The sequence below is a fragment of the Ylistrum balloti genome, unplaced genomic scaffold (assembly GCF_031769215.1).
Source record: "Ylistrum balloti isolate Yb309-2 unplaced genomic scaffold, AGI_CSIRO_Ybal_v1 Utg370130, whole genome shotgun sequence".
NCBI lineage: Eukaryota > Metazoa > Mollusca > Bivalvia > Pectinida > Pectinidae > Ylistrum > Ylistrum balloti.
This window is the reverse complement of record NW_026782142.1, coordinates 390,131-462,219: the sequence shown is the minus strand read 5'-3', so window position 1 is coordinate 462,219 and position 72,089 is coordinate 390,131. Positions and strand designations below refer to the sequence as shown.

Here is a 72,089-nt window from a genome sequence, read left to right as displayed (position 1 = left end):
GTACGGGAGGGAACTTCCCTAGCGTTTTTGCCTCTACGAGGGCTCCTCGGGGGAGGGTTTATTTGTGGCATGGTGGTGGCACGAAGGGTCAACGGCGGGTATCATGAAGACGTCACGAGAGGTGCGTTGTTGCGCAGGGGCACATGCGCTCACTGAAATTTCAGTGTATTTGTGTGTGTGTGTGTGTGTGTGTGTGTGTGGGTGGGTGGGTGTGTTAGTGTGTGTGTGCTTTTAGTCGGCGCTGCAGTGGCTACTTGTCCGGAGACTGTGACGTCGGTGGTGCGTTGTTGCTTGTGGCGTCATCGGTTCTTGTTGATTTTTGTGTTGTTACCATGCTGCAGATGGGCTTTCCCCTGGGTGGACCTTCGGGGAGGCGGGGGCGCTGGTCTCTTCTTGAATTTTTGTTTTTTTTCCCTATTTATTTATATACATGGACATATATTCTGTTGTAGTTAGTGTTGGTTGTTTTACTGAGATATAATTGCCATCTTTCCAATCCAAATTTGTTTTGAAAACCTGGAACCCTGTCATTATGTTTATGTTCCTTACAGCTCATGTAAATATGTTCATTCATTGTTTGCTTATTTTTGTTGCCTTTTGTCAAGCTCTGTCCTCTGGTTGCTCTCCCCAGTATAACCCTTGTCGGATTGTACATTTCTGTTTTGAACCGTATTGCCTGAAAAGCATTTGTAAGAGATACATATTTGATAACGGGTAATGATATTATGTGTTACAGGATGGCAATAGGTATTTTTCACAATAAGGTCTACGGGAGGTGTTTTATCAGTTATAATAAAGTTATTTTTAGTATTAGATCATTGTTTACCCATATGTCACTGTTAGGGAACCTTGTACTTAAGCACATGTATTCATTACTTGTCTTCATATACTCTAGTTTTACCAACATCAATTTTTCAGTCGTACTTCTTTTATTATTACTCATGCACATGGATGTCGAGTCTTATCCGGGACCAAATGATTTATCAATATTTCATCTGAACATAAGAAGTATTAGGAATAAGTTAGATTTTCTAGAAGATATAGCAGGAGAGTACGATGTTCTTTGTTTTACCGAGACACACTCAGAGGAAAACATCTCAGACGAATGTTTAGTTTTAGAAGGTTTTCACGATCCATTTCGTTTAGACAGAAATTTTGCTGGTGGCGAGGTCCTAGTTTATATAAATGATCGATTAAAAAATTCACGTTTGTTTGATTTAGAAATTCCAGGTATTGAAGCTATTTGGTCGATGATAGATCTACCAAATTACAAAATAATTATAGGAACACTGTATAGACCAGAAAATTCTATTAATCTGGTTTTTTTTTTTTTTGTTTTTTTTGTTTTTTGTTTTTTTATAATTCTTTTTTTTATTTTTCATTCATTTTTGCCAATTAAAACAATAACAGATAAATGACAAGTCATACATGTAACATCATACAGACACACTTACTCTGACACTTGCACACCGTACTCATTATCCTGTTATAGGCCTCATCATCATCATCATCATCATCATCATCACCATCCTCACAATCAGGCAGGCCTCAATCATCACCCTGTAGACATCACCATCGTCATGCATAATACAAAAATTCACTGTACACTGAAAACTTACTGGAAACCTTCACAAAAACCATACCTGTAAATATTCTCACATGAAGGTATGCATATGCCAACATACAAACACATGCACATACACCCTCAGATGCAGATACACATGTATGCACACACACACACACACACACACACACACACACACACACAGAGAGAGAGAGAGAGAGAGAGAGAGAGAGGGGGGGGGGGGGGGGGGGGAGGGGGACAGAAATTACATAATATTAACAAAGAGAAAGAGGGAGGGTGGGCTTGGAGGTTGGGGAAAGAGGATGTAGTGGGGTGATAGGGGGTTTGAGATGGATGGGAGGATTATAATAAACAATACAATAGAGCCAAAAGAATTCTCATGATAAATTTTAGTTACAATGTGGTGATGTCAAGGTCATTGGGACAAGGCTTGAATTAACTAATATATTATAATTCCAAAAGAGGTAACCATTTTTTCCAATTTTTCTGAAAATTTACTTTAAAAGTATCTATTTTACTATAAGAGATATGTTGTTGTATATGAAAATGTTCCTTGATATTATTTAGGAGAGCATTTAAACTAAGAGATTTGTACAGACATCTGGACTTATAGACATAATGTTTAATAAGAATTAGAATTTCATTATCTACCGGATTAGTATTAGGATTGGTAATTCCAAATAAGTATGTTTCTTTATTTACCCCAAAAGGAATCAGTAGAATATCTAGCAATGCCTCAAATCTTTCTAACAGATTCTGTACTTCTATGCACTCCCATAAACAATGAACTATTGTCTCCCTTTCCATATTACATTGATTACATAATGGACTAGGAAATAAATTTATTTTGAAAAGAAAAGCATTTGTTACCAAGATATGATGTATAATTCTTAGCTGGAACCACTGTAATTTTGCACTCTTTGTAATATCAAAAGGAATTCGGAGTAAGTATTTACATTTCTGGTCATCAAAGTCAAATTCTTCCCCCCATTTTTTAATACCAGTAGATGTTGTCGCTGGTTTAATAATGGTGTTGTAAAAATCTTTAGATCCTTTTTTACTTTTGAAGAAAATTTCAAGCAGAAGAGGTATGAAAGGCTGAGAGAATCCCTGTGGTTGAAAATCATGTTTCCTCAAAAACTGTTTAATAGCAGTGGTCAAGCCATGATACTCTAAATAGTTAGTTTTAATTGGGAACTTTTGACAAAACTCATTGAAGGAGAAGAAAGACAAATCTTCTGAATTTTTAACAAGGTCATTAATAGTATAAATACCAGAATTAAACCATAGTGGATAAAAAATGTAATTATTTCCAACTTTTATATCATTATTATACCATAAAGGTGTTTTCAAAATTGACTCAAGAGTATAGTACTTCATGGACAAACAATTATTCATTTTAACCCAACATTTAAACACATCTTTCCAAAATTTATTGCCACAATTTATATTGCATAAATGAACATATTCTCTTCCACAGCTAAACAATTTCTTTATATTAATTATAGAATTCAGCAGAACTTTTCATTTTCCTGAGGATTGAGTGATTCTCCTAATCCATCCTAGTTTAAGGGAGTCTATAAAACTGCTATGATAATGATAAAACATCTATCATTTTTAGCCCCCCATCTATGTAGTTTTGAATTAAAACATCTTTTTTTATTCTATGTGATTTTCCATTCCAAAGAAATTCAAAAATGGCTGAGTTTAGTTTGGCAAGAAACTTATCTGTAGGATTAGGCAGAGTAATGAATAAAAAATTGAATTGGGAAATTAAGAGCGATTTTATAATATTAATTTTACCAATTGGAGTAAGATTCCGTTTTTGCCACATATTAATAAGTGATTTCAGTTTAAGTAATTTTTGTCATAGTTCATCCTAGTAATTTCAGTTAAGACAACCGAGAAATCAATGCCTAAAAAAGTGAATTTGGTATTACCCCAAAGCAGATTCAATTCAGGAAGGAAGGATTCATCACTATACTTTTTGCTTTATTAGTGTTTATATTTAGCCCAGAAATTTTTGCAAAAGTATTTAATTCAGCAATTGATTCCTCGAGTGATTTTTCTGAGCCGTCAAGTATAAGACCGGTATCATCTGCATATTGTGCGTTTAGAATAGGTACATTTTCAATTTCTATACCTTTTATGCTTTCATTTGCCCTTATTTTTGCTGCTAACACTTCGACACATAAAATAAAAATATATGGGGCGACCCGCGCTGAATCTCGACAGTGCCAGATAGATTGCCCCCTTGGTTGATGGAAGAGAAAACATTAGTGTGCATGATTTGTACCCACTTTCTAATGTCCCACCCGAAATTGAAGTACCCCAAAACTTTATCAATAAAATCCCATGATATCGAGTCAAAAGCTTTTTCAAAGTCCACCATCAGTAGCATTCCTGGAATATCTAATTCTTCAACATAAACCATAACATCATAAATAGTCCTAATATTTTCACCAATATACCTCCCAGACAAAAAACCTGTCTGTTCTTCATTTATGAGCTTACTCAACACTGATTTCATCCTACATGCAATTACTCCTGAAGCTATTTTGTAAGAAATATTTAATAAGGAAATTGGTCTCCAATTTTTTCAGAAAATGACGAGGCTTATCTCTCTTTGGAATACATGTTATTATACCATGTCTCTGAGTAATAGAAAGTTGACCAATTGAAAAACTAAAATTAATTGAACGAACAACAAAATCACCAATATATTTCCAGAAAAACTTGAAAAATTCTGATGTAAAACCATCTGATCCCGGACTCTTATTATTTTTCATATTTTTAAAAATTTTACCAGCTTCTTCAACTGTAATCAAGCCTTCTAACTTCCTGGATTCTGTGTTGCTTAATTTTGGTATCCCACAACCCCGGAGGTGATAATCTAGATCAACATCATCAACTTCCCGAAATTTATACAGATTTTCATAGTAAAGTTGAACTTCATTTAAAATATCCCCCTCTTTTGTAACAATAGTCCCATTATTTTTTTGAATTTTCGGAATAATCTTAGAAGTGAAGTTTCGATTTTCCAAGTTAAAGAAATATGCAGTTGGTTTTTCCCCCTCCTCAATCCATTTAGCTCGTGACCTAATCAGGCTACCCTGTATCTTTCTTAAACGTAAAGCCTCTAATTCTTGTTTTTTACTATCTAACTCCTTTTGATCTGGATTGGAGCTAGCTTCTATAGTTTCTATAATTTTCATTAAATTATTCTCTTGGTACTTCTGTTGTTTTTTCCTAAAAGATGCAAAAGCTATCGATTTACCTCTTATTTCCATAAGCAAAGTCTCTAAGAATAGTTGGTCATTGATTAAAAACTGAATCTCACTATTAGGAATAAGTTCACTAGAATTTATATTATAAACTGGCAAACAATATTGTAACTTCACATCATCTATACATTTTTTTACCATATCAACATACTCAGGTATATACAACAAAGAGTTATTAAACTTCCAAAGACCCCTCCCCCTTTTAAATTCATTTAACTGTAATGCTATAACTGTTGGTGAATGGTCTGATCTATAACTAGGTTCAATGGTTGCTTTTCTAACATAAGATAACAGAGAATCAGTAATAAGAAAGAAATCTAATCTGGCCTGTTTTAAGGGGTTTTTCCTTCGCCAAGTATATCTCTTTGTATCTGAATGAAGTTCTCTGTAAATATCAATGAGATTATAAGTGTCGTTAATTTCCAAAACCCTTTCCCTAGCAGCAGCATTATTAACATTTCTATATGTGTTATCATAATCCATATCGGGATTTAATACTAGGTTGAAATCACCACAAACTACTACATTATTGTTTCCAAAACTATCTATAGTATTAGAGACTTGACTATAAAAATCTGGATTATCATTATTTGGTCCATAAAGATTGATCAGTGTTATTCTAGTACCCTCAATATCAATATCAATACCCAGAAAATTACCATTCAGATCCCGCTTTTCTTTATAGACTTTACTTTCAAAATTATTGTTCAATAAAATTGAGACTCCACGCGAGTTTGATGAAAAAGAACTAAAATAACTCTTAAAACCCCATTCACTTCGAATAAAAATTTCCTGTTCTGAAGTAAAGTGTGTGTCTTGTAAACAATAGATATGGTAATTTTTGTCCCTCATATAAGAAAAAACATCCTTTCTTTTAACTTTGTCGCCAAGGCCCTGACAATTCACCGACAGTATACACATATTATCCATTAGAAGAATTAGAGGATGGTAAGTGTGCGAAACAACCTTCCAAGAGAAGACAGAAAGAGGAAGCGAGGAAAAAAGAAAAGAGAAATTGAAATAAAAACATCTTACAGGTCAATATAAATCTGACCAATTACACAGCACTAACTCAGCTCACTAAATAACTAAATTTTAACATTAATTTGGGCAACCATACAGTGATGTCAAATCTTTTTCAATATAAACAGCAGCCCATACTTAGCACTCAGGATTATCGATCAACAACCGGAAGTAGCTACCGGACGCTAAGTCTGATATCTAAATTGCGAGTGAAAAGCGTCAAGGTGAATCCGGAAAGAGGTGACCGCTATTATAGACCGGAACTAAACCTTATGCTTGCACTACGATAGTGTGACATTGCTAATATCTAAAACATGAAACAGGTTCAGATAATAGAAATTTTCCTTACCTTGATTTAAGAAAGCCTGGTTAATATAATCCACAAGAATTTGGAATATATAAAAATTACTTTATACCACGGAAAGAAATCACAGACATACACACACAAAATAGCCCTATATACACCACACAAATATGGAAATCTAACACACTGTCAAGAAATTGCTGATCGGTGCCAGCTAATTCTGGCGTAGTGTCCAACCAGAGACGTATAAGTTATCCCTTAAGACTTCGTCATAAAGTTGGCGTCGTTCAACAAAAATTTTTTTTCAATGGGCATATTTTAAGTCAGTCTGCGTTTTCTGCCGTCATTGAGGACCGCAAAGATTTTACCGTCCACACTGTACGAACTTTTCACACAGTCCAACTTGTAGGCTTCCTGGAGTCGTTTCTGATTATAACGTGTAAGGTCTTCGAATATCACATATCCAGTGTTCTTTGAATTCCGTCGGGCACGAATAATTTCCTGTTTCTTACGTCGATGAGTAAATTTCACAATAGTGTTTCTGGGTTTGGTTTCATTCACTCTTCCAAGTCTATGTGCAATATCTATATCAGACTCACTTATGTTCACCTTCAAAGAATCGGACACGAACTGTACCACTGCCTGTACACATTCCTCAGTCGTTTCTTTCTCACCGGGGTCATCAGGTCCAACAATCCTGATCGAGTTTTTGCGGCCCTGTTGCTCAAGATCGTTATACTGTCCTAAGATCTCGGAATGTCTGTCCTTGGTACCTAATAATCCGTTTTGGAATCATTTATATTCTTCTATAGAAAAAACTCTGGATATTTCATCGAACTTGGTAATAAATGGTGATTTAAATGTAGATATGTTAATTATACCATTGAGACATCCTCTTTTTGACTTAATAACAACTTTTAATCTAAATAATGTTATCCGTTCTCCTACTAGAATTGGCCCTACTAGAGCTAGTCTACTAGACCCTATTTTCCTCTCTGAATCAGTTAAATACCTGTTTTACGTATCGATACACTAATTAGTGACCATGATGGTAGTCTCGTTTTTGTCGAAATCTCATTTGATATAAAACCTATATATAAACATAAAGTTTGGATATATAAACATGCAGATTTCGACAGATTCAATCACCTTATTGCTAACTACGATTGGGAAAATACATTGGGTAGAATGAATTCAGCTGATAGTGCTTGCGAGGTTTTTTTTCAAATAAATATATAGACTTTGCTCAGCAATGTATACCCCTTAAAGAAGTGGTAATTAGACCACATGATAAACCTAGGGTGTCATCTGAGTTAAGGAAAAATATACGGATTCGTGATAGGTTACATAAAAAAGCTCGACTTTCGAAACTTCATGTAGATATCAATAAATTTAAAGCCTAGCGTAATAAAGTCAATAATATGAAAAAAATATGCACGTGTAAAGTTTTTTGAAAATGTTAACGGTATTATTGACCACTATTCCAGTTCAGACCCAAAAGCTTATTGGAGATTGATCAAAAGACAAATGAAGGCATCCGGTACTTCGCAATCAATTCCTACTCTTGTTCGTCCTAATTCGGATAATGTTGAACTAGTTACTGACGAAGTTGATAAGCCAACATTCTAAATAATTACTTTTGCTTTATTACTAATGTAGATGATACAAACATTGAAACACCAGTTATTGAAAATAAAACAGACAAAGTATTGAATTCTATCAGGGTAAAATCTGAGGAGATTACAGATATCTTACAAATTTTGAAATTAGGCAAGGCCTCTGGACATGACGGAATTAGTCACCAAATGCTAAAGTTTACATCTCGAACGGTTTCCAAACCCCTTGAAATACTTTTTAACCTTTCTCTATAGTCCGGTGTTTATCCATCTATTTGGAAACTTGCTACGGTAATGACACTGTTCAAAAAAGGTGATAAGCACTCTCCTTGTAATTATAGACCAATATCTCTATTATCTACTGTTGGAAAACTTTTTGAAAAGGTCATATATAAACATATTCACAATTACTTTATTGAAAATGATCTGTTTTACAAGTTTCAGGCGGGTTTTATGCCAAAACATTCTACTGTTTATCAGTTAATTGAGATTTATCATAGTATTTGTTTGGCACTTGAAGAAAAAAAAGCATTGTTGTTTAGTATTTTGTGATATTTCTAAGGCTTTTGATCGCGTTTGGCACCAGTTATTAATAATTAAACTAAAACCATATGGTATATCCGGCGAATTGTTAGGTTGGCTAAAAAATTACCTAACTAATAGACAACAACAAGTAATTATTTTTAATTCATTTTCCGATATTGGCATAATTAAAGCTGGCGTTCAAGGGTCTATTCTTGGGCCTCTTTTTTTTCTAGTTTTTATACTGGTAATATATATAAGTCAGTTATGAAAAAAGTTGATGTCTTACGTAAACTGAAATATACGCTTAAGCGTTACACACTATTTAAGATTTATAAGTGCTTTTTATTACCTATTTTTGAGTACGCTTGCTAAGTATGGGATGGCTGTACTGTATATGAATCCTATTTATTAGAGAAAGGTCAACGTGAGGCTATGCATATTATTACCGGATTACCATCCTTTGCAAACACTGACTCTTTATATGCTGAATCTGGTTAGAACCACTTTCTGAAAGAAGGCAACGACGAAGACTCTATCTTTTATATAAGATGAAAAATAATTTAACTCCGGAATTTCTAAATTCCATCCTGCCACATACTGTTGGTCAAGACATCCGGTATCCATTATGAAATCGGTCCGACTTTTCAATTCCCAACAATAGACTTTCTAGTACAAATTCCTCCTTCCTTCCCTCAGCTCTTCGTGCTTGGAACGAACTGGACATATCAGTCAGATCATCCCCTACTTTAAGAAGCTTTAAACATTCGTTCAAGTCAAACCAATACCAGGCCCCCGTATATTATAATTTTGGAGACAGGTAACTAAATATAGTTCACACTAAATTGAGGCATAAATGTAATTCATTGTACCATGATTTCTTTCGTGCTCATCTCACAGAAAGCACAAAGTGTGGTTGTGGTCATCCATGTGAGAATGCTTATCACTTCTTTTTTAGCTGTGTAAATTATAATAATCAGCGGCGAATTCTATTTCAAAGCTTAAACACACTGGATACAAACATCGATTTTAATCTAAATATCCTCCTTTGTGGAGATCAACCCTTACCCGTTGACTTTAATGTAGAAATATTTAGAAATGTAAACATCTTCATCAAAACCAGCAATAGATTTTAATTTAAGTGAATAATTTAATGTTCATTTTAAATGAACGAGGAGAGCGACCTTAGGTCAGGACTTGAAATATGTATGTTTTGTGTCTTCTTATTTGCGTTAATTTTTTACTTATCATAATGTGTGGAAAGGGCTTAAATAATGTTGTAATAACCCGATCCGTTTGCTTCTTTGTTGGCAATAAAATATGTTTAAACTTTAAAGGTTCAGGGTAGATGGTAAGTGATAACGAACTTACTACGAATGATTTCGGGAGGTGTCATGCGATTAAGAATTTCAAAATGGAGTTTTGTGGATAAAGTCATGATCTTTAGAAAATCTTATATTTTTCTTGTGTGATATACAAAAAGTTTACACTTTTGTTTATCTAGTTGTTCAGTGAACAGTATAATTTTACGGCAACTACCCTGGTTCCCTCATTGGGGGCATGACACTTATAAGATGTGATATTAAAAAATTCCTTTCGAGTTTGAGTGATTATTTTCCTACGACATAGAATAAGAAACGGAATAGCGCTGGCGAACTTTCTTTACAGTCGATCCATCAATTAACACCAAGTTAACAAATCTCAAATTCTCGTTATAAACGTGTCGTTATGCCTGAAATATGTTCTCTGACTTCCATAACTCTGTGATTCATCAGTCATCTTACAATCGATATTTACCATTAATATCTTATATTTGTTATTTTATTTCCCCTTCTATTGCTGTTTGTCAAACAAGTATTAAGAGAAATTGCATTTTTAGACTATATGCTACTTTTGTCGAGATTTCAATGGTGTGATATCGAACTAATTGCCTCAACAGCATGGCTGTTTCGCTAGTTTGCACAGTATCAGGAACACGGAGGAGTACACAGAACATAAAGGAACACGCCCACCAGCCGTCTGTTGAAGACTTTTTCCAACAAATTGGTGGTAATTTTAACAAGTTTAAAAAGGACTTGAGCCCCACTCCAAACAGGTGTTATATGGTTTTTGCCATTTCTAGTATTTAATTCCAATTTCAAAAAACTTTTCCATAATTTAGTCCCATTCTTTAAAAGAGCGACCTCTGAATTTGTTACTTGCATGCTAGGTTTTAATAAATCTGAACAATGCCACGTCTCAGTATATATAAATGTAATAAACATTGAATGATATAATCTGATAAATGAAACTTACAAAATCTAAATCATTGGAATCGTGGGGTTAGTGCATCTCCTCATCCAGATTTTGCCATTTCTTTTGTTTGCTTTGGGTTTTCTTTTGTCGCCTATTGGCTTCTTGGCTAGAAAGGCGAAAAACCTGTTTGATGCCGTTTAATTTACTATTTGGCTCTGCTGTATCTAACTCTAAATTTGTATTATAAGGAGCTATTCAATTGTGTGTCTTTTGTATAATATTCGAAGCCACAATGTCTTTATATCAAAAATATATCTTAATACACTTGGTGATGATCTGTACGGAGCCCATTTGAGGCCACAGTTGGGTGTTCTTATGTCATGCGTACGAGTGATCATCTAGGGAACACGAGTTATTAAATTGTAGGCACCACTTAAAAATATTCATGAGTGTCCTAAAATGGGATCCGTAGTTGTGATAGGTAACACTTGGACATTGCGTACAGAGACAGTCGGTCTAAAGTATGAAAAACTTCGCTTGTGGATTTTTTTTTTCTTTGTGGCAGAACTCTTCCATGACTTGAAGCTGTGCTTGTATTTATATTATTCATATAATTACCTATGTAAATAGCGTCCTCTTTAGCGTCCATGCAGACGGCTATTTCTTATGGAAAAAAACTTTCGACGTCCTCTCCGTATCTTTCTCTGATAAAGCAAATATTTGTTTGTAAATTGTCACTCATGGTTTGGACGAAATTGTGCTAGTACTTCTCCAAGTCCATATTTTATATTTCGCGATATTTTTTGTTATTATTATTTTGCTCAGTCGCCTTCTAGGATCAAATTTGAACCCCCTAGCTTCATGGACGAGTCATAGAAGGATGAAACAGATGTAAGATATAGTTTAATTCATTGTTTGGTTTACTGCATCAAATTTAACGTATCGCAATTGATTAGATATTCCAAAGCCTGCTCCCATTTTCATGCTTTTCGTGCAAGGAGTCGTCAACAGATGGACATGATCGTAGCATTGGTATTTTCTTGTTGTTTTTGTGTTGAAATGTGGAATTGACAATCTTCGATGTCATCCATCATGTCTCCTGTATATTTGCAAGTTGCATATGGCCACATTAATCACCTCTTGACCAATCATGTCTGGTGTAATACCAGCACACCCCCTATCATGTATAGTAATGATAGTCCAAAAACAATGGTGCTCTTTGGCATATGCAATTATAGTACAGCACGCGATGATTTCCAGAACTTAATTAACCAATTGCTGACTTCGTTCATGTCAAGTACAATTACATCTTTTTACTTCAAACTGACACATTTTCATCTCCATAACACATGTAAATATGGACAATATCTTCGTGAGTTGTCACTGGTTATCATGGGTAATCTAACGGGTTTTTGTAAACACTGATAGGTCTATGCTTGCTAATATACCTGGCGAAGCACTTTTCAGACCATGTTTGCCCTTAGTAGACATGTTTTCAAACTGATCGATGTTGTTTGTTGCTATATTTTTAAATTTTAGGACGGTTATATATGATTCCAAGTAATTTGTTCATTTTCAGCTACTTCAACGTGGAAATGATGTTTCTTTTTCTCCTCTTAAATCTACATACTCCGTATTACTAACACAGACATCTCCAAAACCCCCAGAAAGATCATACATTAGTTAAACTATTGTCGTATGCCTGAACCGATTCGCCATTGTGTCACACTCACGTGGTTTATGTCATATGTAAATCTGCTATCTTAATCCCAATCACATGTTTGTGATACACTCGTACTTTTTTGGTGAACATCCCATAATGCATCAGTTAAAGAAAAATGATAAGAAAAATGATACAAACTTAACAGAGCTTGGGTCAGATATTTACTTCTATCTTGATTTAAGTGAAAGTTACGATCTTTATTGAAATTAAATTAATTATATGACTGAGCGACTCTACGATATAATCGTTATTTGACTATGTTGAATATTCGTTGTTTGAATGTATTGTATATTAGTTATTTGACTATGTTGGATATCCGTTAATTGACTCTGATGTATATTCATTATTTGAATCTGCTGTGTATTCGTTATTTGACTGTGTTGTAAATTCGTTTTTTGACTCTGCTGTATATTCATTATATCTACTGTATTTTTTATTAAATGGTACTACTTTCCGGTGTCTTTTGTACAATGCTCTTGCACTGTGATAATATCTATTTGAAATGAAACCAGGAAATAAACAATTTTATTAGCCTTCATGCCCAAAACATTGCGAAGTCAAAGTAGTGATCTTCAGAATATCATGCCTTTTTTCTCAGTTTCTGTCGTTGAAATAACGACAGCGAGAATCAACATGCACTAAAAGGAATTGAGAGATAGAAATTGATAAACAGTATCACCATCCCATTATTTTTAGTTGTCTTTTCATTGTTACAGAAAGGATGTTGGTGATTAGATCTGATGTTTAAGATAAAAAAAGAAATACAACAAATTAAGATTCACTTATTAACAAAATTTGTCGTGTCAAGGATGCATCGTCCTGTATTGATGTCTAAATTGATGAGGTGATTATGTAGTGCTGTGGATACAGATTTGATATCCTGCGTCGTTGACACGTCATATTTTCATAGTTCCTTTGGATTCAATTCAATACCTAAAGTTTTACAAGGACGATTGTCAGAAATGATTGTATAATGAGAATGAATGTTTTGTTGTATGGGACTGTATTCCTTAACTAGAAATGTTTATCTAAATATAGGGCGTTAATCGACGACAAAGTTTTATGTCTCATTAATAACCATACAAAGCATGAATTCACGAAGGCAACTAACTGCAAACCGAAGATGACAAACGTCTTCTGTCATTTTGAAGTATTCATTTCCCCGTTGTTGCTTCATACTTTCCTGAGGTATAAATACTGTTGTTTATATGAAACACTTATGTTTAATCATCATAGGAACATCTATGCTGAGTTGCTTTTGGGTAATTGGATAGTAAAACCTTCCCCTTCTTCAGAATCCAAAGCTTTGATTTATTCCATCCTTTTTAGTAAAATATTTAAAAAATCAAGAGCCCAGAAATTAAGCGACTTTAGAATATACATAAGCAGTTGTGATCCAATCAGGATCTATGAAATACAGTAGGTGTGATAACATGGGTTTATAAAAGGCCTTGAAGCTAATGTAGACTAATTTTCTAATTATCTACTTGTCTTTTGTATAATGCTTTGGAACTGAATTACTTTTTTTAAGAAAATTGCTGACGCATTTATTAGACTGTCAAATCATCACCCATCGCACCTTATTCATAGTGTTTTTATAACGGTTAGATTATCCTTGCGAGGCAGAACACAGATGCTAGCAAATCTTCATGATCATCAAAGTCATCTTACGTCTCGCTTAAATGACACTTTTTTAAGGTATGTAGATGTGTTGGGGTTTAGAAACTTGAAAAATAAAATCATAGTCAGGATATAAATGTCACAGGTGTATATCAGTCTTTGTAACTTGTAAATATGTGACTTCCCTGCTTAGATCCCACTAGAGAATGAAACTAATTAATCGTTGCATGTGGCGTGAGTATTGTACGGAAACAGCGAAAAAAAATATTTCACTGATGAAGGAGATAAAGATCTATCGATCAAACGATAAATCATGCAAATTTGTTTCTAAATAGTACCGAATGTTGTGTTGATTTATTACATATATATATACTGATATCAACACGTATAACCAACGAATATGATAAAAACACGCGTTTAATACCATACTTACGATCAGAACATATGCGTTCTATGGAATAAAATTTCTTATAACACAACCAGCAGAAGATTGTGACGTTTCTATAATGTCGCGGTCACATTCATCATACACTGACCAGTGATAAGTATATAGCATTGACGTACGTACAATACCAGATGTAAGAATTTTTTCAGAGAAGTAGACTGTTTTTGTAACACTGTTCTAGGAAAACGACGCACATAGACTATACCTCAACTTTCGATCTTGTCACCCCTTACACCAGAAGTTGGGCACTACGAACTTGACAGATATGAAACTATTGTCACAGAAGAATGATACAAGAAGCAAGAACAGAATTACATCCGTAGCGCCATGAAAACATATGTGATAACGAATCTTATGACAACAAATAGACTAAGCGACGAAACTGGAAAAGAACAAAATAAAAGGACAGATAGTCATTCTCCTGTCACAATCCATTCAGAGAATTCACCTTGGTCATGGCATTGCAACAACTATGAAACCTCACAAGACACCCCGAAATAGCCTATTCCACCCTAGGGATAAAACAGCTAAAGAAAATGTCACAGACTCAATATAAATATCTATGCAAGAACATCCTACATCGGCGAAACAAACAGGAGAATCTGGATCCAATTTAATGACCATCAGAAAGAAGAGCAGTCCTAAGAAGACACAAATTCGCCAGATCAGAGCAAAACCTTTGTCAGACTCATATAAATAAATCAACACTTTATCATTCCAAACAGCAGAAATCATATCTTTGACTGGAAAAATTCCAAAAACAGGGTTCACTGTGAACCCCCTCCCCCACCCCCGACGTCCTGATCACGAAAATAAATGTTAACGTAAGTTGGGACAAACTTCTGGTTATGATGTCAAGATGGCCGACAATGTGAAAAAAAAAAATAAAATCGTTATTTGTCGATCAAAATTAACAAATGAGGTATCAAAATGACCACAAACATATCTATCAACAAAACAAACTACTGAAAAGATTTTTTTTTTAGATAATGAATTTAAATCGATTTTGAGGTCAAAATTTAACATTTTCACAATTTTTTTTTTTTTTTTTTTTTGGTCAAATTCCTTGCATGCCTATTTTTCAAACCCCATTCAATCAACATAAAACACAGATTTATGACAATTTCCAGGAGCAGTCAATCACAACTTCATGAAGACGGACGCCATCATATAACCTAAGGGAAGTACAGTCTCAGCTTTCTTGTTTCATTTGGGTAGGATGTAATATAAGATACCCAAATTTTGGTGCACCGTATGTGACACATTTTGAAAAATAATTTCTGATCAGCGATGCTCAAAACCGAAAAGTTTGTAAAGCCAAATACTATGTAAATAAGACATATTTTTCCTGATATCTCACATACTTCTCCATCTTCCTGGCTAACATTTAGGTATCTCCTCCTGGAGCAACTGATTTGATCAAGAGGGGATTCATAAGTGTGGCTCGTTCTCCATAACCGGAAACCGATGTGCCGTCGCCAAAACTATGAAGGAAACCTTTATGAGACATGCCAAATATCATGATGGCGCTGGTGGGGGTGGTTTTGGTGTTTCAGGGGTTCTCAGCAACGCGAGATCCCACTATGTCAACACGACACTGAACATGGCTGACATGTTGACAGCTAACAGCCAAAGTGGAACATTGCATCGCGATGTACGACCCGCAGAGATCCTGAAAAGTGATAAATCCGTTCGAAAGGCAAAGGAGGCAGTTGAAAGCTTCATCAATTCATTCATAGTTGACGAACAAGACAAACTTAGTCTTTCATCTGGAGCTGCAGTCACTGCGATTATAGTAACTGATGTTCTGGGCGCAGAAAAGTCAGGAAAAGATGCACAGAAAACTTTCATAAAAGACTGGCTGGAGAAGAATGAAAACTTCTTTGAACCAGTAAAGCGAATGAATCTGAGAACGCTTAGTGACATGAACAAGAACATGAAAGTAACAACGACAAACAACAAAGTGGTCCAGTATAAGCAACATGGCAATATTGCCTTCCAACTATTTGTGAAATCCCAAAGCCAGGGCTTGCAGTTGGACATGAAGGAGCTGATGACATATCCGATTACCCAAGTCCCATACAGCATTGGAACAGCAGATGGATTTCTGGCAAAGACAGACAGATCTAAATCTTTCCAGTATTTGACCAAAGAGTGTGAAGATGCACCGGTTACATCGGCTAAGTCAACACTTGTGGTCTATGATGGTAATGCCTACTTCTACTACCTCAAGGAGATACCTGCCAATTTCAGCTTTATCTGCAACAAGATTTTTTGCATGATGTTCATGGTGTTCAGCTCAGATATGAATACTCCCAATTCTGTCAAATCCATGGAACGTGAGAGGAGGGGCTGTAGTGAGAAACTCATAGTAAAGGGGGCATGCACAAAAAAACCTCCTGATTGGAAGCAGTTACTGACAAATGATGATAAGACACAATTATTCATATGCCAGTAAGGTCCATGGAAGAAAAGTCATCATCATATGTGAAGGAGCTACATACCAGCTGACGTCTGAAGATTCGCAAAGCACAGGGAAGATGGAGATCGAAACTCTACGTTCATCCCAAGAGGAAACTGATTCCAGATTAGTTCTGTACTGCATGTATGGAAAGAACATGGGATACATCCGAATCAAAAGTCCAGACAGTGATGTTTTCTTCATTCTGCTGCACTACGCCCTCACATTGCCAAATGTAGTGATTCTATTTGACACTGGCACTGGAAATAAGCCGCGACTGATTAACCTCACCGAACTGGCAGAGGGCTATACACAGAACCACTGCACAGCACTCATGCATACCCCAAATGTGACACTACCAGCGCATTCAAAGGAATAGGAAAGATCAAGCCACTGCAAAGTTTCCAGAAAATCCAAAGTTTGCTGCTGTACTCTGCAGGTTGGGAGAAACTTGGGACATAACCGAAGACCTCGTTGATGAACTGGAGGTATTCGCGTGTGCCATATATGGTCGTGCTAGAGTGCACAAGGTTAATGAGCTGCAATACATCCGCACACAGGAGCTGTGTGCCAGGAAACACCAACCCAACCCTAGGAATGTGGACCTAATATCACTTCCACCAAACAGAAGAAGTTTGGAGCAGCACGTAAGACGTGTCAACTATCAGGTTGGAATCTGGAAGAGGGCCGACATTGCGGAACCAGATATTCCAGATGTGAAGGTTGACCATGGATGGAAGATCAAGGATGGAAAGCTGAGGTCACTGTGGTACAAAGGAGATGTTCTGCCCCAGGAGCTCATCAACATCACTGGTAAACCACTAGAGTCTGACGACGTTGTGGATTCAGATGACTCGGAAACTGTATACCAGCTGACAGATGTGTTAGATCAGTTTAGCGTACAAAACGACAGTGAAAGCACAGGCAGTTATCTGGATTGACAATATGTACCCTAGAATGACATGATATTGTTAGATATATGTTAGATATTTAGACACACAGAAATGGGATATGGACAAAATAACGTGTGGTCTTCCAGGTCAATAGTGTGAATAAAAACATTTCTGAATCATGACTAAGGTTGTTTGTTTTCTGGAAAAAATTTGACCAAAAATCATTACAATTTTTTTGTGAAAAAATTGAAATTTTGACCTCAAAATCGACATAAATTCATTTTTGTTTAAATGAATCTATTCATGGTAGTTTGTTTTGTTAACAGATAAATTTGTTATTCTATTGTAGTCATTTTGATACCTCATTTGTTAAAATGGGTAAAAAAAAGATTTTTGTGTGAATTTCATTATGTCCCAACTTACGCAATGTTAACATTCATTTTCGTGATCAATGCGTCATCGGGCTTCAGAAAAAAAATATTGCTTCGATAGTTTGAGTGTGTGTGGGGGGGTGGGGGGGGGGGAGAGTTTCACGGTGGACCCTTCTAGCTCCCGGCCTATTAAGGATGCCATCTTGATACGCCTCAGCGGCCCAGTACTAAACAAGGACGAAGGGGAGGGGGATATAGAATTCTTATACATCTTTGACCAAACCGTAGTTGTATCGACTGCAGTGCATTATTACTATCTTATGTATTTCTTCTGTTAAACATGTCGTCACAATATCTTCGACCTTTGTGTACATAGATTATAGCACAACCGAAAAAGCTTGTTGGTTCCTTACCATCTCATACACTACATACGTCAGTACTAATACTCTCCATACTGGTCATTTGTCTGATGAAGGTGACCGTGTAGTCGTCGAAACGTTACAATTTAATCTCTAATCTTCTACTGGTGTTGTTATAAGAACTTTTATTCATTGACATTACCAATCTGAAGAAAATGTTCCAAAATAGACGTTCCGTGTTATATTTGGACGTTTTATCTTCTCGTGATGCATCAGTGTATTCAAACATTAAAGGAAAGAAACAGACTCTCCTAACTCCTTTGTTTTCCCCGATCAGTAAACTTGTTAAAGCAAATATATATTTTACGAAATTCGAGTAAGTAACAGTAGGCCCAAAGTGTATCACGTGCCGCGTGCTTCGGGTAATATGGTTATATTACTTGGCAACGCGAGCCCTGAACTAGTGGGTGAATGTGATTAGTGATTTAGAAGACAAATGAATTTGACTGATTTGTAATCACGAGGAAAGGCGTTAACTTACAGTGTGAAATAATTTAATGAAAGACTGCAAATAGCTTTCGCCATTGGCGACCCAGTCATCAGTGTACGCAAATGCAAGCTTGGTGTGAACAAGATACGACGATTGAAGACCGGTTTGAATTGGATTTTGTTTTATAATTTAGTTATTTAGCACTACTTCTATTAATCTTTTGTACAATAAAACCAATAAATTTATTTTAGAAACCTGATACTGTCGCTTTAAAGGGTTATATATAATGTATCCATGAAGATCATTGTTCTGCCGTATGTTCACTAATTTGTTCCCTGAACATGTTTTTCTTTAATTCAGATATAATTCAATTCATTGGTTCTATTGTATCATATTCTAATTTTGAAGTAAAATGAGCTATTCACTTGTATGTTTTTTTTTTTTTTTTTGTTTGTTTTTCGCAATCTTGACACTTGATCCTTGTGAAGTGAAAAAAAGTATTTCCGGTCTTGTCTTTCAGACAGGATACGCGTACGTCATGAAAAGACGACATATTGTTTGCCGGAAGTTGGTCATTTGGTGACAAATATTTTGACGTTTATACAAAAAAGATGTTTCTCATTCGTTTTGGGGACAGACCTTCCGTTGAGCAATGTGTATTATAACGTTACGCGGAAACATGATAGTCAGCTCATCTTATTGTGATAGTTTAATCTTATGTATATCTACTCAATGTCTGTATCTAGAGCATAAATAAAACAACAAATGTAGAATATAGCTTAGTTCAAGGGAAACTTAGTGGACACGATAATTATAGTTAAGACGAGTAGGAAATATGTTAGGAAAGTATTTGAATACTGATTGAAAATAACATTTTTTGTTGTTGCTATGCATCACAATTGACTGTAAGACAGTTTTAAAAAGTTTTAAAAAAAGCAAAACCTAAAAACTGAATAAAAAAGAAAGAAAAGCAAACAATCTTGACACTTTCCAATTTTACTGATTAATTAGAAATAATGTGTAACGGCTACTCAGTGGAACATTCTCAATACAAGTCTTCCTCAGTGCGTCAAGTGCGTTAAAACACTTCATACACAGTAATTATCAAATATCAAATCTCTTACTTTTGAATTTCTAGTAGTATGATGTATTGCCAATCACCATGACTACAGCAGAATACCAATATCACAATTAAGATATATGGCAGATTAATAGCTATATATCACAACGTGCCGGTATAAGGTACACACTTAGAACAAAAATTTTAAAAAACTGACACGTTAAAAGCAGAAACAGAGCAAAAAAGCATACCATTATCCCTGATCCTCTAATTTCCCTAAAAGACAAAAGACAAAAGCCAGTTGTTATGTGAATAACAAAGCGAGTTCCACCCATTGATCCCCTAGTATATCTAGACACACTCACTTGAAGAGAACACTACATTATATCGTTACTCTCTGTGTCTAATTCTGTGATGCAGTTGATAATTACGTCTGACACTAGCTTTGCTGGAAATGTGTGAATATCTTATGTACAACTGAATGAAAATCTACAAATCTGTAAATATCTTAACTTTTAGAAATTCATCATTCCGTCCTTAACGACATTTGATAAAAACAGACTTTGTTGCACACTGAAGGATGTACTTTTATCGTGATTCATACCATGTTTTGATATTATATCTCGCAGATGTTTACTCAATGTATCTTTTTGTATGGTATTTGTTTCCTGTCTTCCCTGACAAGCGGAATTCCACTGGTTATCCAGCACCATTTCAATTCTTAGAATCGTTGATGTCCAGTTGTGCAATCATTCATCAATTTCACTCCACAATCTATGATAATGATGTCTATTTCAAAATGTTTGTTTGTTTGGATATTCAGAAAACATCAATTGATAGTGTTTATTATTATCATAATTTAAATATTTATTTGCTAAGTAGAGCATAGGTCAAACATTAAAAAAGGGTTAAAATAAATACCTATCAATATAAAAAAAAAATCCGTAATTTAGAGTAGAGTACTAGTATACAAGAACGTTTTGGTGTCCCCACGGACAGTGGTAGATCACCCCACTGATCTCCACAAAGGTTGTCATACACTTCTATGTTTGTCGATCAGTGATGAAACACATAAACAAGCAGAATTTGAGTGGTTCAGAATTCGATTCCCGAGTCGGACGTGAAAAGGTAGGGGACAGGGGTCCACTATTAGATCACGTGGGCTTTCCCTGGGTATTCCAGTTTCCTTAAGCAGTAAGAGCCCTCGCGCGCTTACATTCAGGACAGTAAGAGTGCTTAGTATGAGATGTAATAATTTCGCAGTTATTATAAAATAGTTGATATCTGTATAGCGGGATGCATATGGATCGCTCACAACTGATCACGATAACTGATAGCATGAATGATGCTAGATTTTGTACTGAATACAGCTACAAAAACAGACTACAAATTATCAATAGTACCCAACCTAACTTGGACCTGGTTCTTTACTTTGATTTTTATTCTTTTTTATGTCAGGAAAATAGTAATATCTCCTTATCGGATGGAAACACTTTGATACATTTATATATAATAAAATGCATTTATATATAATAAGATGTATTTTAGTCCGTCAGTCGAATGTTTAACTATTTTGAACTGACGAATGAGAACCTTCATCATTTGTTATATTCGTCCTTCTTCGAAAATAAAATACCTTGTATATGAGAAGCATATGCGTTCATCCAGCCAGTTTTAATACAAATTCATGACAAATACTTTGAAGTCTCACCCATTCATATTTGTTTTTACTTTTCCCTGACTATTTATGAATCTAGAAACGAAAAAAAGAAGAGAACAATTTGAATCTTAAGAAAAGTAGGAAAACTATCTTCTACTGGTTTGGCGTCTCTCATGAATTCAAACTAACTTAGGTCTTTCTTTTCCTGAAGTGTAACACTGTTATCGATACATCTATCGTGTGTTACTCTAGAATGTACAAGGCCCCCATATCTATTTACGTTCAATTTAACATTTCAACATGTGCGAAATATCTCGTATGTTTGTATGTTTGTATGACCAAGGTCACAAATTGAACGATTTGAGTACTCGACATTGCATGTATATTGAACATAATCGATATTATTTCTATAACATTAAAGAAATTTTTATATCACAAAGGATTTTTCCCGTTTGTAACTCGCAGGAATATATCAAGTTAAACTATAAACAGGCAACTCTGATGAATTTGATTTGAAATGTCGATTTTGCTTCAAGGAAACCTGTATGTGTTAAATTTTCTTGATCTTAATCAGTAGCTAGATATGGTATTATTAACCTATAGGTATGATGGTTCTTCCAAGATACTAGATCGATGAACAAAATAAGGGAAGTCCGACTATTGCCATCTAGTCCTGTTAGAGTAAAGTATTTTGCTAAAGTACACATCCTAAGCAGCACAGAACGGTTGGTTCGTTTGTCAGCTGTCTGAAAACCACGTTTTCACAGACAGAGAGCGTTGGACGCACACCACGGGTCTTCATCTGAGGTCATCTTTGTGAGCGTTCTATATATTAAGTACAATATGCTTGCCGATATTCCACCCTGACAGATGCTTTCTCATATAATGGGAAATAGGTGTCTTCCTTATTTTCCCCATTTAAGCATTTATGTATATATAGCTTTAGTAATGCTGCCGGTTACGTTATATGTGGTCTACTTCTGGTTATCACAATTAAATGGATCTGATAGTATAGCGACATGAATTTTACTATCACTACATTTAAAATATCTGTCTAAAATTTGTCAAGAGCCCTGTGCTTCAAACCCGCGAAAGACTACTGCTTAAGTAAAACAGCAAAATCCAGTTAAAAATCTATTTCTTTTTTGGGGGGTCTTGACAGAGGAGAGATCGGGTAACTCGGATAGACTACCAAGATTCTGGGATTGTGACTTACGTACTATTTCGCTTCCAAATTGAAGAGTTTGTTGTTCACATCGGCAGTCGATATGTTATGTAACAAACAACCTTAAAGGTTTGAGAATTGGTGAAATTTGATATATTTAACAGGAATCTTGTAGCCGTTTTACATACCATACACTATCAAGATCTTGCTGAAACAAAACAATACAGTATAACAGTGTAAGGTGGCATACCCCCTTAACTCTGGACCGGCTACTATTTCAGATAAAATCCGCAGTCTAACATGCTGTATACAATAAGATACGTTCAATGTAAAGGTACCATACGTTCGTAACGAAAAACCATACTGCAGTAAGATGCTTGCAATGTAGCATGCAGTCTTTGCTGATAGATTCCGCTTTCGTCTACACTAAACACCATCAATGGCCATAGTTCAGATGGTTTGAACATTCGTTGACTTATTTCCAATGCATTGCTGCATGTAGTCTCCAGGGAGGGATTTGAACTTTACGAAATATAAATCATTTATTTAAGCTAAGCCTTTTAAAGTGTACATGTACACACAGAAGTGGAGATAGATTTGTTTCCTGCAGCACACGTAACAACACTTGATGACACGAAGCGGCAAACTATCACTTCTGGAATAACATTTCCAAGCATCAAAATGATTTAAATCAGTAGCCATTGAATACCACGTGTTTTATTGTCATATCACTGTAGTTTTAATCACAGAGTTTAGAATTTATATATAGATATATTCATTTCATTTTCTCTAGCTATTTTATTGATGTTGTTAAACAGGATATACTGCACCAGTTGGCATATCTTCTGGCTGTTTTGTACCCTTTTAGAACATTTTCTAATGACTTTTTAACCTATTGGCAGCAACAAAGTATCTTTTCTAAGGTGAGGTTAGGGAGGGGAAATAGGTGGAAATATCCCATGCCAATATAAAATTAGACTGTCTAAATGTAGCCCGCTGCAGAATCCGGAATCCATTTCCTGACTAGATCGTAGTTAATTTCTTAGGTTAATTTATTTCAGAATACGTACAAATATTTCAAACAATATTTGAAATCCCAGCAAGTATTTAATATATTTTATTGACTTTGAAGATCATTGATCTATTTATAAAACATGGATAAAGTTTTAACAAAGAATTAATAATTACATTTCGAGATAAAAATTATAGCTTTAGAATTTTGGTGTCACAACCCTTTAGAACAAACGTTAGGCTTATGGTCTCTTCAAAACCCCATTGGCATTTAGGAATACATCCCCGAACGCCTAACAATAACAGAAAACTTATTCATGTATGTTATGAAAATATTAAAGGTCATTCACGGCACATTTTTGTTGTAAAACAAACCATCTAAATTTCGTCCCCATACTGACTTACAATGAAGTACACGACAACTTGGCAACATTTGGAAACTGCAGTCTTGCCTGATGGAGTCATCTGATGCAATGTGTTGTGTGCAATTACGAAAGGTTCTTGCTCAGGAATTGATATTTCATCAAAGAAGACCTATGTTTACTGTTTGAAATGTTATTTCACTCAAAATTGACCTTTCGAATAAAGATAATGTCTATCCGTTTTTGACGGCTACTCTGTATATCATATCTTTCTTTGTTAATGAATCACTGTGATGTCAGTGGGTTAACGTCAACCATAACAGACAATTACAGGAATGTTTAATGATAAAACTGGTTAACATCGGGAATGCGTGTCTAAAGTTAAGAGTAGTTAACATCGCGTAGACGTGTTTAAAGATAAAACTGTTTAAAATCGGGAAGGCGTGTCTAAAATCAAGAGTAGTTAACATCGCGTAGACGTGTTTAAAGATAAAACTGTTTAAAATCGGGAAGGCGTGTCTAAAATCAAGAGTAGTTAACATCGCGTAGGCGTGTTAAAAAATAAAACTGGTTAACATCGGGAAGGCGTGTCTAAAATCAAGAGTAGTTAACATCGCGTAGGCGTGTTTAAAATAAAACTGGTTAACATCGGGAAGGCGTGTCTAAAGTTGAGAGTAGTTAACATCGCGTAGGCGTGTTTAAAAATAAAACTGGTTAACATCGTGTCTACTTGTAAGAGATGATGTAAACATCAGATGGGTGTGTCTACTTGTAAGAGATGTAAACATCAGATGGGTGCGTCTACTTGTAAGAGATGTAAATATCAGATGGGCATGTCTACTTATAAGAGTCGCTGGTATCATTTAGGCTTGTCTATTTGTGAGAGAGGTGAGCTTCGGGTAGACTGTCTCCTAGTAAGAATGGTAAAATTTGTGTTGGTGTGTCTACTTGAAGCAGTGTGCACGTTTCTACTTGAAAGAATGGTAAAAGCCAGCGAGATTAGTTGATACCGATGAGACGTGTCTACTTGAACGAAGAGTAAGTAAATGGAAAAGACTTGTCGACATGAAAAAATAATGGCCGACATGGAATAGTTGTGTCTGATTTTGATAGCTTGTGGTATGTCATATTGCGTTCAAACTGATGACTGCCTCAGAACGATGGTTTCGGATATCATAGTAGTTTTCCTGATAGACTGTCATACACATTTTTCGTAGTCGTCAACTTTACATTGCTGAGTAAGAGACCGATTTTTGCTCTAAGTCGTTGCGTGACAGTGGTCGTGAAAGGAAATCTAGTAAATGGTCGCAGTCATCAAGCATCAAAGCGAGAGTGATTACAGGGCCAGTATCTCAATTTTTAGATTGGCGACAGTAGGATTGTATATATATATATAGGCGACTGATATGCTTCTAATAACGGATACCTTCATTATAGCACTCAATTTTCCTTAATCATCAATATCCAACATGTCACGACACATTACCATTCAAACTCATTGAAAATAGTTTCATATCAAGTTATTCGTTTTCATTTACTTGAGAAGAACGGATGTTTGTTCGTTTCAAGCCAAAACGTCGTTCTTTTATTTATTTTTTTATGAAAAACTACAGTACTTCTTCCGCATTAGCGGACAAAATTGCCCAATCATCTGTATTGGGAAACCTTTATCAAATCATCTTCATATCTGTGAAGATTTTGATCTCAAAATATATTCATTTGTCTTGTTGTTCATATAACAAAAATATCCTAAATATTGCCTTGATCGTTGTGTCAAATTGTTGCGGTTTCACCAACGTTTAAAGCAAATTATGGTGTAATTTTTCAGTTTATGATTTTCTCCTGAAATTTCGTTCTCAAGATATCTGTTTTCCAAGATTGAATTCCTTCATGGGAAATATCAAATTAAAGAACTTATTTAAAAAAAAAAGAATCAGCCTTTGAAGTATGGTTATCGACAAAACCCTGCTCTGTCGGTATTTAGAATATCGACTATTTTGAAAAGGAAGGGGAAAAGCATTATTGAAACAGAATTGATTTTTTTTGTTAATGATCGAAATGGACCATAAGGAAATCCTGTAAATATTATGTCAAGCAAATATCATGTCGGCCATATTGAATTAGAATCGACTGTACAATTTCTTTGTCAGGACTATGATATAATTGATAATATTTAGCAGGTTTGTTTAATATCATTGAATTTAGATAAAAACTACGGCATTATATTGGAATTAAATATCTGATTAGTGATCGTAAAAGACGGTTGTTTTCGTTAGATAACATATGCTTAGCGGTTTAACCTGAAAGGGATCAATGATGCGGATCTGCAGATTCTTCTGAAGTCACAATTCAAATAGAGATGCCTCGTGAATAATCAAGGGTCTGTAACCGAACAGAAATTCTACAAAAAGTTGCATGATGTGTAGATTGATAACGAGTTAAGAAAAACACCTTCATCTTGTTGTTATTTTAAAGTCAAAATGACTTTGGTCGTCAATCTACTCACATTATAAAAAACACTGATGTATTACGAAATTATGCTGAGAATATAGAACCCACTCAAGGCGAATAGCAATGTTAATCAAAAGTAAAAAATGTATTAAAATATCTACCGGTTACTATGATGATATATGTCTCCCCATTGTTGACATTTTCTGCGTTTAAAATACACATAATCTGATAATAACGTAGTGCAGTATATTTTTCTATCTGAACAACGGAGTATGTCTCTCAGACACATTTCTCCAAATGTCACCAAAAAGACGTTGTGGACTTTAATGAGTCTGATGTCGTGTTATAGGTTGTAGAGAAAGAGCAGATGACCATTCTTAAAATCAGTAGACATATTTTATCTTCCTATCGCCTCCGTAAACAGCGACTTACTTTTGACCATAGAATTGAGCGTTCCTCCTTTGATAAAGACTGTGTCGGTTCATGGATATTGATATTTCAGTTGTTCAATAACTAGCATATAGTATGGTTGTATCATCGTATACCTCCCTCATTAAAACTAGTATTTGATACGGCTTGTATTGACGCCAGCACTATAAAAGTGTTTAAGCACACAAAACGGGTCTTTTCTGATCTATGTCAATGTGAAATGAAACAGGAGCGGCGCCATGATAGAGTGTTAGCAACATGACATATCCGTTAATGACACTGTTGAAATGTCTGCATTAAGATAAGAACCGTCTTTAAAAGAACGCGGACATGACGGTGGGACATTATTCAATGTAACTTAATCGACTACTAGTAATCAACAAACATCGACTTAATAGTTTCTTAACATTTTTTTATAAACTAGAATATCCTAAATTGCAATAAATTGTAATGGTTCAGTTAAATTGGATAGTTTAAAATTTAGACAAAAATGACAGCGTTGTCAACATCGTCGACCAAAAGTCGGTAGTAGCTCTGTTCGATTATGCGAGGCACCATTCTGAGAAGTACAGATTGTCAGCACTTCTCAAAACTGTCAAATATTAAAGTTACATACTAAGAAATATAAACCTCTGATTGTGAAAATTCCTAGGGAAAGTAGGTAATTTATCATCGGTTGACCACACTAACGATATGTATTGTACAGTTATTTAAGTGGAGACTGAAGCTTATAGGTGAATGAATATATCCACGACCTACCAAAAAGCGTTGATTTTGGACATTGACATTGATTTATGAAGGCTTAAAGTAAGGAAATAATGTATAATAATATTTTTGATTTTGCTGTTTGAGGATTGATGTACTTTGGTTTTAATCATTCATCTATATATCGATGCTATGCTAGTTTATTACACAATCGGCTTTCAAAACTTCAAAGTGCAGACTACCTTCTCGTATAATTTTAATTCGACTATACCCTTTTGTTAATTAACAAGTGCTATTTTCGGGATGTAATAAGTACATATTGATCGTATTTTTAAATTTCAGTTTTGTCTGAGACACGTCTATGTGCCCAGTGTAGGTCCGACCACCAAACCGAATGTGCCACCAAACCACCTATACCGGAGCCTTGTCCAGAGGGCGCTACATTCTGCTCAATTATCAGAGAAAAAAGTATGAACGGTGCGTATGGTTCCGTCTCTATGTAAAAATTAAACTCTGTCTGTAATATCAATAAATCGAAATATTATTATTTCTCTTTTTTGGTGTACATTGTGTACATAAAACATCCAAAGTCAATTCCGTTCTGTAAACTACTTAAATTTTTCATTTAATTATACTGCACATGCCCTATTCTGAATACAGAATCAAACTTATCCTGAATCGCAAATTTGCATTGCAATGATTACATGAACGCTATAGAGCAAGGGGGGAGGGGGGGGGGGGGTGGTATTCGATTACAATGATAAAATGGTTTGAGTTATGATGTGTTGAAGTCGTATTTTTTTAAACTTCGACATACTGTGGGCGCCCTTGCTTAACTTTCGTTTTCCTCTATGATTGGAAAAGTCCAACATTGATTAAATAGTACATCTTAACATCATGTTTTAGTGTTATTTCATTAATTTTTATTCGTCCTTGCAATTTGTTTTGGTCGTTAAATCAATATGATATTGCATCATGCAAACAAAATCAGTCTGTTTAGTTAAATCGATTTCAATTTCATGGAATTTCTTTTTCAGGTGACTTGATAACATTCCACCGTGGATGTACTACAGTAATGACACAGGAATGTGTTGTAAGACCTGTCACAAACATCACCGCATGCTATTCAACGTGTGACACCGATGGTTGTAACCATAGCAACTCTATCAGCGTAACGTCCGTCACAATCGTCATGCTCTCGACTTTGTTGCGCATTTTCATTGGACATTGCTAGTACGGTAATGCGATGCTTAATTAAACAAAATCTCAACAAATAAAGCGGCAGGTAAAAACTGACATTTTTTGTGTCACACTATCATTGATACATTTGAACACTTTTTTGTCATATCACACATTCCAATGTCTTCCAAACAGATAACCTGATGGATTGAAGACTTTTGTGATTTACCACTTTAACTTACGAACAATGTGACGTGTTCTGCTCCAGAGACAACGTCTGCTATTTTCCTGCAATTCCTCAGTTGCGTTCCGGACAAACTGAATTGAGTATTTATAATTAAGGCTATCTAGTTTGTAAGTTTGTATACGTCAATTAACCTTTATGACGTTATGTCCTGCAAAAATAAATAACTGAATTATTTGTCTGTCACAGGGATATGTAAATATATATTGTTCGGAGATATTTTGTTCATAATACAGAAGCACATACATCATAAAACCATTCCAAATTGCAATACGGGCACTATTGTGAAGTCGCATGACATCATGTATTGAAAAGCGACGCGTGCATTACTCATTTCTACGTGTATCACAGATGTTCGCCTATTTTAACATATTTTTGTTAGATATTGGATGAAATATTAATTTTACACCGGACTGAACAGATCGATTTTCGAGTATATAGTGGCATCGATATTACGATATTCTTTAAAGAATTTATTCCTGGTTTGCCTGATTTACAAGGGAGATACAAGTATACTAATATTACATACGGTTACATATATTAGTGATGACGACAGGAAACCGTTGGTCTATATCCCCATGTTTTGAGGACAAGAAAAACATATCTGTGCTGCCACGCAAATCACATGTTTTACTGGCGATCTCATGAAGTTTGGTTACCTTCCAGACTTACTACGTATCGTATAGTGCTGAAAATAAACTGACATTAACATCAAAGAAAAATTTGGATTGTTAACATGCGGAAATACAGTATAAAATGCCTGTATCACTATCTTAACTATGAAGTCAGAATATGACATATCTCTAAATGGTTACGATATAAACACTATCATTAACAATATTGCTAGGTTTCTGATATTTCGCGAATACTTTATTTAAATAATTTCCTCTCTTCAGACATATTTACATGTTTTGACGAACGGTGATCTAGAAATGACTTTAAATCACTAAGTGATAGGCTGTTAGACATATTGAGAACCGAGTAAGCATGTAGCCATCAACAGTTATTTTCGTACTAATGATCACGAGGGACTCTCCTTGCGTATAAACACGAATATAAATCCCACTCGAAATATAAATGATTTACAGTACACAAACAATGTTTAATTCAATGTCATATATGTCGAGCACTCAGTAGGAAAGCCTTAACAATTTCATCAATCGCATATGCTACTGAAACATATCAAAATTCCATTGATGCGTTTAGTGGAAAAGATTTGGAAATTTGTTTCGTGTTTTGGACAAAATATCATTATAATCCATCTATCATATGGTAGCATATTTCAATTAGAAAATAAAATGTAAAAAAAAAGACTTCACTGGTATCCAATGATTATTTTAATGATTATTAGATAAATTGTCAAGAGGTCGATGACAATCGAACGATTTCACGTTTAAGGTAGTAGATCTAGGTGGTCTAATCCACCTAAATGGCTTAATACATAATATTTAGTGGGACAATATGGCCACTGCATTGTCACTGGACTGAGGTGGTCAAAACTTTATGCTTACTTAGTACTATTTACTCTATGTACAATTGAATATAATACTATTTATTGATGTGTTGTTTTATTGTAACAGATAGATGACATTTATCATTATGTGTATGACGTAAGTGTGTATTGTTATCTGCATGAATGTGCGAGATTGTCAATCACTTTGCCATGTTATAAAAAAAGTATTGTAACATAATCTTCAGACCGCATCACAACACTCTTCAAATTTAGTAGGAAAATAAATCTACCTTATAAGTAGTACTGTAAAACCATTAATTTTCGTGGGGCGCAATGTTGGAGGGTTTTCAAAACATTTCATGGACATAATGTCATGGATAGCGCAATATATTTATCTATACTTAAACAAAAATAATTCCCCTCGAAAATGTATGGTTTTAGGAAACCTTCTTTATATCTTTAATAGTATGTACCTTTTTGGGAAATTGAAGTATGTCAAGATATAACAATTTCAATGACTATTAGACGAGTACTAATCTGATGACGAAGCTGATTAGCAATCATCCATGATATTTTAACAGTATGCACAGATTACACTATAGACTTTCTAAATCAACACCGGATTTCTAGGGTAACCCGCTTGATGGCTTATAGGTTAACTGCCTGATGCCTTTGTAAATTTCATTTATAAGGAATATATGAAATTTAATGCGAAATGAAAAGCGATTTCGCTGGAGTTCGCATCAATTATATTTTATTCATCTCTGCTTGTCTTTCTAGGACATTCTATAAGGATGCCATCTTGGTTACTGCTGTGATGAATTATTTTACATGTAAAGATGGTGACATCATGATCAGGACATTGTTTCACTTGTTATTGTTGTTTAGTGTAAAAAAAAACTCATTTATATGAGAAGACTCACTTTAATTAGTTACATCCGATAACAATTAAAATATAACTGAAAGGTAGGAATATGTGTATTTATCCTAGTTTGACGTCTTAACTCTTAGCTTTTATTTTGAAATAAAACGCAATAATGGGAATTATAAAAAAGTCATATCCATTAATGATGTTATGTTTAAAGTTTACAACTGGATGTGAGTTCCACATAAAAAAAATTCTATATCGAGTTTGAAACTTTTTATTGTAACTTTCTGAAATAGCCACTTGCTGCTTTTATAAGAGAGCAATCAATCCAGTTGTGTGTGTGTGTCGTAGTTTTGTGTTTATTCAGAAACCTCAGGAAAAAAAAATCATTTTTATTCATCGTCCAAAAACGGTGAAAAACATATGGGCTATTTTCTTGTACGAGGAAAGAATGGGTTATAACTGAAGAATAATCTATCAAGATATTTTGTAATTATAATTGCTGAATGCAACCGCTCATAATACATAAACAACGCCATGTGTTAATATCAAGGAGCTATGTTGGACTATATAAAAGTATCTAAATAGGTAATTTGAGAAAAAAAGCCACCCCCACCCTCTGGCTAGAGTTTGGTTATCGATTAGTCAAGTGAAAACCTGCGACAAAAGCAGAGGAAAATAATGTTTAGAAAAAAGTGGAGAAATGACTTTTTAAAAGTAACCACAAAGAAAGCAGAAAATGCAGAAAAGCAAACTACTAAGTAGAGAGCCAAGCTTAAAGAAAACTCAGCCCATAAGCTGAACATATAGTGATTTTCAATGAAATTACAATACAACCGATATATTGGTAACTGAGAAGAGTAAGGCGGCTAACAGAATATTAGGCTTATTAAACAAGGACCTTCACATTGATTGACCTGTCATCGTTCAACTGTGATTAGACAGTTGTGTGAGACTAAACACTTCCTCGCTTTAAAGTACATAATATCCAAAAATGTCAATGCCAAATATGGTAATGAAGAAGAATGGAAAATAGGTTTACTAGATTAAAGACATGTAAATGGCGTGTTCAACCTGTTGATTGTGCCTTAATGGCTCCCAATGTACATACAAGTTGAAATTCGATACCCGTAGATGTAGTGTTTTCATTGACAAATACAATCGGCAATTAAAACGAATGAAGAATAAAAATGATTTAATGTGACGCTACGACGCCACAACGACGTGCTCAGCATCTATATTTCATCATCCCAAGTGTGGTTCAAGATTTTAGCCTGTATTATTGGCGTGTGAAAACTATATTGAAAGTGTTTGGCATGTTTGTACTGATAACCCATCTGTGGTACTGAAAGACGAATTGTGATGAGCAGGAATTTTTACAGTCCTTATCCTTTAGTATTACAATAATAAGAAACATGCTACGATTTACCATTACATATTGTATAAAATAAACAATTCGTTGGCTCTTAGGCATAATTTCGAAAGTAAACTTTCCTGATGTCATGTAAAAAAGGTCATACACATATGCAGAAAAAAGCGAGGGGCTACACAAAGAAATTGAAGGAAGCAATTTTTTTTCTACTAAAAATGGTGCAGTAAATAAATATAAATCATTTTGTATGACAAAGCCAATCAAAACAGCTGAGCAAATACATGTATTTAAGATGACCTGGTGATTTTAGTCAGATAGACTGGCTGGTCTTGAGGATAGGGGATTTTATATAAAAGAAAGTGTACAATGGAGCTACTCTCCATTCCTTCTGTCTAACGCAGCTGTGATGAAGGGTGTAGGTCGATGAAACGTGACACTGTCTGTGATCCTGTCTATAAAGCCGACAATCGCTTGCAAATAGATTAGGGATATAAATAAACGTGCAACAATGATTATGAAATCTGATATTGGCAATTTTTTGCCCACGCTTTTTGTTCCCCTACAATACAGAGAAATCAACCTTGCCAATCCCTAAAGTCGCCAAATTTGAACTCATAGGATGAAAGTGCACAAACCGAACCAAAGCAGTTTCCATGCACTCGGGCTTGGGTGATAGGAAGAATCTTACTGCTCCCAATCATTTGCTGTCAGATATTTAGATTATGATATTTAAGTAAGACGTATTGAAATAAATATTTACGATAAAAGCATAAGCTGGCGAGCAATTTAAGAGTACATATTTCTCTCCATGAGTATCGTTGCAAAAATCCACATAGCGCAAAACTTTAAGAAAATTACAGCAAAATGTTCCATTGAAGGAGCTATCTTCAAACTCTTCTACATCAGCTGCTTATCTCGATCTTTTCCTTCAACGAAACCAACATAAATAGCTTTCCATAAAGCTTTTTGATAAACGTGATGAGTTCAATTTCTCCAATTTGAATTAACCATTTCTGGATAGCAATAACCCTGCATCTCCAGAATATGGTGTTCCCATTATAACGATTTTCGTGCAAGAAATCGTCAATTGACAGACAAACTCTTAATACAAGGGTTAAAAAGATACAAATTGATGACAATTATGGGGAAGTTTTATGGTGACCATAGTGATCTCATTGAGAAATATTTTATTTCTTTGTGCGACATGAAGCTGGACGTATTTGCCTGTTGATTGTATACTTTGCTCTCATTTGGGAACGTGACATTACTGACTTGGATTGACCAAGGTTTACATGGCGAGTGTCATCGATGAAGTAAAATACGCTTACTCTTCCGAAACACATGGTCTTATTCTCTTTGTACTTTTTCAAGAGTCTCCGTGTAGATCTTTATTTGCTCATAATTTGGCCTGGATTGATCGATTATGTTTTCATGGATATGCTCTTGATTTTTGTTTTACTACGTGGAAAGCACCTTACTTATCGACCCAAATAACTCTGTAAACAGATGTGATTCACAACAAAAATATAAGTTTATTGTTTCGCAACAAAAAAAAAGAATAAATACGCTGATAACATATCATTTCAAAACATGGAATAAATATATAAAATATGTATATGTTGAATACGAATACTTGTCATTAGGAACATCACAAAGACAAATGTATATAAGAGTATACAATGAACTAGATATAGCAACCATTTTAAAGGCCAATCAATTATCACGTTACACCCACGAAGTACCGTTGCTATGCTCTCCAACATACTGGAAACGCACACTTAGTAGATAACCACGCCCTCAAACAAATGTATAATACATGTTGAACAAACTTCGGATCCCTAGATAACCACGCCCTCAAACAAATGTATAATACATGTTGAACAAACTTCGAATCCCTAGACAACCACGCCCTCAAACAAATGTATAATACATGTTGAACAAACTTCGAATCCCTAGACAACCACGCCCTCAAACAAATGTATAATACATGTTGAACAAACTTCGAATCCCTAGACAACCACGCCCTCAAACAAATGTATAATACATGTTGAACAAACTTCGAATCCCTAGATAACCACGCCCTCAAACAAATGTATAATACATGTTGAACAAACTTCGAATCCCTAGATAACCACGCCCTCAAACAAATGTATAATACATGTTGAACAAACTTCGAATCCCTAGACAACCACGCCCTCAAACAAATGTATAATACATGTTGAACAAACTTCGAATCCCCAGATAACCACGCCCTCAAACAAATGTATAATACATGTTGAACAAACATCGAATCCCTAGACAACCACGCCCTCAAACAAATGTATAATACATGTTGAACAAACTTCGAATCCCCAGATAACCACGCCCTCAAACAAATGTATAATACATGTTGAACAAACTTCGAATCCCTAGATAACCACGCCCTCAAACAAATGTATAATACATGTTGAACAAACTTCGAATCCCTAGACAACCACGCCCTCAAACAAATGTATAATACATGTTGAACAAACTTCGAATCCCTAGACAACCACGCCCTCAAACAAATGTATAATACATGTTGAACAAACTTCGAATCCCTAGATAACCACGCCCTCAAACAAATGTATAATACATGTTGAACAAACTTCGAATCCCTAGACAACCACGCCCTCAAACAAATGTATAATACATGTTGAACAAACTTCGAATCCCTAGACAACCACGCCCTCAAACAAATGTATAATACATGTTGAACAAACTTCGAATCCCTAGATAACCACGCCCTCAAACAAATGTATAATACATGTTGAACAAACTTCGAATCCCTAGACAACCACGCCCTCAAACAAATGTATAATACATGTTGAACAAACTTCGAATCCCTAGACAACCACGCCCTCAAACAAATGTATAATACATGTTGAACAAACTTCGAATCCCTAGACAACCACGCCCTCAAACAAATGTATAATACATGTTGAACAACCTTCGAATCCCGTCAACCTGAATAAGAACGATCTACTGAATAATGTTTGTCGAATGTTTTTCCACCATCCGCCATTTTTTTACGCCAACAAACAAACTGACCTCGCCCATCAGACATTTAAGTAAAGTCAATTTGAACTGATAGAAAACGCCCAACTAATTGTCTTGAATTCGTACTTCCATCTCTGAGCAATGCTTACAAGCACACGAGAATTATCTAAAAACCAAATTCGTTCAAAAAGACATACATGCAAAATACTAAGGTAAATATTTACCACCGTAGGTTGGTAATCTGTAAGAAGACTAGATAAGACATAAGTAAAAAGTGTACAGGTAAACAAACGGACAATATCGACAGCCACTCGTGAATTTCTGACTTGTTGTTATTCATTGATGTCAATACTGAGCAAAGAATGACAAAATACAAAGGAAAAATATCACCACACTACTATAGTTTATGCGCCAGAAAGTTTTATATTTAGGACATTTAACTTAGTATTCCCGATGGTAAAATACTGATTATATGAACCTACAGGTTCCCATGTATATTTCATATTTCATATCTGTGAATAGAGTTTTGGCATCTTTTATTATATATATTCTTTTTCCCTGGGAAATAATACCAATAATATATATATATAGTTCTCAAATTTCTCGTAGAACTTTTTGTGTGATAGAATGTTTTCGTTTGGATTTTTTGACGTAACTATATTTTCTAAATGTTTTTGTGATGTTGCTTCAATCAATAATAATGATCGTTGCTGAGAAGCAGTCATTCCAAATTGCAATATTATCTATATCCTGCTAAATTACATACATTATTGAGCTTAACATTAAGTAAAGTATGGGTTCCATTAGATATATTGAATCAATTCTAATGTAAGTCTGGCGAGGCTTCATTTCGTAAACAGAATCAGGGTTTCATTTTTTTTAATCTGAGAAGCAATAAAAATCACCAAATACAAGATACAAGTAAATCTAACACAAAAGGTAACGCGCCTATCCAGGACATACATCCCTAAAAAGTCTACAATCGAACCTATAGACACACTTTCGTATTTTTTAACCATTCATATCTAGTCTTTCTGAGTGTAAATTTGTCGTACAAACTTAGAGTCGGGCATCAGCGTCTAATATTTTCCTTCTTCCCCGTTAAATTCGATAAAATCTATGAAGGTCACACAGTTACACAGCTTTGTTTGAGATATTTTTGACGCCAGACTAGCACAGTTACTTAAAATATCACATCATTATTTGATGTCTTTAACTATTGTTTATTTATTTAGGTAATTGCTATTTCCCGGAAAGTAACGAGCAACCGAGATGGCACTGTCAATCAATATTTATCTGGAATGGCCCGTGACGGTAGTCGTTGCAATCCGTAATTCAAAGTGTCTCCAGTAAATCTGGCATAAATCCTCTTTTCCTTTTCCATTTCCGCTTTTTCAATTTCGTCTGTATAATCAAACTTTTTTCCTGCGTCTGGGTTAGGGTACTCTTTCAGTGATCTCTCCTGAAAGAACAATCCATTTGTATCATGCGACATCAATGTATCTTTGGCATGTCCTAATTATTTCTTGTTAGTGACATAGAAAGCTATACTTGTCAAGGTCAGTTTCTTTCAATGACATGTAGGAAATTAATCACTCTTGTCAAACGCATTGATGCCGATGTATCTAGTAAATTGAGAAAGCTCGTCTTCCTTCTAATTTATTCCCCTTGAATAACTTTTTCTTTATTCTTATTGTAAACTATATGCCAATGATTTTTCTAGTTCGGATAATACTGTACTGAGCGTCAATTTTATCAACTGATTACGGCCAGACCGAATAATTCCTATTTAAGGAAGATAGAACGTCTGAACCGGCATGTTTTGTTCAGATAGAGCCTATGAACCAGCATGTTTTTTTCGCATAGAGCGTCTGAATCAGCATGTTTTGTTCGCATAGAGCGTCTAAACCGGCATGTTTTTTTCGGATAAAGCGTCTGAACCGGCATGTTTTGTTCAGATAGAGCCTATGAACCAGCATGTTTTTTTCGCATAGAGCGTCTGAATCAGCATGTTTTGTTCGCATAGAGCGTCTAAACCAGCATGTTTTGTTCGGATAAAGCGTCTGAACCGGCATGTTTTGTTCAGATAGAGCCTATGAACCAGCATGTTTTTTTCGCATAGAGCGTCTGAATCAGCATGTTTTGTTCGCATAGAGCGTCTAAACCGGCATGTTTTTTTCGGATAGAGCGTCTGAATCAGCATGTTTTGTTCGGATAAAGCGTCTGAACCAGCATGTTTTGTTCGGATAGAGCCTATGAACCAGCATGTTTTGTTCGCATAGAGCGTCTGAACAAGCATGTTTTGTTCGGATAGAGCGTCTGAACCAGCATGTTTTGTTCGGATAGAGCGTCTGAATCAGCATGTTTTGTTCGGATAGAGCGTCTGAACCAGCATGTTTTGTTCGCATAGAGCGTCTGAACAAGCATGTTTTGTTCGGATAGAGCGTCTGAACCAGCATGTTTTGTTCGGATAGAGCGTCTGAATCAGCATGTTTTGTTCGGATAGAGCGTCTGAACCAGCATGTTTTGTTCGGATAAAGCGTCTGAACCAGCATGTTTTGTTCGGATAGAGCGTCTGAACCAGCATGTTTTGTTCGCATAGAGCGTCTGAACAAGCATGTTTTGTTCGGATAAAGCGTCTGAACAAGCATGTTTTGTTCAGTTAGAGCGTCTGAACCAGCATGTTTGTTCGCATAGAGCGTCTGAACCAGCATATTTTTTCGCATAGAGCGTCTGAACCAGCATGTTTTGTTCGGATAAAGCGTCTGAATCAGCATGTTTTGTTCGGATAAAGCGTCTGAACCAGCATGTTTTGTTCGGATAGAGCGTCTGAACAAGCATGTTTTTTTCGGATAGAGCGTCTGAACAAGCATGTTTTGTTCGGATAGAGCGTCTGAACCAGTATGTTTTATTCGGATAGAGCGTCTGAATCAGCATGTTTTGTTCGCATAGAGCGTCTAAACCAGCATGTTTTGTTCGGATAAAGCGTCTGAACCGGCATGTTTTGTTCAGATAGAGCCTATGAACCAGCATTTTTTTTTCGCATAGAGCGTCTGAATCAGCATGTTTTGTTCGCATAGAGCGTCTAAACCGGCATGTTTTTTTCGGATAGAGCGTCTGAATCAGCATGTTTTGTTCGGATAAAGCGTCTGAACCAGCATGTTTTGTTCGGATAGAGCCTCTGAACCAGCATGTTTTGTTCGCATAGAGCGTCTGAACAAGCATGTTTTGTTCGGATAGAGCGTCTGAACCAGCATGTTTTGTTCGGATAGAGCGTCTGAATCAGCATGTTTTGTTCGGATAGAGCGTCTGAACCAGCATGTTTTGTTCGCATAGAGCGTCTGAACAAGCATGTTTTGTTCGGATAGAGCGTCTGAACCAGCATGTTTTGTTCGGATAGAGCGTCTGAATCAGCATGTTTTGTTCGGATAGAGCGTCTGAACCAGCATGTTTTGTTCGGATAAAGCGTCTGAACCAGCATGTTTTGTTCGGATAGAGCGTCTGAACCAGCATGTTTTGTTCGCATAGAGCGTCTGAACAAGCATGTTTTGTTCGGATAAAGCGTCTGAAAAAGCATGTTTTGTTCAGTTAGAGCGTCTGAACCAGCATGTTTGTTCGCATAGAGCGTCTGAACCAGCATATTTTTTCGCATAGAGCGTCTGAACCAGCATGTTTTGTTCGGATAAAGCGTCTGAATCAGCATGTTTTGTTCGGATAAAGCGTCTGAACCAGCATGTTTTGTTCGGATAGAGCGTCTGAACAAGCATGTTTTTTTCGGATAGAGCGTCTGAACAAGCATGTTTTGTTCGGATAGAGCGTCTGAACCAGTATGTTTTATTCGGATAGAGCGTCTGAATCAGCATGTTTTTTCGGATAGAGCGTCTGAACCAGCATGTTTTGTTCGGATAGAGCGTCTGAACCAGTATGTTTTGTTCGGATAAAGCGTCTGAACCAGCATGTTTTGTTCGGATAGAGCCTATGAACCAGCATGCTTTTTTCGGATAGAGCGTCTGAATCAGCATGTTTTTTTTCGGATAGAGCGTCTGAACCAGCATGTTTTGTTCGGATAAAGCCTATAAACCAGCATGTTTTGTTCGGATAGAGCGTCTGAATCAGCATGTTTTGTTCGGATAAATCGTCTGAACCAGCATGTTTTGTTCGGATAAAGCGTCTGAACCAGCATGTTTTGTTCGGATAAAGCGTCTGAACCAGCATGTTTTGTTCGGATAGAGCCTATGAACCAGCATTTTTTTTTCGGATAGAGCGTCTGAATCAGCATGTTTTGTTCGGATAGAGCGTCTGAATCAGCATGTTTTGTTCGCATAGAGCGTCTGAACAAGCATGTTTTGTTCGATCGTCCCTTTTATTCCTTAAACTCCACTGGAAAGCATTTTTTATCGATCAGCATTGACTGCATTGATAATATAAAAAAAACAAGCTTTGTAGTTATATTTATGTATAGATTATAGTATCATGGGACTGAGTCGACAGGGTAATTTCACCTTAGTTAGAATAGGACTTGGATACATTGTTCATAATTTCTAAAATTATTGACAAAATTCTGACATGTTGATGAAATGAAGCCTTGGACGATTGGAATAAAACGCTCATTAATACAAACAGTCGCCTGGGACGGATCAATATCACTTTCAATTGATAGATAAGATGAACAAAGACACAGAATGACTGCTTACGACCATTCAGCTGGAGATATGGGTACACTTATACCCTACTGTCTCTTTAGAAAGTGTGTACAGTTAAGGTGTCTTCCAGACTGATTCTTGTTGTAATTAGTAACAGACGTTAGAGGCATTGGTTGTGAATGACACCATACCACAAACATTTTTGTATCATTCAGATGCCTATCATGCTTTGATGGATATATATTGTTGTTTATAATGGCATGGTGAAGGTTTTTATGTCTTTTTGTCTGTAAGATCATGAAAATAAAATATTCTGACATGAAAAAATCTGTCTTTTTCACTTACAGGAACAAAAACCTATCAAAAATGCAATTGCTTTTAGTTACCCAAGTTGCGAAAATACTCCAGGGTTTTAGTTATATGTTCTAGTACAGTGTAGAATTATTAAATTGTGGTAATAAAAAAAATTAAAGATAATAGTAAAAATAATTATCAAACCCAGAAAATGAATAAAATAATAAGCAAAGAATTTTTCACTCTCGAAAACTGTAGAAAGTTAAAACAAGCAAGATTGCGGAATAAAACGTATTATTTTTGGTGTGACTTTTGAGTCGCAATCCCGAAAGGTAGTAACTTTTTTTCTGATTACTAGACTGCACTAGTAGTATATTAGTAAACGACAACATGAAATAAATGTACTGCTTGTCTTAAAGAAAGAAGCGAACTCAAATTGCAACACCTATTAATGTGATCAGATATACTATTACAGACAAGTGGTAATCACAAATAATCACAACAGTTTTTTTTTACAAAATAAATCAATTTAAAACAAAGTCGCGATCTGATACAAAATCTTCATGCTTCAATTACTCAAAACCGCATTTTTTTCGAAATGAAATTATTTGATGCTGAAATGATGAACAATCCGAGGGACACATTTTTAGAATGACAAGAGTCATACACTTAGTAGCTACAGATATGAGTGTCTCGGTTTTACCAAATGCACAATATGTCAATTTATGATGTAGACTTTAGTACATATATATCACTTACAACCAGAGCTCTTACAACTTGTGAACGTGGTAAATTGTGTTTAAAATTAAATGTTTTTGATAAAATGAACAGATAGGAATGTTTCACTGTAGCATTGATAATTGATCATTAGTGATACATTTTCGCTATTGTGAAATCACGCACACACACCACCATCACCACACACACATATACACACCACCACCACCACCACCACCACCATCACCACGACACACACACACACACACACACACATACCCTCTCTCACACACACACACACACACACACACACACACACACACACACACACACACACACACACACACACACACACACACACACACGAACACACACACACACACACACATACACACACACACACCACAACCACACAAACACACACATGAAATCGTTACTAGGTGAACCAAAAATTTAAGATGATTTTTAAAATTCTGTGAATGATAGATGCTATTGATTGTACAAAAGATACACTAGTAAGCAGTTTTTAATATATTGTAAGTATGCAGTACAGTATATATGAAAAATTTATAAAATCTGCACGACACTTTATACGTCAAAATCCATTGTATCCAAAAGGTGAGTTCTGTGTCATGAGATGGTCCACCTCGACCTTACCCTCCCGATGCAGTATTTGAAATCATGTATTTATTTACATTCGAAACTCGTTATCTCAAAATTCGATGGACCGTGGAAAATATTTCGACTCAACCGATTTCGAGACAACGAGTTTCAACTGTTTTTCAATGATGTATTGTTTAAATCAGCATATATTCCGTTGTATTGCTAACTGATATGTAAATGAGAATATATCGCATGGTCTTTAAGTCAATTAATTTTCCAAAACTTACCAAATTTGTAGCAATATTAGCCACTTGGTTTTGCACGTCCATCTTCCAATTCTGTAAGAAGTAGATAAAAATAAATGTCAAAACCTAGACAAATGTTAAACAAATGCATATGTTAGGGAATACATGGTATATTTGTATATATACTATTTTATTCTATATTTAGTCTATTCCGATTTCAAAGTTTGTTATCGAAAAAGCATCAAAATAAGTATTTTCCACAACGAACTGGACATAATTTCATTACTATATGCATAACACTTTAAAAATACATTTTTATTGACATTTATCTTCCATTTATGAAGATATAGAAAATGAAATTTGATTTTAACATGGTAATAAGCGGGCATTGATTCGGACTTAGTATTAACTGACCACAAATTATTTATCAGTGTTGTGTTATCGATACATGCTTAAGCTGACAAGTTTTAAAGTATATACTACATAGATTTTGATATTTCGTTTTATGAACGCATCAAACAAAAGTGAATATATGTTTCCCATGTATAAACGATACAGAATCACTGAATGACACTGGGAAAACTACGTTATATAAAGCGATTGTTAATCAAAATAAATTATTATTTGCTTTTGATTATCATGAAGTACGTAGAGCTCATTTATTCAGAACATTAGATAAATCATATGGGAAGAAAACTCAGAGCATATGTCATTAAAAAGATATGATATCACTCCAGAAATTATTTATAGATTTAACTTCACGCGTGTTCGCGAGGCATTCGCGCCTGTCAATAGTATCGACTGTTTAGACCGAGACCTAAATTGTCTGTCCAACTCGCGTCACTGCTTCACATCAGACGTATGATCTATAGAATCCTAGCAACATAACGGGACAGACACAAACTCTCGATGCACGTCAGTGAACGATACATCGCACTGGTTTTGAAACACTGCACAAAAAGATAAAATGGCTATGCTACGTCAACATGTGTTTACATTCCATTTCATCGTGATGTGCACAAACTAATGAAAATGCGAATTTTATTATTGTATGTCTCCGCTCCTGCTGTTAAAATGATTGATCCTAGTTTGAGAAATGTTATCATCAAATGCAAAATGGTATTTTACGTAAAAATTAACATTTCTTTTCCTGTTGACGACATTTTATAATTCAATGTATAAAGGATATTATAGAAAATGTTGAATTTGTATTATTTTACGTAGAAATATGTAAAGTGTGTATGATGTGTGAAAGTTATCTCCCTTGATTTCCTATATTTTTGTGTTAATTATTTTATGTTATTTTCATTTCTATTTCTAAAAATATTAATTGTAAATTAATGAATTTACTCTCCTCTTGCCACTATGTAGAGAAAATTTATATAGAGTTTGCCTATTATTTAATCCACAATGACATTAACATCTTTTTTCAATAAAATATGTTAAAATAAAAATCCTTATGTTAGAGGTTGTAATGTGCTGTATAGATTTGTTATGAACTTTAAAAACCTGATCAGTAACAAAAAAATTCTAGTTTGCCTGTTGCTTCCGTTGTTGTATATTTGGATTGACCAAGGTTTACATGAAAGGTGTCGTCAAGGAAGCAGAGACGCGTACTCTTCAAGTACATCTGGTCTTCGCTGTTTCTTTTAAATGTCAGCACCTTCTCAATATATTTACACTAAACTGACGGATCTCATTCTATCAAAAGATCTATTTCATTTCAAACGTAATCAAAGCAAATTCTGTTTTTAATAGTTGCCTTTGTTTCATCAATTTTGAACAAAAATTACAGTTTTCTTTGCATATCAACTTAAAACATTTTATATAAAATTTTTCCACCAGGTGCAGTTTGATCAGTACCACACGTAAACAAAACCGATCTCAATTTCGTATTAAAAACATAAATCTGGTATATTTATATTCCAATTCTCAGAACCTTCAGAATTACTTATCTTTATAATACTTACACCGTAACATTCAGTCAACAGAATAGATATTGAATCGAGAAATCGTATAAGACCCTATCACACCTACATCCTCTCACACCTACAACCGCTCAAACCTACACCCTACACCCTATCAAACCCATACCCCATCACACATACACCTCCTCACACCTACACCCCATCACACCTACACCCCCTTAGACCTACTCCGTCTCACCCCTACACCAAATCACACCTACACCCCCTCACACATACACCCCTTCAAACCTACACCCTCTCCCAACTATACCCCATCACACATACACCTCCTCGCATCTACACTCCATCACACCTACACCCATTTACACCTACACCCCCTCACACATACACCATTTCAAACCTACACCCTCTCCCAACTATACCCCCTCAAACATACACTCCGTCACACCTACATCCCCTCACACCTACACCCCTTCACACCCTACATCCCATAACACCTTCACCCCTCAAACCTACAACCCATCACACCTACATCCCCTGACACCTACACCCCCTCACACCTACACCCCATCACACCTACACCCACTCACACCTACACCCCCTCACACCTACATCCGCTCACACCTACACCATCTCACACTTAAACTAACTCAGACCTACACCCCCTCAAAACTACACCCCCTCACACCTAAACATTCTCACACCTACACCTTCTCGCAAACTACACCCCCTCACAACTACACCCTCTCACACCTACACCCCTCACACCTACATCCACTCACACCTACTCCCCCTCACACCTACACTCCCTCACACCAAACACCCCCTCGCACCTACACCATCTCACACATACACCTCATTATAAATACACCCCATAACACCTACACCACATAACACCTACACCGCATCACATTAAGACCCCCTCACATTTACAACCCATCACACCTACACCCCCTCACACCTACATCCTCTCACACCTACACCCCCTCACACCTACACCCTCTCACACCGACACCCCCTCATACTTACAACCCATCACACCTACACTCCCTCACACCTACATCATATCATACCTACACCTCGCAAACTACACCCCCTCACAACTACACCCTCTCACACCTACACCCCCTCACACCTACACCCACTCACACCAACTTCCCCTCACACCTACACCCCGTCACACCAACACCCCCTCGCACCTACACCATCTCACACCTACACCTCATTATAAATACACCCCATAACACCTACACCACATAACACCTACACCGCATCACATTAAGACCCCCTCACATCTACAACCCATCACACCTTCACCCCCTCAAACCTACATCCTCTCACACCTACACCCCTTCACACCTACACCCTCTCACACCGACACCCCCTCATACTTACAACCCATCACACCTACACTCCCTCACACCTACATCATATCACACCTACACCCTCTCACACCTACATCCCCTCACATCTACACCCCTTACACCTACAACCCATCACACCTACACTCCCTCACACCTACACCGCCTCAAACCTACACCCTATCAAACCTATACCCCATCACACATACACCTCCTCACATCTACACTCCATCACACCTACACCCCTTTACACCTACACCACCTCACACCTACACCAAATCACACCTACACCCCCTCACACATACACCATTTCAAACCTACACCCTCTCCCAACTATACCCCATCACACATACACCTCCTCGCATCTACACTCCATCACACCTACACCCCTTTACACCTATACCCCCTCACACATACACCATTTCAAACCTACACCCTCTCCCAACTATACCCCCTCAAACATACACTCCGTCACACCTACATCCCCTCACACCTACACCCCTTCACACCCTACATCCCATAACACCTTAACCCTCAAACCTACAACCCATCACACCTACATCACCTGACACCTACACCCCCTCACACCTACACCCCATCACACCTACACCCACTCACACCTACACCCCCTCACACCTACATCCACTCACACCTACACCATCTCACACTTAAACTAACTCAGACCTACACCCCCTCAAAACTACACCCCCTCACACCTAAACATTCTCACACCTACACCTTCTCGCAAACTACACCCCCTCACAACTACACCCTCTCACACCTACACCCCCTCACACCTACACCCACTCACACCTACATCCCCTCATACCTACATCATCTCACACCTACATCCACTCACACCTACTCCCCCTCACACCTACACCCCCTCACACCAAACACCCCCTCGCACCTACACCATCTCACACATACACCTCATTATAAATATACCCCATAACACCTACACCACATAACACCTACACCGCATCACATTAAGACCCCCTCACATCTACACCCCTTACACCTACAACCCATAACACCTTCACCACTCAAACCTACAACCCATCACACCTACATCCCCTGACACCAACATCCTCTCACACCTACACCCCTTCACACCTACACCCTCTCACACCGACACCCCCTCATACTTACAACCCATCACATCTACACCCCTTACACCTACAACACATCACACCTACATCCACTCACACCTACACCCCCTCACACCTACAACCCATCACACCTACACCTCATTACACCTACACCCCCTCACACCTACACCCCATCACAGTTACACCCCCTCACACCTACACCGCCTCAAACCTACACCCTATCAAACCTATACCCCATCACACATACACCTCCTCACATCTACACTCCATCACACCTACACCCCTTTACACCTACACCCCCTCACACCTACACCAAATCACACCTACACCCCCTCACACATACACCATTTCAAACCTACACCCTATCCCAACTATACCCCCTCAAACATACACTCCGTCACACCTACATCTCCTCACACTTACACCCGTTAACACCCTACATCCCATAACACCTTTACCCCTCTAACCTACAACCCATCACACCTACATCCCCTCACACCTACATCCGCTCACACCTACACCATCTCACACTTAAACTAACTCAGACCTACACCCCCTCAAAACTACACCCCCTCACAACTACACCCTCTCACACCTACACCCCCTCACACCTACACCCACTCACACCTACATCCCCTCATACCTACATCATCTCACACCTACATCCACTCACACCTACTCCCCCTCACACCTACACCCCCTCACACCAAACACCCCCTCGCACCTACACCATCTCACACATACACCTCATTATAAATACACCCCATAACACCTACACCACATAACACCTACACCGCATCACATTAAGACCCCCTCACATCTACAACCCATCACACCTACACCCCCTCACACCTACATCCTCTCACAACTACACCCCCTCACACCTACACCCTCTCACACCGACACCCCCTCATACTTACAACCCATCACACCTACACTCCCTCACACCTACATCATATCACACCTACACCTCGCAAACTACACCCCCTCACAACTACACCCTCTCACACCTACACCCCCTCACACCTACACCCACTCAAACCAACTTCCCCTCACACCTACACCCCCTCACACCTACACCCTCTCACACCGACACCCCCTCATACTTACAACCCATCACACCTACACTCCCTCACATCTAAACACTCTCACACCTACACCCTCTCGCAAACTACACCGTCTCACACCTACATCATCTCAAACCTACACCCCATCACACCTATACCCCATCACACCTACACCTCATTACACCTACACCCCCTCACACCCACACCACTTTAAACCTACACCCCCTCACACCTACACCCCATCAAACCTACACCAACTCAGACCTTAACCCCCTCACACCTACACCCACTCACACCTACACCACCTCACACCTACATCATCTCACACCTACATCCACTCACACCTACTCCCCCTCACACCTACACCCCCTCACACCAAACACCCCCTCGCACCTACACCATCTCACACATACACCTCATTATAAATACACCCCATAACACCTACACCACATAACACCTACACCGCATCACATTAAGACCCCCTCACATCTACAACCTATCACACCTACACCCCCTCACACCTACATCCTCTCACAACTACACCCCCTCACACCTACACCCTCTCACACCGACACCCCCTCATACTTACAACCCATCACACCTACACTCCCTCACACCTACATCATATCACACCTACACCTCGCAAACTACACCCCCTCACAACTACACCGTCTCACACATACATCCTCTCACACCTACACCCCCTCACACCTACACCCTCTCACACCTACACCACCTCACACCTACACCAACTCAGACCTTAACCCCCTCACACCCACATCATCTCACACCTACAACCCCTACCACCAAAACCCTCCCACAGCTACACCACCTCACACCTACACCAACTCAGACCTTAACCCCCTCACACCTAAACCCTCTCACACCTACATCCCCTCACACCTACATCATCTCACACCTCAGACCTACACCCCCTCACACCTACATCATCTCACACCTACACCACCTCACACCTAAACCAACTCAGACCTACACCCCCCAAAACTACATCCCCTCACATCTAAACACTCTCACACCTACACCCTCTCGCAAACTACATCCGCTCACAACTACATCATCTCAAACCTACACCCCCTTACACCTACACCCCATCACACCTACACCTCACTACACCTACACCCCCTCACACCCACACCACTTTAAACCTACACTCCCTAACACCTACATCCCCTCAGATAGCCTCAAACCTACATTCCACCACATCTATACCCTCTCTCACCTACATCCCCTCACACCTTCACCCAACCAAACCTACATCTCTCACACCTAAACCCAATCACACCTACACCCCTCACATTCCTTCATACCCTATACTCCCTCAAACAATTCACCACCTCATATCCCCTCACACCTTTCACCCATTCACACCCTTCAACCCCTCACATCCGCTCACACCCTTAATCCCCTCACATCCCCTCACACCCTTCACCCCCTAAAACCCTTTACCCCCTCACATCCAATCATACACTTCAACCCCTCACATTCTTCACCCCTTCACATCCCCTTATACTTTTCACCCCTCATACACTCCCCCACCCACATTCCCTCATACCCTTCACTCCCTCACATTCCCTCATACCCGTCACCCCCTCACATCCCCTCACACCCTTCACCCCTTCACATCCCCTCATACCCTTCATCCCTTCACCCCCTCACATCCCCTCACAACCTTCACACCTTCAGACCCTTCACCCCTTCACATCCCCTCATACCCTTCATCCCTTCACTCTCTCGCATCCCCTCATTCCTTTCACACCCTCAAATCCCTTCATACTGTTCACCCTCTCACATCCCCTCATATTCTTCACCCCCTTACATCCTTCACCCCTTCACACTCTTCAATCCCTCACATCCCCTAACAATCTTCACCCTCTTATATCGCCTCATACTCCTTACCCCATCACATCCCCTCACACCCTTCGCAACCTCACATCTCTAATATCCTTCACCCCCTCACATCCCCTCACACCCTTCATCCCCTCACACCTTTCACCCCCTCACCCCCTTCATCCCATCACATCCCCTCACACCCTTCACAACCTCACATCCCTAATATCCTTCACCCCCTCACATCCCCTCACACCCTTCACCCCCTCACACCTTTCACCCCCTCAAACCCTTCACCCACTTCACATTCCCTTATATCCTAAACACCCTAACATCCTCGCACAGCCTTCATCAACACACATCCCCTCGTATCTTTCACCCCCTCACACCCTTCACCTCTTCACATCCCGTCAAACCTTTAACCCCGTCACATCCCCTTACATCCTCACCTCCTTACACCTTTAACCCCCTCAAATCCCCTCATACTGTTCACCCTCTCACCTCCCCTCATATTCTTCACCCCCTCACATCCTTCACCCCTTCACACCCTTCAATTCCTCACATCCCCTAACAACCTTCACCCTCTTATATCCCCTCATACTCCTAACCCCGTCACATCCCCTCACACCTTTCGCAACCTCACATCCCCTAATATCCTTCACCCCCTCACATCCCCTCACACCCTTCACCTCCTCACTTGACCACACACCCTTCCCCCTTCACATCCCCTCACAACCTTCACCCCTCACATCCACTCACACCCTTCATCTCTTCACATCCCTTCATACCATTCACTCCCTAACATAACATCCCCTCACAACCTTCACACCCTCACACCCTTCATCCCCTCTCATCCCTTCACAACCTTCACCGCCTCACATCCCCTCACACCCTTCACCACCTCAAACCCTTCACCTCCTCAAACACTTCACCTCCTCACATCGTTTCATACCCTTCACCTACTCAAACCCTTCAAACCCTCACATTCCCTCAAACCCTTCTCACACTCATATCCCATCACACCCTTCAACCCCTCATATCCAATCATATCCTTCACCCCCTCACATCCCCTCACACCCTTAGCCACCTCACATTCCCTCATACCCTTCACGCCCTCACACCCTTCCCCCTCACACTCTTAACCCACTCACGTCCTCTCGAACCCTTCACCTCCTCACACACTACCTTACACCCAACACACTCCTTCACACCCAACCTGAAAAACACACAACCTTACAACCAACACACACCTTCACACCCATCCTGACTAACACACTACCTTACACCCGACACCAACACACACCTACACACCACAACAACACTAACACACTACCTTACACCCTTCACCTACACACTCCTTCACACCCATCCTGACTAACACACTACCTTACACCCTTCACCTACACACTCCTTCACACCCATCCTGACTAACACACTACCTTACACACCAAACACAAGCCATCACACCCATCCTGACTAACACACTAACTTACACCCGAACACACTCCTTCACACCCATCCTGACTAACACACTACCTTAAACCCTACACCTACTCCACTCACATCCATCCTGACTCACACACTACCTTACACCAACACACTCCTTCACACCCATCCTGACTAACACACTACCTTACACCCACACTCCTTCACACCCATCCTGACTAACACACACTCCTTCACACCCATCCTGACTAACACACTACCTTACACCCTTCACACTACACACACCCATCTTCACACACACTCCTTACACACACTCCTTCACCCACTTCCACCCATCCTGACTAACACACTACCTTACACCCTTCACCTACACACTCCTTCACACCCATCCTGACTAACACACTACCTTACACCCTTCACCTACACACTCCTTCACACCCATCCTGACTAACACACTACCTTACACCCTTCACCTACACACTCCTTCACACCCATCCTGACTAACACACTACCTTACACCAAACACAAGCCTTCACACCCATCCTGACTAACACACTACCTTACACCCTTCACCTACACACTCCTTCACACCCATCCTGACTAACACACTACCTTACACCCGACACCTACACACTCCTTCACACTCATCCTGACTAACACACTACCTTACACACCTTCACCTACACACACACTATCACTGACTAACACACTACCTTACACCCTTCACACACTCCTTCACACCCATCCTGACTAACCCACTACCTTACACCCAACTAACACACTACCTTACACCCAACACACTCCTTCACACCCATCCTGACTAACACACTACCTTACACCCGACACCTACACACTCCTTCACACCCATCCTGACTAACACACTACCTTACACCCTTCACCTACACACTCCTTCACACCCATCCTGACTAACACACTACCTTACACCCTTCACCTACACACTCCTTCACACCCATCCTGACTAACACACTACCTTACACCCTTCACCTACACACTCCTTCACACCCATCCTGACTAACACACTACCTTACACCCAACACACTCCTTCACACCCATCCTGACTAACACACTACCTTACATCCAACACACTCCTTCACACCCATCCTGACTAACACACTACCTTACACCCTTCACCTACACACTCCTTCACACCCATCCTGACTAACACACTACCTTACACCCTTCACCTACACACTCCTTCACACCCATCCTGACTAACACACTACCTTACACCCTTCACCTACACACTCCTTCACACCCATCCTGACTAACACACTACCTTACATCCAACACACTCCTTCACACCCATCCTGACTAACATACTACATTACACCCAACACACTCCTTCACACCCATCCTGACTAACACACTACCTTACACCCTTCACCTACACACTCCTTCACACCCATCCTGACTAACACACTACCTTACACCCTTCACCTACACACTCCTTCACACCCATCCTGACTAACACACTACCTTACACCCGACACCTACACACTCCTTCACACCCATCCTGACTAACACACTACCTTACATCCAACACACTCCTTCACACCCATCCTGACTAACACACTACCTTACACCCAACACACTCCTTCACACCCATCCTGACTAACACACTACCTTACACCCAACACACTCCTTCACACCCATCCTGACTAACACACTACATTACACCCTTCACCTACACACTCCTTCACACCCATCCTGACTAACACACTACCTTACACCAAACACAAGCCTTCACACCCATCCTGACTAACACACTACCTTACACCCTTCACCTACACACTCCTTCACACCCATCCTGACTAACACACTACCTTACACCCTTCACCTACACACTCCTTCACACCCATCCTGACTAACACACTACCTTACACCCTTCACCTACACACTCCTTCACACCCATCCTGACTAACACACTACCTTACACCCAACACACTCCTTCACACCCATCCTGACTAACACACTACCTTACACCCTTCACCTACACACTCCTTCACACCCATCCTGACACACTACCTTACACCCTTCACCTACACACTCCTTCACACCCATCCTGACTAACACACTACCTTACACCCTTCACATACACACTCCTTCACACCCATCCTGACTAACACACTACCTTACACCCTTCACCTACACACTCCTTCACACCCATCCTGACTAACACACTACCTTACACTCACTTCACACCCATCCTGACTAACACACTACCTTACACCCTTCACCTACACACTCCTTCACACCCATCCTGACTAACACACTACCTTACACCCTTCACCTACACACTCCTTCACATCCATCCTGGCCTACACACTCCTTCACACCCATCCTGACTAACACACTACCTTACACCAAACACAAGCCTTCACACCCATCCTGACTAACACCCATCCTTCACACCCATCCTGACTAACACACTACCTTACATCCAACACACTCCTTCACACCCATCCTGACTAACACACTACCTTACACCCGACACCTACACACTCCTTCACACCCATCCTGACTAACACACTACCTTACACCCAACACACTCCTTCACACCCATCCTGACTAACACACTACATTACACCCATCACCTACACACACTCTTTCACTACAATCCTGACTAACACACTACCTTCACACTCCTTCACACCCATCCTGACTAACACACTACCTTACACCCTTCACCTACACACTCCTTCACACCCATCCTGACTAACACACTACCTTACACCCAACACACTCCTTCACACCCATCCTGACTAACACACTACCTTACACCCAACACCTACACACTCCTTCACACCCATCCTGACTAACACACTACCTTACACCCTTCACATACACACTCCACACTCCTTCACACCCATCCTGACTAACACACTACCTTACACCCTTCACCTACACACTCCTTCACACCCATCACTGACTAACACACTACTTTACACCCATCCTGACTAACACACTACCTTACACCACACACTCCTTCACACCCTGACTAGACACACTACCTAACACACTACCTTACACCCTTCACCTACACACTCCTTCACACCCATCCTGACTAACACACTACATTACACCCATCACCTACACACACTCTTTCACTACAATCCTGACTAACACACTACCTTACACCCTTCACCTACACACTCCTTCACACCCATCCTGACTAACACACTACCTTACATCCAACACACTCCTTCACACCCATCCTGACTAACACACTACCTTACACCCGACACCTACACACTCCTTCACACCCATCCTGACTAACACACTACCTTACACCCTACACCTACACACTCCTTCACACCCATCCTGACTAACACACTACCTTACACCCTTCACCTACACACTCCTTCACACCCATCCTGACTAACACACTACCTTACACCCTTCACCAACACACTCCTTCACACCCATCCTGACTAACACACTACCTTACACGGACTCCTTCACTCACTCCTTCACACCCATCCTGACTAACACACTACCTTACACCCTTCACCTACACACTCACACCCATCCTGTCACTAACACACTACCTAACACACTACCTTACACCCTTCACACCCTACACACTCCTTCACACCCATCCTGACTAACACACTACCTTACACCCGACACCTACACACTCCTTCACACCCATCCTGACTAACACACTACCTTACACCCTTCACCTACACACTCCTTCACACCCATCCTGACTAACACACTACCTTACACCCTTCACCTACACACTCCTTCACACCCATCCTGACTAACACACTACCTTACACCCTTCACCTACACACTCCTTCACACACATCCTGACTAACACACTACCTTTACATCCAACACACTCCACTCCTTCACACCCATCCTGACTAACACACTACCTTACACCCGACACCTACACACTCCTTCACACCCATCCTGACTAACACACTACCTTACACCCTTCACCTACACACTCCTTCACACCCATCCTGACTAACACACTACCTTACACCCTACACACTCCTTCACACCCATCCTGACTCACACTATCCTGACACCCTAACACACTCCTTCACACCCATCCTGACACACACTAACAACACACTACCTTACACCCACACTACCTTACACCTACACACTCCTTCACACCCATCCTGACTAACACACTACCTTACACCCTTCACCTACACACACTCCTTCACACCCATCCTGACTAACACACTACCTTACACCCAACACACTCCTTCACACCCATCCTGACTAACACACTACCTTACACCCGACACCTACACACTACTTCACACCCATCCTGACTAACACACTACCTTACATCCAACACACTCCTTCACACCCATCCTGACTAACACACTACCTTACAGCCCAACCCATCCTGACTAACACACTACCTTACACCCTTCACCTACACACTCCTTCACACCCATCATGATTAACACACTACCTTACACCCAACACACTCCTTCACACCCATCCTGACTAACACACTACCTTACACCCTTCACCTACACACTCCTTCACACCCATCCTGACTAACACACTACCTTACACCCTTCACCTACTCATTCCTTCACACCCATCCTGACTAACACACTACCTTACACCCTTCACCTACACACTCCTTCACACCCATCCTGACTAACACACTACCTTACACCCACACACACACACTTCACACCCATCCTGACTAACACACTACCTTACACCCTTCACACTCCTTCACACCCATCCTGACTACTCCTTCACACCCATCCTGACTAACACACTACCTTACACCCTATCACACACACTCCTTCACACCCAGGACAACATCAATGTGATGCTTCTCATTAGGATAATGACCTGATAATAAAAGTCAGCTTTGTGTAGGCTTTTTCACAACTAAACTTGCTCATTAATGTAAAATGTGGAGATTTTGTTAAACTCACAACAAGGCCAAATGTGCCCATGGTGATTAAATAGAAGCAGTAGAAATACATTGACAAACCATTACTCACCTCAAACATTTCTCTCTTTTCAATGTTCCACTCGTGCGGTAGAGTCCATTGTTCGGGTACAGGGGAGTTTTTGTTAAGGCCATGCACAGCCGGCATGTCTACATTACTCCCTGTTTCTGAATTCTGGTTGTTGTCACCTCTTCCTGTCGCCATTTTGATCAACTCAAGTTTACGATTTGATAAAAAATGTGTGTGTAAACGTCGAGATTAAATAAGCTAAAACTTCTGTCGACAAACAAAGTGCTTTGAGCCGGTATTTAAATTACTTATCACATCTGAGTTTAAAGTCAGACGTGAAATTGATTACTAGATAAATAACCATATACATACAAGTATGGAGAGAAAGGTGTTCTGTATATGTTTTACATCGTCATCCTTCCTCATGAAAAATTCAACACAACAAACTTATCAGTTGGGTTATTCGGCGAGACAGAGGAAATCAATCATTACCCTCGGAGGTAGTACAGCCGACCGGAAGTATCCGTTGTCAGGTCCCGACCAAGGCGATATCGTCCAAGTTGTACATACACTATACAGCTATACTATCAATTTCTTTTCTTACTCTAAAGTCTAATCATTATCACTGTTTCATTGTTTGGAGGAGATGTATTGTATTAAAAAAATATTCTTTTATGAATATATGTTTTTTGTTATCATAAGGCTGAACAATGCTAACATACTTATTCACTAAAGCTAACCATGCGATGGAAATATAAGTAATATTGAATATGCAGGTATATACCTGTTATAGCCGTTGAGACTACGACAGGCTACACATACTGAATATTAGGTACACATACATACATACATACATACATACATAAGCTGTTCAGGCGAAGGTTGTATTGTTGTATTCGCCAATCAACAGACTTTATTAATCACACCTATTATACTGCGTCTGTGATTGTGTACCGTGTATACAGAACTCAAGAAAGGACTACTTTTAATAAGCTTTGTTATCACACACTTACGCTCAAGTTAAATTCCAATAATGTAATTCTCTAATAAATACTGAAATAAGTTTATGGTATTCAGTTATTAACAAACATGAACATTCCTCTTGGTAGTTTTCAGAAAATTTCCCGAAATGCACCTGTAGGACGAAAACGGTAATTTAGAACCTATAAATAGAAATCTATACTAGTGTACTCTTCCGATAAAAACTTAGACTCGTTTTATAAACTGAATGTGCTTCAATAAAAAGACAGTTGTGTAATCTATTTGATACTTGTTATGGTTTTGCTCCTATTTTCGAAATCGAAAGAAAACTACCGTATCATAGTCTGTGACACACTCTCTGTTTACAGCGACAGCAACAAAAATATCAAGTTTGTTGAGTTTCCTTTACACATGTTTTCAACAGAGAAGAGAACATCACTGACACGTCTATCAACGTCGTGTTGTTAACTAAAAGGTTTTGCAGCTGTCAAAGAAAGAGAAAGTTGAATCAATTTGTTAAAATGTCTGTAATGCAAAACGCTCAAGATAAACCTTAGTATTCAAAATTCTCTCTATCTGTAAGATGTTGTTTGTCTTACAAGGTGTAGGTTGAAACCAATTCAATCTAATTCAATTTCTTCAAAACGGAAAAATTATTAGCTAACATTGAAAGCTGAAAATAAATGTAGAAACACATGCACTATACAGGATGAAGTAATTAGTAAAAATCCAAACGATGAAATGAGGGCACAATCTTAACAATGATTTATGAGGAAAAGAAAAGGAGAAAAAGGCCAGATGTTCCGGAAGGTTACGGTCTTCTCAACCATCATGTAAACCTTGGTCATACAAATTAATGTCATGTTCCTGAATGTTGAAACGGTTAACAGAACTGTAACACCAAACGTCATAAAGATAGAATGTGATATTATACCAGTTTAATATACTCATGTACCAAGCAATGATAGCTGATGAAGACATGCCACGATCCAGATGAAATAATAAACCCATAACTTCTCAGTCAAAACACCTTGGCGCTTTATTTGTTTTTCTTGACTCTGTGTTGCCTGTATCCAACTCTAGCGTCCTCATAGAAATCGTTCGGCTTCTGTGACTTCAAAATGTCTAGGTGTTATGCCATACAATAGTCGTCGTGTTGACATTTAAGACTGTATTAAGCAACAAAGTGGTATCAAGCTTCCTTTATAATTATCTATTAATTACCTTTTCTATGTCATGTTTACTTTAAAGTATTCGCAATTGATCTTAAATGTACTCCAGGTAAATGACAATGATACTATTCAACCATATAAGGTTTCTAACCAATTTGGTTAAAGTTCAATTTCATTTTCTGGCAGTAACTTCCAAGGAGGCCACCTATCGCGAGCTCAGCACTTGACGTAATATTCATTTAACATCCTCCGTGTTTACCTTAACAGCAATATATCTGCAATCACACACGAAATATTGGTCGTGTCGGAACACAAGTCTGTATGAAGTTATCTTTTTTTCAAATATAATATGTTAGCATTATCCCAATATTGAATAAAACCAATTTCTAAAAGTTACCATATTTATTTTTCATAGTCCTAAATTAATTAGTTTTTCTCGTCAGATTTTCGTTATAGCTGTTCCGTTATAGTGTAAAGTAACCATTTTGTATCTTTTCTGCTACAACTTTCATTGTCTTATAGTTCTTTCGGGATGACATCAATAGTGTACCGTTCTGATCATGGCGTTCATTTGTAAATTTGTTGATATTACTGCCAGAGCTACAGTTACTACTGTCCAATTAAGAATGTCCAAAACCCACACACGTGAATAGCACCTTTAGATACAAGTATTCGCTTAGTGACAGCACAGTCATATCAGGATTAAAAATACATTGTACATAATTGTACAGGTAATTGCTTTTTAACTATAACGAAATAGTTCGCTGAAGACAGCTCACAAACAATGTAAGATATTTATGGTAATAAATCATTGTATTAATGTTTAAATTTTAATATTTTCCACTAATTGGTTTGTTTTAAACAACCTGCGAATGCCTGGCTTAAAATCAGTTTGGAATACCACGCCTACGTACTCTTTCCGTGATAAATGAATCCATCTGGAAAATTCAGCATAAAAACTTATAATTTCAATACATTCTGTGATTAACACGTTTCACTGATATGATCTTTATGGTAGCATGTTACCTTAATTAAAAAGTAAAACTCAGGCATAACAGCATAGAAGAACGAAGTAACACGAAATCGGAGCTCATACACAGCCCACAGAAATTTTATATAAGGTGTCAAGCATGTATGACATCCAAACTCACAGTTAAGATATGTCTGACCAAACCAAACCCTATACATCGTCCGTTCATGTATTATGTAACATAACACCTTAATCCATATACATTTAAATATAAGATAGTTATAAAGCAAAGTATACATACTACAGGTTATCCTTACATTGTCAAAGATGACGAAAGATATTAACTGTGACTGAGTAACTTCTTATATAAACTGGCGGATTGGAAATCTTGTACGTTATCTCATGGCTATTACATTTATCAGCAGATATCCCATTTTATATTTGACACCAATCCTTACAGTGTAATTAAGTGTACATGTATCCCGGTACAGTTATACAAATGCACATGCTACACAAACAGTGGTGTAAAATTGGTGTATTTGCACTCAATTACTTTCTATACAGAACAAAGTAAATAGATATATCATTAAACACAGTTGTAAGTAATAACTTCTATCTTGTGCGGTATAAGGTAAAATGGATCTTATTTGTGCAGAAAATTGAGTTCCTTGGCTATTGATTTAACGATAGACAGAGAAAAAATCCTACATAAAGTATAACGTATAGTTTTTTTTCTGAAAACCTGAAGTGGAATAGATCATGACGTTATTCCTGGTGGACATATAAATTTGTGGGTTAAAATGCCATATAAATTAATGAAAATAAAATGTCCACGAAAAATCAAAGATTATCAAGTATCCTATAAAAAAGCTTAATGCAAATATCAGTGTTTCATAAAAATACATTATTTAACAATATCTACGTGCTGTCCTGTCACCATTAAAATAAAACAGGGCACAAAAATGAAAAAATAAATGAACAGAAAAGAAACTGACACCCACTGTGCTGTGTTAATAATCTAAGTCCAACTCGTTTACAATCAAACAGTAAAATATGTTTCAATATAAAAAATCTAAAATTTACAAAGGTTTTGGATACTGAGATATAACCTATGCAATGAATCATATATTCTTTTTTACTTTGGATACACAATGGAATAGATGCTTACCAAATTTGTCGATTTTCTTGAAATGAATGTTATTACGTTAACACATACACAAGGATTACAATATATAAAATTAAAGCAAGCTTCATATAACTGCTGGTTTTCTGTATTTCTTTCACAAAACATTTATTAAGATGACTTCAAGAGATTGTTGTGTAAAGTCAGAACTTGGAAAATAAAAGTCATGTCTATGACGTTAAACAGAGCTGACAATCTGGAAGTATAATATTTTTTGGACTTCATAACTTACTTTGGCCACACTAAACAAGTGTAAGGGGAGACTACTCTTCTTGACATAACGGCAAGTAAATCTCGTGTATCAATATTTATGAAACCCCATAATGTAACCAAAATACATGATATATCTATTCAACTGATATATATTTATACAAAGATATATGACACACTTTAATCATCCTTGTTTTGGCGCCTTTCAATATTTACATAGATACAATACATCGAGATGACCCGATTCCTACAACTGTGGCCATTTCTTATTCACTAATCCTTACAAATCTAATATTTTGTTTTGTCTGTACGTTTACCATGTATAAACATTAAAATCATTTCCGTTGCCTATTTCCCTGTTAACCCCGAACCCCCCAACCCCATTTTTTGTTATCATAAACTTATTTAACATTATGCAATAGTGAAGATAAGTAAAGGGGAAAATCTCCTCCTACTTTAGAAATTTTCTGTCATTTTTAAGTATTTAAAGTTGCCTGTTGTGGTATATCCATCTAGATTGGCTATTACAAAGTTGATGTATGGTAGCCCCATTCCTATCACCAAAGATAACTGGTAACGTGACTTCCTAATGAAAGCCTAAACATCCATCTATATGTACAAGTGTATATTTCGTTTCAGTAAAGCAAACTATTTTGTGGCGAAAAAAAAAAAACTTTATGTAGCTAGTCTCGTAATAGTACTACGGGTTTTTTGTCATGTTTCGAGTTTTATGCGTTGAATTTACGAGAAACTATTTCACAAAAATATAATTCACTTGCCATATCATTTGAAACCTAATAAGACGGTTAGAGATTAAGTGCTGTACTGTAAGTGTTTTGATATCCTCGTCAGGTAATTTTCCAGCAGTTTGTGTATGTTTCATTGATACATTTAAGATCAGCACATCCAAATATATATGACTCTCTGCAAAGTGCACCCTTGACAAAACGTGTGTTGCTATCCTCCAGAATTAGGCAAATATTTATCGAACGATTAAGCATGATACTTTATTCCTTAATTCTCATTCATTTTCTAACTTTAAAGGTTTTATCTGTATTATACGTACCTGGTTTTCTTAACGATATGACATGAGAAAACTATAGGCCGTTTCATAATTTCCGGCAAAAGTATATCCTTTTTGCTTTAATCATTCTGTAAGACCTCAAAATAACATCCTGTACAATATCAGAAACACAGTATGATCTAATCCCTTCGTCTATAGAAATTATTTAGAAATATCACAGAAATAACTTATCAATGATACACACAGTTTACTGTGATCAGAAATAACTTACTACGGGTACACACAGTTTACTGTAATCAGAAATAACTTATTACGGGTACACACAGTTTACTGTAATCAGAAATAACTTATTACGAGTACACACAGTTTACTGTAATCAGAAATAACTTATCAATGATACACACAGTTTACTGTAATCAGAAATAACTTATTACGGGTACACACAGTTTACTGTAATCAGAAATAACTTATTAATGATACACACAGTTTACTGTAATCAGAAATAACTTATTACGGGTACACACAGTTTACTGTAATCAGAAATAACATTACGGGTACACACAGTTTACTGTAATCAGAAATAACTTATTACGGGTACACACAGTTTACTGTAATCAGAAATAACTTATTACGGGTACACACAGTTTACTGTAATCAGAAATAACTTATTACGGGTACACACAGTTTACTGTAATCAGAAATAACTTATTACGGGTACACACAGTTTACTGTAATCAGAAATAACATTAATGATACACACAGTTTACTGTAATCAGAAATAACTTATTACGGGTACACACAGTTTACTGTAATCAGAAATAACTTATTACGGGTACACACAGTTTACTGTAATCAGAAATAACTTATCAATGTACACACAGTTTACTGTAATCAGAAATAACTTATTAATGATACACACAGTTTACTGTAATCAGAAATAACTTATTAATGATACACACAGTTTACTGTAATCAGAAATAACTTATTAATGATACACACAGTTTACTGTAATCAGAAATAACTTATTAATAACACACAGTTTACTGAATACACACACACAGTTTACTGTAATCAGAAATAACTTATTACGGGTACACACAGTTTACTGTAATCAGAAATAACTTATTAATGATACACACAGTTTACTGTAATCAGAAATAACTTATTAATGATACACACAGTTTACTGTAATCAGAAATAACTTATTACGGGTACACACAGTTTACTGTAATCAGAAATAACTTATTACGGGTACACACAGTTTACTGTAATCAGAAATAACTTATTAATGATACACACAGTTTACTGTAATCAGAAATAACTTATTACGGGTACACACAGTTTACTGTAATCAGAAATAACTTATTACGGGTACACACAGTTTACTGTAATCAGAAATAACTTATTACGGGTACACACAGTTTACTGTAATCAGAAATAACTTATTAATGATACACACAGTTTACTGTAATCAGAAATAACTTATTACGGGTACACACAGTTTACTGTAATCAGAAATAACTTATTACGGGTACACACAGTTTACTGTAATCAGAAATAACTTATTACGGGTACACACAGTTTACTGTAATCAGAAATAACTTATTAATGATACACACAGTTTACTGTAATCAGAAATAACTTATTACGGGTACACACAGTTTACTGTAATCAGAAATAACTTATTACGGGTACACACAGTTTACTGTAATCAGAAATAACTTATTACGGGTACACACAGTTTACTGTAATCAGAAATAACTTATTAATGATACACACAGTTTACTGTAATCAGAAATAACTTATCAATGATAAGATACACACAGTTTACTGTAATCAGAAATAACTTATTAATGATACACACAGTTTACTGTAATCTGAAATAACTTATCAATGATACACACAGTTTACTGTAATCAGAAATAACTTATCAATGATACACACAGTTTACTGTAATCAGAAATAACTTATCAATGATACACACAGTTTACTGTAATCAGAAATAACTTATCAATGATACACACAGTTTACTGTAATCAGAAATAACTTATTAATGATACACACAGTTTACTGTAATCAGAAATAACTTATTAATGATACACACAGTTTACTGTAATCAGAAATAACTTATTAATGATACACACAGTTTACTGTAATCAGAAATAACTTATTAATGATACACACAGTTTACTGTAATCAGAAATAACTTATTAATGATACACACAGTTTACTGTAATCAGAAATAACTTATTACGGGTACACACAGTTTACTGTAATCAGAAATAACTTATCAATGATACACACAGTTTACTGTAATCAGAAATAACTTATCAATGATACACACAGTTTACTGTAATCAGAAATAACTTATCAATGATACACACAGTTTACTGTAATCAGAAATGACTTATCAATGATACACACAGTTTACTGTAATCAGAAATAACTTATTACGGGTACACACAGTTTACTGTAATCAGAAATAACTTATCAATGATACACACAGTTTACTGTAATCAGAAATAACTTATTACGGGTACACACAGTTTACTGTAATCAGAAATAACTTATTACGGGTACACACAGTTTACTGTAATCAGAAATAACTTATCAATGATAATCAGAAATAACTTATCAATGATACACACAGTTTACTGTAATCAGAAATAACTTATTACGGGTACACACAGTTTACTGTAATCAGAAATAACTTATCAATGATACACACAGTTTACTGTAATCAGAAATAACTTATTACGGGTACACACAGTTTACTGTAATCAGAAATAACTTATTACGGGTACACACAGTTTACTGTAATCAGAAATAACTTATTAATGATACACACAGTTTACTGTAATCAGCCGTTGTCTTGAAAAGAAAAAAAAAACCAGAATACACAATTTTCATAATAAATTTCTTACAGGTCACAACAATTGACTGTAATGCTCTCTAAAGCGTTAAATTTACCACCGTACGTTATCTTAATACCTGTCTTTATTATACATGTATATGAATTGTGGGACACATAAGATCAAATTAAATAGCTTGAATACTGTGTTTTGGAACCAACCCAATCAACCTTATCAATGGAAGTATACCATACGAAAAAAACTTCAAATTCATGTCAACTGCCAATTAAAATCTGTCTGAAAGCGTACGACATGTACTGTTAGATATAATATACAACGTCAACACTCACCGACAAAATTGCCTGCCGCGATGATAAGGCTGTAACAGGACTCGAAACTAAAGGAAAAACAGCATTAACCTTTTTCATGACTTGTTGCGTTTCTTAACATATAATTGGTAGCATTACCACAAAGAATCTATTCAGTATCATCTTTATTGCATGTGTTGTGCTATAAAACAAAACCCCTTTTTATTATGATAATCGAAATTGTTTTTGGTTCCTACTTTGAGGACCTAACATTATCTGGCTTTTATTTTATAGTAAAATGGCATATGCATTTACATGATATGATATGAATTAATATGATGGTTTGAGTGCTTTGTATTTGTCTTATTGATATGTATTATATCAAATAAAAAATCTTTGAAAAAATAAGCCTAAATTTGAAAATGGCAGATGCCGTCAAAACAGCCTGTCTTCCCTTTTAATATAAAGGGTTTACATTAAATAATTTGTTTTAATGTCACCGATTTTCAGTTGGTTGTAGAGAATTATGGTTTTATTTTTACATTTGTAATACTGTATTCTGGTCTTTGTAAAATGTGAAAATCTAGAATCCAATTGACTCTCTTAGCATTGGATTATCTTGTTATATTCATAAAAACCCCAACACTATCTCAATGACACGTAAGTTTCAAAAATCCCAGGTAATTGCTGTGTAAAAAATGCTCAAAGGTTAAACAGTTCTTTACTGACAAAATCAGAAATAATATCATCACAAGAAATACAAATTTACTTTACAATTTTATATAATATGCTCACAACATATTGCACATCAAAAATGTTTAAATTCGGTCATGATTCTAAGTGTAATCAAACAGAAGACATATTTTTGTAAACTTATCAAAATATCGTTAGTATTAATGAGATATTATAACTGATCTTTCTCTTCAATGATTCAGTGATTATTAAAAACACTAGATCATTTATTATGATAACAGTTCTAAGTTAGAGATGCAGTCTAGTACATATGTATCGAATGAGGACGTAGAAACTGACACGGTATACGTTCAGTTAACTTGACGAAAAAGTACCTCTTTTAAAACTGAAGCATCATAGCAATCTAACCAAATTACCTTAGCTTCTCGTTTTTTAAGAGAGATACAAATGTATATATATTTCAATAAGCATCAAGTTAACAAAACTTGATTAAACTATATACTTCCATAGTGTAGTATGAAGTTTCTATAAAACATTAAACAATTAAAAAATAAAACACACCCATAAAAATGCCACTGATTCCCTAACATATCCATCAATACTGTAAATATATTTATTTTCAGTGGAGACTGATTTTCACTGTTCACGGTGATACTATTTATAAATGTGAATATGGAAACGAGTATCAGTTCAACAAAAAATCGCTGACAATATCAAATTTGCATCTCATCAGCGAAATATTATTCTAATGACTTCTTCAAACCTTTTGAACCAGAATTGATTTAATTTGACAGAAATGGTCAGAAGGGTAATGGAATCCAAATATACTCAATTGTTTTAGATCAGCGATATATTGGCTCTGCAAAGGGCCAAACCTATAAATAATAAAATAAAACAAGATAGTCTTAAGGAAATTAAAGTACAAACGTCTGAGCATGATAGATATTTAACCTCTATCTTCATCAAAGTCCTACTAGAATATGAAAACCAAATCTGCTTTTCTAATTTTGCTTCCTCTTTGAGATCTCATTTAGACCAAAAAAAAGAGAGAGTTTTTTTTAAATAAGCAGCACATTCACAAGCTACGTATTAACGAATCTATATTTTGTACGCATTTATTGCATATTTTTTGTAACAAAAAATTGTAAAATATGTCAAATGCATTCGTTCTTTTATTATCATTGACTTCAGTTTCCAGTAATCTTCATTTGTATCATTACATGCGTAATGATGTAGAAAAAAAAACAACAAAATTTCATTTGAAATGCGTACTAATCCAATTGTCATCCGTATAGCACATGGTATATGTAGATGATGTAGGGAGCTTGATAAATGTTGAACAATGTGTGACATATAAACGTCACAATAGTAGAGCAGAATGGTTAGTTGTCAATATATGGATTTCTATCTCTTGTGCAATAATGCATATCATTGCATCACCTCTGTCAGACAGATAGTTATGAGTAATGTAGCTTAAGGTCAGTTATCTGATTTTAAATAACCCAAACACCTGTTAAAGCTACATTAAGTAATGTTCTTCAGGAGTGTATCATATATGTAAATAGGATTTTTTGTTTTGCGCAATACATATTCAAAAGAACCCACACAGTTTGTTTTTGAATTCCTAAACTTCGAAATCATGACGTATCATCAGATAAAATCCTTCATTAAAAATGATTCTTTAAAATGACAATCTTGATAAAAACGTTCTGATCTAAAATATCAAATGACCCGGTAGGTTTAGAATTGACTCTGAACAATCGTTGATTGTTAAGCGTCTCTTGTCGCACTCAAAAAGGCAATTGTAAGTTATATATCAGTATTGTTCTTATGTTTGTTGTGTTCTCGCGTGCTCGAGCGTGATGCTTGCTTTAACTGGTAACAAAAGGATCGTGTCATTGGCTTTGTTTGTGTTTCAGTCAGAGGCAGCGGAAGGAGGGCTGTTAGAGGTCACACATAAGCAATGATTCGCGTCTCTTATTTGATATCAATTTAATATGAAGTGTCCGTGCAATTCATTACTGACTTTTAATCAGTTTGGACAAATACAATCATATATGATATGGCACTGCCTTATCAAAAGTAGCAGATACTTCCAGACATAGTTTGACGGAGGAAAATAACCCTAGCAACAACGACAGGTAAGTAAGTTTAATCATTACAGGTGAAATCAATCAATATAATCTTAGTATTTAAACTATGTTAGTTATATACTGAAATACGGGTTCCATTGTTTTGACTAGTACAGATACCTGCATAGTTACGTTTAGTAAACAATAGCGAATTCATGTACAATAGTATATCAATGTGAAATACAACAAAAATTGACAAATTCATAAATTCTATACTGATTTAAAAGATAAAAATACCTTTTCAATATTTTTCAATGGTGTATTCGATAAATAACCAAGTTCCATGGGTGGCATTTGCTTTGTTCAATACATCCTATTTCGGCCCCCATTAAATACTGTAGTTACGTACATATGTATATAATTTATGACTGTATACAATCACGTGTATGGCATTAGTACATCTCGGACATGTACGCAAGTTTAGATAATAAAACATACTAACAATATGTATCAAAATATTCTACATAGGAATAGATAGCATCTGACATAATGATCGTCAATGAAGTGTTATGTCTATTATTTACTGCATTCCTTTCCTTGTCTTTTTCATTCATTTCCATACATTCATTCATATAATTCTTGAGTGTGTGTTTGGCTTAAATCATATTGAATGTGTGAAAAAACAGGTCGAAAACGTAGAGCGAATTATTTTAAACCCATTTATTCTACGTGTAAAAATGAGTTAAAAGTAGGATAAAATCAGTACACTATGTCTCGTGTAGTCGCCTATGTTAAAGAACAGATCGTTCTGACATTTGAATAATACCTTTACAAAACAGTCTTCAGTTTTTACGATAAAAGTACCATTTACTGATCGTTTCTCAAATGGCTAAAACAGGTTTGTTTCGGTATACTAGTTCCATACATACTATCCCTTTCATTTCAATTATGTACAAAGGACAAACAGATGAATACACATCTACTGTGTCTAATTAGGAATTTGTATTTAAACGTGCTATTCATTTTTTAGACAAATTTGCCATAACCTTGCAGATTGACACTTTTAAATTCACTGGGACAGTGACAAGGTTCAAAGTATATAAATACACTGGGACAGTGACAAGGTTCAAAGTATATAAATACACTGGGACAGTGACAAGGTTCAAAGTATATAAATACACTGGGACAGTGACAAGGTTCAAAGTATATAAATACACTGGGACAGTGACAAGGTTCAAAGTATATAAATACACTGGGACAGTGACAAGGTTATATAAATACAAAGTATATAATAAATACACTGGGACAGTGACAAGGTTCAAAGTATATAAATAACTGGGACAGTACACTATATAAATACACTGGGACAGTGACAAGGTTATATAAATACACTGGGACAGTGACAAGGTTCATATATAATACACTGGGACAGTGACAAGGTTCAAAGTATATAAATACACTGGGACAGTGACAAGGTTCAAAGTATATAAATACACTGGGACAGTGACAAGGTTCAAAGTATATAAATACACTTGACTTTTTTAAAGTTATCAGATATATGAAAATTATCATCAAACTATGAGGCTAGTGCATCTCGTCTCTCAAGCAATATTGACGAGTACTAGAAGGACGAAATATTTGTATGACGCAGTTGTTTCATCATTGTGCAGTCTTGTATGTAATTTTAGATTTGTTTTCATGTTGCTATTCACTTGTACGTCTTTTGTACAATCTCAAATATTGCAGGTGGTAGACACTGCTGGTGATCTCCTAGTCTCCTAGGATTGCTATAGCCTGCATGCTACTGGAATAGTGGCACGGTTCAAAATATACACAAGCACTTGGTGTACTTTTAAAATTATCAGATATATGAAAATTATAAAAAGAAAAAAAAAATGAAAAGATGACAAGTTTGAAAGGTATATGACAACGAAAAATCATTGTTTATAATCAGAACTATGGAACTAACGCCACATTTCAAATAGTACCGAAGTAGAAATTAAAACTTTGCAAGAGAGATAATTCTACATAAAGATCTATTAGATCATATTAATCCAGAAACGATACATTATGAAAAGAAGTGTGTGTTTAAAGTCTGTCTCACTGTAATAGTATTGATTAATTACATATTCCATTATTCCCAGTGTTTGTCGTTCTATCTTTTACCGCGAGGTTCCACAATACGTTTGTCTGCTAGCAAACAATCGAACTATAGTACACAATATGCCGATCAATAATGCTAGTTTCTAACCTAAACACAATATCTAAAATCTCACTTCATCTTCCAGGTTTCTGATAGTGATGATCCCAATCTCAATGGCCGATTTGAGGCTGATACCAGTGTAACATCACGTTGTGTGAAGTCGACAAATACCCGACACCATGCATCCAAAACCAGTTAAATCTAAAGTGGTGGCTTCGAGGCTTTTGGCCAAGAAGTCCAACGCCATGAAGGAAATTGAAGAGTGGGTCATGAAGGACGTGTCACTTAATGATGCTGCTTCAAGGATCGGCAAACTTCCAGAAAACGTTACAGAAGAACGGATGTTTAAATCTAGACTTTTCGATATTGGGAAGGAACGGTATAAATACCTGAGCAAGAATGCTTACGAAATGAAAATGTTTTCAGATAAATATAAAAAGAAGATGGCACTTGCTCGTCAACAATTACAGACGCATCACAGAAGTCTGTCAGCGAATGACGTCGCACGTCCAGTCAAATATGACGTCGATAGAGCCAGGCTCAGTCTTGATCCGCGAATGTTACGTAGAACACAGGACACATCGCAAGACGTCGAGGATGCTACAACTCCCGTGATGACAAGGTCTAAAACCGTGTCCTTCCTACCAACAGCATTAAATAAACAACAATCGGATTTATCACAGCCTCGAACCAGTACTCCAGCCCGAACCAACAGTCAACAAGCAGTACTTAAAGCTCTCAGAGATAAGTCCCAGTTTGGTTCCAGACCACTTTCGCGTGGAACATCTTTTAATCAAACGCCTCGATCAGATGATGATTCCTCAAGCAAATCGTGGGTAAAAAGAAACAAATTTTCCAAATATGGCGGAAAAGTTCCGGGCGTGACATCCGACCCAAGATATGCTCAGCTTGAAGGATCTTTATCCCCCTTCTATCATGGAAAGCCTGGGTCACCAGCAAAACCTCCCGACGTCAAGGGAATCGTCAATAGCATCGGATCACTGCATAAGCCATCCAGAAATATTAAGGAAGTAAGACCTAAACTCACTCTGAAGTTACAAGCATTCATGAAAGAACGGGGAATAGTGTTTTAGTCAATAATCTTATGTTGTGTGACGTAAATTTAGAATAAATAAAGGACATTTAACTTATTCTGCTATCGTCTGACGTGATAGGAGATACATAACATAGATTGACAAGAGAAATATTCATTTGCCGCAATTCATCACATGAAAAAGAAAGATAAGACTAAGGGAAAAGAAGAACACGTTTTAAAATGTGATTTTTCATTCCTAATTATCATACCGAAGTTATTTGCACCTTATTTTGGATGATCTTTAAATACCATATTCACCTATGAAATATAATGTGCTAGAATTTGATTTGTAGTATCGGTTAATTCCCTTGATATTGTAGATTATCCGGATATAGTGTCAGCATCATCGCGTGTCGTATGGTTAACATATTACAACTGCATGCGTACAACTGAAATATTAAAAGTTTTTCCATATTATACATTTGCATGAACCTCGCTGAAGTCCGCTTTGGAAAGTCAATTGAAAAGCATATTTGGAATTTATGAAATGCTTCTCGAAATCAGGAAACTCATTTTACCTTCAGACTGTCTCTTTCAGTTAGTCTTGTTAAAAAACATCAACCGTGAAGAACATGCATTTCATTTTGGATTTGTCCATGTGTTGATCGCCCTAAAGTATCACTTGTCATGTATATATATAGAACTATAAATGATACATATACATTGTGATTATAGATTGGAATTATGCTGTATTAAAATTAATGTTTATAAATAGTCTTGTTTTGAGTAGTCATTGGAAGATATGTTGAGATCTATGTCAATGTTACGGTGACTTTTTCGTACATCATACAGAGAATTTTAGTAACTGTCAAACATGTCTTGTAATTGGAAATACGACATCAAAAGTGAACTCTTTTAATGTACTAAACGGACATGACTGTAATAAATGGTTCTGATAGCCTAAAGCGCCAAACCAAAGTGTTACACATTTCAAAATTCTGTAATCCATTCATATTTCATCCTGTTGATAAATGTGGAATAAACAAAATTATGTCCATACGACTTCATACAATATACAATACTATATTTGTAATGCGTCTTAATAACTCCACTATTATGTTAACACTTGTGATATTATTTTATCATTAATCAAGTTATGAAGGTGTTTTCCTGTATTTACTTGAATAGCTTCCTGACAATCATAATAATCTAAATGATTGCTTTACGGCTATATTGTGTT

At 37.0% G+C, this 72,089-nt stretch overlaps 2 protein-coding genes across 2 annotated transcripts; one reads left to right on the top strand and one right to left on the bottom strand.

Annotated features, from left to right (window-relative positions):
* Positions 1 to 37,193: 37,193 nt before the first annotated feature.
* On the bottom strand, positions 37,194 to 56,340 carry LOC132550585 (uncharacterized). The gene is made up of 3 exons (XM_060214674.1): positions 56,188 to 56,340; positions 42,453 to 42,503; positions 37,194 to 37,370 (listed from the first exon to the last, which is right to left on the bottom strand). Exons 1-3 carry the CDS (start codon positions 56,338 to 56,340, stop codon positions 37,194 to 37,196), a joined length of 381 nt encoding a protein of 126 aa, XP_060070657.1.
* Positions 56,341 to 69,992: 13,652 nt separating this feature from the next.
* Positions 69,993 to 70,907, top strand: LOC132550586 (uncharacterized). The gene has a single exon (XM_060214675.1). The coding sequence runs from the start codon at positions 69,993 to 69,995 to the stop codon at positions 70,905 to 70,907; it is 915 nt and encodes a 304-aa protein (XP_060070658.1).
* Positions 70,908 to 72,089: the final 1,182 nt, after the last annotated feature.

What these genes read in the sequence shown, in the direction of transcription:
- LOC132550586 (XM_060214675.1), top strand. Translation starts at nt 69,993, where the DNA reads ATGCATCCAAAACCAGTTAAATCTAAAGTGGTGGCTTCGAGGCTTTTG.
- LOC132550585 (XM_060214674.1), bottom strand. Translation starts at nt 56,340, where the DNA reads ATGGCGACAGGAAGAGGTGACAACAACCAGAATTCAGAAACAGGGAGT. An exon ending in AAAAGAGAGAAATGTTTGAG is followed by an intron (nt 42,504 to 56,187) that starts GTGAGTAATGGT and finishes TACTTCTTACAG; the next exon opens with AATTGGAAGATGGACGTGCA. An exon ending in CTAATATTGCTACAAATTTG is followed by an intron (nt 37,371 to 42,452) that starts GTAAGTTTTGGA and finishes TTGTTCTTTCAG; the next exon opens with GAGAGATCACTGAAAGAGTA.